The sequence below is a fragment of the Hemicordylus capensis genome, chromosome 5, assembly GCF_027244095.1.
Source record: "Hemicordylus capensis ecotype Gifberg chromosome 5, rHemCap1.1.pri, whole genome shotgun sequence".
In the NCBI taxonomy this organism is placed as follows: Eukaryota; Metazoa; Chordata; class Lepidosauria; order Squamata; family Cordylidae; genus Hemicordylus; species Hemicordylus capensis.
In genome coordinates this window covers 226756221-226828309 of record NC_069661.1, presented here as the reverse complement: position 1 = coordinate 226828309, position 72089 = coordinate 226756221, and the positions used below count along the sequence as shown (strand labels likewise).

The 72089-nt window shown below is 43.6% G+C and overlaps 1 protein-coding gene across 1 annotated transcript; it reads right to left on the bottom strand.

Annotated features, from left to right (window-relative positions):
- Positions 1-34739: 34739 nt before the first annotated feature.
- Positions 34740-71867, bottom strand: LOC128327450 (tyrosine 3-monooxygenase-like). The gene is made up of 12 exons (XM_053256249.1): positions 71736-71867; positions 68797-68971; positions 63642-63730; positions 62330-62397; positions 60338-60388; positions 54522-54667; positions 49562-49697; positions 45910-45979; positions 43446-43502; positions 41735-41830; positions 35784-35917; positions 34740-35004 (listed from the first exon to the last, which is right to left on the bottom strand). The coding sequence occupies exons 1-12, from the start codon at positions 71865-71867 to the stop codon at positions 34845-34847; spliced, it is 1314 nt and encodes a 437-aa protein (XP_053112224.1). The 3' UTR covers positions 34740-34844.
- Between the last annotated feature and the right edge of the window lie 222 nt (positions 71868-72089).

The following is a 72089-nucleotide window of genomic DNA, read 5'->3' as shown; positions in this document are numbered from 1 at the left end:
GGGGGGCAGATTTGTACACCAAATAAATCAGGGGTGATCCGATTTGGGCACAAAAAAAATTTTAAAAATCAATTAATGCACTGTTTTAACAGTTTGATGGTTTTAAATAGTTTTAGCATTTTTAAAAAAAATTAAATTGTTGTAATGTTTTAATGCTTTTACTTGTTATTTTTATTGTTTTGTTGTAAAGTGCCCAGAGACTTGCATTTTGGGCAGTATACAAATATGTCAAATAAAAAAAAATATGTCAAATAAATGACTCCCTAATCTCTAAGGGGAAAAACTGGGACTGATGCCCATCATAAAATGGGTTAAGTCTGTCTCATGGGTTAAGCCTCTTCCTCTACCCCATGATTGATCTCTCTTTCTGTGAAAATTTCCTACCTGTCCCTTAAATTCTAAATTTATCTGAACTGACTGTGGGTATATCCGATCTTTTATTGAGGAAGTTGTGGGAGGCTTTCTCCCATGTCCAAGATCAGCAACTTTCCTTCTTTACTTAATTAAAATATTATGAGGATCTGTATCAAACAGGGGAAGATCTTCCCTCAAATTTCCTGATTCACAGAAATTCCTCTGAACAACATGTCTGTTTGTGTGTGTGTGTGTGTACACACACACACACACACACACACACACACACACACATAGACACACATATACATACATACATACATGCTTTTGTCTGTTTACAAGGTCTGAGTATGTCAAAGAACAATTATAAATTGAATTAAATCTCTGGATATTCTGGGGATTTCCCCATTTAAAAGATATGCTTTTATCTTCAAGCTGATGTAACAGACTCCAAAAGGCACGTCTGCTATCTATATTGGAGGAAAACAACTCTATAATACCCCCAGATTTCCTGTGGTTAACAGGCTATAAACAGGAACATTTCAAGTCTCCTTTATCATCCCAAGTTTCTCCGACCTTGGCCAGTATGTCTCAGGACTTCAGTTTCTATTCTCCAAGAACCATTTTGGCTTTTCAGTGGCCAATTAAATTTTGAAATACAAAGGGGAGAGCCTGGTGGGGATCTGATTTCCTCCAATGCAATTTCAGGCTCCTGATCTTCATAACTTTGCTTTAACCCCCACCTTCCCCCCTAAAAAAACCCCCCTCTTCTTCTCCTACCAGTCCTATCATCGTCTATCTTATTATTTTTATCTAGGGGAAATTCATGCCACTCATCTATTACAATCAGGTCATGGTCTGAAAATGTCAAATCTGCACTCTTTAAGGAATTCCTTGAAACTATATTCTTAACCATTGGCTTATACTGTTCCCTATGCATCTCCCAATCTGATATAATTTCATTTAATTGTCCCCTTGGTGTATGTAGATGAAGGGTTGGACTATTGGTATGTTTGTGTCCAGGATCCAAAGAATTATTTAGGTCATTATCAAAGAACCAGGGGCATAGCTATAATTGAGCAGATGGGTTCAAAGAACCCAGGCAGTCCAGTTCCACACTCCATATTTTCTTAATTATCTCCCTCACTCTGAGGGGTCACCGGAGAGAGGGATTATCATGGGCCCCTCTCTCCCCTAGCTATGCCCCTGCAAAGAACTTAGTAGAGGGAGCAACTGTAAGAATTCCTGATTCAATAAGGTCTAGCAACATCTTCATGTTGGCCTTGAGACTTGATATTTCCTTTCCCAATGAATTCAACCTGTTAAATATTTTCTCATAGAGCTGAGCTGAAAGAACACTGTTCCCGAAGAAACTTAAACATATCTGTAAGCATTTAATTATTATCAGGTAGAGAATTGTCCATAAGACTATACAATTTTTCCGGGGTTGGAATAGGTTGAGATGTATTTGTTTAATTCAAAACATCCAAGAATATTAAATTGCTTAAAAAATCTAGGTCCACCGGCCAATTACCTATGTACTCATCGTTCTGAGAAGCTACCAAACATGTCTGTTATCTGGCACTATCTTGGCTAATCAACTGAGGATAACTATCTAAGCTAAGGAGAGGTACAGTTCCTAAATTTGATTTTCTTGGTGGTATATTAATTACCCTCTGTTCCCTTTCCCTGAGGAAAACACAAATCTAAAATAGATTTCTGATCAAATGGTGTGGGATTTATATTCAACTTTTGGTTGTTTTCATGAGATCTAGTTTCCACCATAATAATTTTAGGCTATAGTTATATAATGCCAATATGTATATCAATTAAAACACATAACACAAAGGATCAAAAATTCCCTTAACTTTGGGAGAATCAGAATCAAATTGCAGAAAATATTCTTTTTCCCCCGAACAGACGAACCACAAAATGGTCCTTTACACAAAATGGCAGCCGGAAACGACTTCGGAGGTCATTTCCAGCTACCCATCTACCGCGGATACATGGGTACAAACCCTTTGTATAGTATACCTGCTAATGCTGAGGTCAGGTGGCGATTTGTGGACCCCGGATACATGAAACTTCAAATAGAGGAACCATGTATAGTGAAGTCCACCTGTATATAGAAGCAGCGACAGTGTCTTCTGGCTCCATAATCCTTGTGCATCATGTCACCCAATAACGGGTGACATGATTTGCAGTGCTCTGGTGATGGAAAAAGGGCTGCAGAAAGCTGTGGCTCTGTAAGGAGGATGGGGCTATCAACAGCGACTTGACTTAAGAGCATGCCCCAATCACTAGGTATTAGGGAGCACCAACCGAGAGGGGCAGTTGCCCTCTTTCCCCCCATTTGCAGGCTTTCCAAGTGTACCTGGTCGGTTGCTGTGTGAGGCAGGATGCTAGACTGGATGGGCCTTGGCCTGATCCAGCAGGGCTTTTCTGATGTTCTTAAGGCACCTTCAGCATCCCTATACTGCAGCCTCCCTTGGTGCAGAGGGGGAGCGAATTTGGGTCTCTCTCCTCCCTCTAAAAGCCCTTTCCACTTGTATAAATCTGTATCTGAGGGCTGCACAGCATTTGCCTGGTAATAACAATAAACATATTCTTTGGAAAAACATGCTCTTGCCTCTCTACCAAGCAGTAGAACACACACTCTTTGTGGTGTGTTTGTGTGCATCGAGTGATGATTAAAGCTTTCCCCGAGAGCAGCGAGGATACCCACCCTGTAAAAATGCTCTCTCCCTTCTTCCTAACATTTGCCCAGTTATTAAGCTGCAGCTGTTGCATCTGGGCTAGTGCATTGTTCATGCGAACAGGGAATCTGCTGCTGCCATCACTCCTAAGAGAAGCCCAGATCTGTCCACAGTCTCAGCAGAGGACCCACATAATCAATTGCCTCATTTCTGAGAGCATAGCCTGTGTGTGGGGACAGGCATAGCAGCTTTCCTGGCAGCTGTGTATTCTTGAAGGCTACACCTCCTACCTAAACAAAAATCTCGCTGCAGCCCTTTCAGCTAAGCCTGCTTTGTGCCAAGGGGGTGGTGCAAGACGATTCTGAGCAGGTCCAAAAACTGACTCTGACTAAGTGTAACAAACTCAGGAGCCTCTTCTGTATGTGCTGGCCACAATCTCGGTTTTCCCTGCCAGAAAGCTTATGCTTTGGCATCTGCAGACACACCACAGCTGTCCAGCTGATAAACTGACACACTCTGGGTGGCCCCATCCTCCTCCTGAGATTTCACAACTGCTGCTGCTGTTCAGAAGTGGAGCGAACGGTTTTCAAGCTCTCCTACAGAGTGGGGGAGATCGCAGCCCCAATCGTGAGCACTTTCCAGCCCAGCTGACATTCTCTTCCATATTATGATGATGATGCTCTTCTTCAGCTGTGGATGAGTTAAGGAGGGGAGAGACTGTAACTCAGGGTTGCAACTGCATGCTCTGTGTACTAAAGGTCTCGGGGTGTGTGTACACATGTATGTAGGTCAATCCTAACAACTCCACTTAAAGAATCTCAAGAAAGACCTTGTCGCCTGACACTGTAGAAAACACAGCAGAAAAGGAAAGACCTTGTTGCCAGACACAGTCGAAGGATTTCACCTAAATCCAAGATTCTACATTTCTCAAGTTCTTTGACATTAGAAATTGGGTGGTCATCTTAAATTCAGAGTCCTCTCCTTTTGGGGTAAATACACGTATAACCTGTACTATATTTTAAGGGTTGTCTTTGATTCGGGTAAATATGATACTACACTAGGAAGACCAGTTGTCTGATCTGCTATAACACAGTCTTGCAGATTCATACACATACATGGAGCTCCTCCGCCCATAACTTCCTAGCTGATTGCTCAGGTTTCTGTTGGGTGCCTCACTACTTTGTGCCTCACTGCTGTCCCAGGTGAGACAGGTGTACGGCGGGGGGAGGCCTTCTTGGCCCAAGCTATGAAACTCTCATGGAGAAGCTATGAAACTCTCCAGACAGATCTCAGGAGGGGAGACTTCTTTCTCTGCCCCAGTTACAGCGGAAGTTCACAGGTAAGGAAGAAGCACTGCTAATTAATATTGTCTGGAGACACGCAGTTAAAGTTCCAAATAAATTAGTTTATTTAGGAAATCCAGCAGGGAGGTAGATTGAGACTGACATACCTCATTGCTAGCTACATACAAGAAGAGGGGAAGGTAGAAGACGGAGGTCTCTCAGGTGAGAGAATGAAACCTGAGAGTATCGGTCTCACAAAGGGGAATCAGAGTAGAGAAAGCATGATCAGAAGGGGAATGCCCTCACTGGATATCTCTACCCCTAATCCCCCTAGTGGGCAATAGGGCTGCTGGTGCTAAAAATCAATACCACCAGGCTTTACTGCAAATTTACTGGGATGCTTTATGGCGCACTCGAAGTTGTCCCAAAAAATCGACACAAATAGTGGATTTTTTAACCCTGGATATAAATCGGGCTACACTCTAATGTGCTGTGAAAAACCCAAATTGTGTCTGAACTGCTTCCTGATAACTCACAGGGACTTCGGGGTAAATCTGGCCAATATGTGAATACACCCCCTCCATTCTGGAGATGCAAATTAAAAGGCTTTAAAAGCCCCATGTGAAAAACTTCCAGGAGCAGCATCTCCAGCACTCTCTATATTAGAGGTTCAGCTGGCCTCTTGGTTGGCATTCATATGCCAGGTGAATGATACTATTTTGACATGCTTGTACCATGGATAATATGAGTATTTACCCTGTCTGCAGGCTTCTAATAGGCTGTTGTATTTTCTGTGTAATCTTTATTTTGATTTTGATTTGATTTTAGGAACAGAGGAAGCTGCCATATACAGAGTCAGACCACTGGTCCATCTAGCTCAATATTGTCTACACAGACTGGCAGCAGCTTCTTCAAGGTTGCAGGCAGTTCTGCTTGTCATTTTGCTACCCACTCACCCTAATACTTGTTTGGCTTGTTTACAGTGCACAACAGCAAGGGCACTCAATGGGAGAAAACATGATCCCAGCTAACTGGGCAAAGAGGCACCATTTAACGTGGTGATTCTCTTTATTTAGCAGGGGGAGAGTAACTGGCCCTATCCACCTCCAGCACAGTACCTCCAGTGACTGTTGCTGGTGCCTATCTTATGTTTCTTTTAAGATTGTGAGTCCTTTGGGGACAGGCTTCCATCTTATTTGTTTGTTATTTCTCTCTGTAAACCACCCCAAGCCATTTTTGGAAGGATGGTAATAATATCGTCATCATCATCATCATCATCCCCCAGTGAGGCACTACCTTGGCGTGGTTGTGGGGCTTGCGTGCTCTAAGGAAGGTGATTGCTATGCCAGAGGTCCAACCATACTGGACATGTCTCACCAGAGGAGCCAGACAAAGAGTGCCTCTCTCATCAACAATATGGTGAGACGTAACTTTAATAAATCTATACTGGATCGGTCGTCGCCTAGGTCAACAAGGACCGCGCCAGGTGCTGAAGTCCCTGGACATCTGGTGGCAAGTGGGCAACAGGACTCAGGGTCCTCAGTTGAGCAACCAGGGCTGGAGACTGCAAGGTTACTGGAAGAAACATTGCTTAACCGAAAAAAATATACAAAAAATGCCAACAAGGAAATAATGATCTGCTATTACAAGTCTAGTCCAACTAGAAGAGGCTATTTAAAAAGAATGTACCAAATTTGGAAAGAAAAGCATCCAGATACAGAAATAACAGAACAAAGGCTAGCAGACCAGAGAAGATTCATAATAAGAAATAATGTATTCACAGGAGTTGAGCTGGAAGAACTGCAAAGAGCAACACAGGCTCAAGATATGGAAGAAGAATTACCACCAATTGAAGAAGTTGCTTAGGCGCAGGTGGAGGAGGTGTTGGAAATAGAGGATGTCACTGTTGCTGAACTGTTTCAAAATCAAAACCAGGCAACCTCCCCTTTGCCTTCACCTCAAAAACCCAAATGCCATTTAACAGAAAAGCAACAAGAACTAAAGCAAAAAATAACTGAGCACATGAACCAAACAACCACCACGGTTCGACTTCCAGCTCTAAAAACAGTTGCCAAAAACAACTTGCTCAGGTATTAAAAGATGTCAATGCTGCACTTGCAGAAATAACAACCAATAATTTGCAAGAAACAAACCAACTAATGTACAGTGCAGCAACAATAACAACACAAGAGCTCGTATATAAGATCAGTGGACATGTAAAAAACAAAGAAAGTAGTACATCACCTAAATGGAAGATGAGATTAGAAAATAAAATCGCTAGGCTTGGATCAGATGCTAGTAAATTGAAAGATATGAAAGACAAGAAGCTGAAGAATGAAAACACCAAACAGTATCTGATCCAACAATAGATTCAAGGAAAAATTAGAGAAGTCCTGGAAATAATAAAGCAGCAAATAACAGCAGTGTCAAAGAAGATTAGTGGATACAAAGCCAGAATTACACAACACAGGCAGAATTTCCAATTCCAATCGAATCAGAGACGTTTCTACCAAAGCATAGAAGGAGATACTACAAGAAACATAGAAACACCAAATAAAGAAGAAACAGTGCAATTCTGGGGGAAATTATGGGACAATCCAATCGATTATAATAAAAAAAGCAGGCTGGGTGAAAGAGGTAGAAAAATGTAACCAACAAATGCAAGATCTAATAATAACACCAGAATTAATAAGTGAAAGAGCAAAGAAAATTAAAAATTGGACTGCACCAGGTGACGATGAACTGCATGGCTTTTGGCTTAAACACCTAACAAGCCTTCATAAACATCTATCAAAACAGTTCAATCACATTTTGCAAGGAGGTGATATTGAACAATGGCTAACAACTGGGAAAACTCATCTCATCATGAAAGACCCAGCAAAAGGTGCAGTTCCAAGTAATTATAGACTGATAACCTTGCCTGACACATGTATATGAAAATGTTTAGAAACAACTAGTGACAGCAAAAAAATTCAGATATTTATTTTAAAAAGCAATGAGCATGTGGAGTTCACAGTTAACAATCAAAGGTGAGACACTTGGACAAGTTAGCATTAGAAAAGGTATTTTCCAAGGGGACTTATTATCCCCTCTGTTGTTTGTAATCGCCGTGACTCCATTTTCACAAATACTAAACAAAACAGGCCTCGGAGACCAAACATCTAAAACATCAAGTAAAATCAACCATCTGCTCTACATGGACGATCTGAAGTTGTATGGAAAGTCCCAGTCAGAAATCGAATCACTGCTAAACACTGTCTGTATATTCAGTAGCGATATAGCAATGGAGTTTGGACTAGACAAGTGTGCTGCATTAATAATGAACGGGGGGAAATAACAAAAACAGAAGGAATAGAACTGCTCAATGGAAGCAACATCAAGAACCTGGAAGAGAAAGAACATTACAAATACTTGGGCATTCTCCAGGCTGATAACATCGCACACACTGAAGTTAAAAGAAAAATTGGAAGTGAATACATCAGGAGAGTTAGAAAAATCCTCAAGTCCAAACTCAATGGCGGGAACACCATACAAGCCATAAACACCTGGGCTATACCTGTTATCAGATACACTATAGGAATAATAGACTGGACCCAGGCAGAGCTAGAGACTCTAGATCGTAAGACCAGGAAAATAATGACCATCAATCATGCTCTGCACCCCCGCAGTAATGTAGAGAGGCTATACTTCCCTCGCAGCTAAGGTGGAAGAGGAATGCTGCAAGTCCATCAAACAGTAGAGGAGGAGAAAAGAGGCCTTGAAGAATATATCAAGGACAGTGAAGAAGATGCACTTCAAATGGTCAAGAACGAGAAACTATTCAACACCAACGAAAGAAAGCAGGCCTACAAGAAAGAACAAGTCAAGAACCGAGCAGAAAAATGGAGAAATAAGCCCCTGCATGGTCAATATTTGCACAATATAAGTGGAAAATCAGACATCACCAAGACCTGGCAATGGCTTAAGAATGGCAACTTGAAGAAAGAAACTGAGGGTTTAATACTGGCTGCACAAGAACAGGCACTAAGAACAAATGCCATAAGAGCAAAAGTAGAAAAATCAACAACAGCAAGTGCCAGCTTTGTAAAGAAGCAGATGAAACCGTGGACCACCTAATCAGCTGTTGTAAAAAGATTGCACAGACTGAGTACAAACAAAGGCATGACAAGGTAGCAGGGATGATACACTGGAACATCTGCAAAAAATACAAGCTACCTGTAGCCAAAGATTGGTGGGACCATAAAATGGAAAAAGTGGTAGAAAATGAAGATGCAAAAATATTATGAGTCTTCCGTCTACAAACAGACAAACATCTGCCACACAATACACTAGATATCACTGTAGTCGAGAAGAAAGAAAAACAAGTTAAAATAATCAACATAGCAATAGCAGGGGATAGCAGAATAGAAGGAAAAGAAATAGAAAAAATCACAAAATACAAAGATCTACAAACTGAAACTGAAAGGCTGTGGCAGAAAAAGACCAAAATAATCCCAGTGGTAATTGGCACCCTAGGTGCAGTTCCAAAAGACCTTGAAGAGCACCTCAACACCATAGGGGCCACAGAAATCACCATCAGACAATTACAAAGAGCAGCTTTACTGGGAACAGCCTATATTCTGCGACGATATCTATAACAGCAACAACATTGACAATAAAATTCAGCCATCCCAGCTCCTTGGGAAGGACTCGATGTCTGGATAAAACAAACCAGTCAATAACACCTGTTTAACTGTGTAAATTAATAATAATAATAATAATAATAATAATAATAATAAAATAAATAAATAAATAAATAAATATGATCAACATTCCGAGTTCATCTGGACAGAGATAGGGGCATTTTCTTTCTGGAGCTTTCCCCTTTGTGAATGGGGGTGACACCTGCCTTGGGGTTAACTTGCTGTCTAATAAGCAAGGCCATAGGCACAAGTGTAAATAAGACAGTTTATTTAGAAGGTGCTTCTGTTTGCTCAAAACTCTTTGCCAGGCTATTCTTTATAAAGCTAGTCATATTTCTGTAAAAAGAGCATCTAATGCTGGCAACTTGCTCCCGTTCTGGGATGCAACATCCACATTGCCAACTCCTTTATCTCCTATACTTAGCTCTGTGCAGATGACTGTGTACAATCAATGCATGGGGAGGATGAGATCCTAGTGGCAAACACTCAACACACCATCTACACGCCACTCCCACGACACAGCAAGATTCTTCTCTCACTCTTGTCCCCTACTTGTTTCTGAAGGAGTGGACACTTTCACTGCTTTCCAGCAGACTGCTTCCTCTGGATCCTTGACTGGTGTTTTTAAAATACATTTGCCTCAGGCAGGGCGTCTGCCTACAACACTCTACACCACAATACAGAGTCACTGTCTAATTAGCATACTTAGTGGCCCATAGCCAATCAGTCTGTGCCTTTCTGTTGTTGTTCTAGGCGCGTCTGCCTGCAATGACCACAACTAATCAAAAGTTAGAATAGCTGAAAAGCAATTATTGCTGTCCAATCTAGTCTTTGAGATAATCTCATCTCCCAGTTGAATACTGCTCTGTTCAGTATATGGAGAATCAGCCAGCAGATTTTATCAGCGTTAAAACAGCATCCCCCCCCCTTCGAAAATGGAAGGATTTTGATGCACTAAGCTATACTGAGGATTTTGATGCATTTACCACAGAGCCACAGTCCCTTGCACTTCCCTAAGAAATTTCAGTGTAAATGCTACTAGCATTAGTTTTCTTTGAAAAGCAGAGGAGAGCTATGGTGTCTTTTTATTAAATGCTTTCTTTAGAGCAGGGCTTCCCAACCTGTGGTACTCAATCTGTTGCTGAACTACAACTCCCATCATCCTCAGCCACAATAAATTGTAGTTGGGGATGACAGGAGTTGTAGTTCATCAACATCTAGTGTACTACAAGTTGGGAACCCCTGTTTTAGAGATATACAAGAAGAGTATGAGTGGTCATATGGATATGCCCTCCTATTAGAATATTCCCCCAGAGAGAAATGTAAAAGTAACTTCTCCAAGGCTATGTCCCCAGTTTCTTCTGTCTCCAGTTTCAAGCTCTCAGCAATTCGTTTCACTCTGCCTCTGTACCCACTCTGGGTACAGCTGCTGGATAGGAGGAAGCCCGCCAACCCAGCTTCTGCCTACCACATGATCACAACAGTAGCCTCTGACCTTGTTTTCCCCTTGCAGATGATCAAGTACTGGTCATGTGCACACATCCCGAACAAGGGTCAGGCGTATCTCCTACCTTCGTTATCATTGTTATCATAATGATCACCCTAATAAAAACTCTGCCACAGGCTGTCACAAGAACATAGGAACATAGGAAGCTGCCATATACGGAGTCAGACCATTGGTCTATCTAGCTCAGTATTGTCTTCACAGACAGGCAGTGGCTTCTCCAAGGTTGCAGGCAGGAATCTCTCTCAGCCCTATCTTGAAGATGCCAGGGAGGGAACTTGGAACCTTCTGCTCTTCCCAAAGTGGTTCCATCCCCTAAGGGGAATATCTTAGAGTGCTCACACTTCTAGTCTCCCTTTCGTATGCAACCAGGGTGGACCCTGCTTAGCTAAGGGGACAAGTCATGCTTGCTACCACAAGACCAGCTCTCCTCTAAAGAGACAGCACTGTGCATGACTTTGGATCAGGTAGGATGTGATATCAACATCTAACTAACCATTGGGTAGCTAGGGGAGAGTGGGCTTGGGTTCACCCCTGTCCCCGGTGGCCCCTCACATGCTGGCCACACCCCCTGCATGTGATGTCACATGCAAGGGGGTAGCAAGTACCTGGAAGGGCCTGTGTAGCCCTGATTTCCCAGCTGGCTTCATTTGATTTTATTTCATTTTTCTGGAGCAAGGGAGAGAATGAATACAATACCCAGTTGACCACAAAGCCCAATGAGAATAAGTCCAGCTGGAGCTCAGGAGGAGGGGCGAGCCAGGCAGCTCCCAGGAGCTGGATGGTTCAGGTTCAAATAATTGGTCTGCCCAGTTATAGGAACATAGGAAGCTGCCTTATACTGAATCAGACCATTGGTCCGTCTAGCTCAGTATTGTCTGCACCAAATGGCAGCGGCTTCTCCAAGGTTGCAGGCAGGAGTCTCAGCACTGTCTAGTGATGCAGGCAAGTATGCAGATGCTCTCCCCAGAGCAGCTCCATCCCCTAAGGGGAATTTTTTACAGTGCTCATATGTAGTCTCCCATTCAAATGCCAACAGGGCAGACCCTACGTAGCAAAGGGGACAAGTCATGCTTGCTGCCACAAGACCAGCTCTCCTCCAAGCTTCGCCCCTGCTGGTTACTCAAAGTTGAGAAACCCTGCATTAGTGGTTCCTATTGTTTGCTGGTTGGCACTTACATGTCGATCAATTGTGCACTGGTGTAGAACCAACCATGCACTCATGACCTGCAGAATATGGTGTGGCATAGTTTGTACAAGAAGAGCTCTTATTATTGCCAAATGGAAATCTGACTTCCGGATCTCTTTTTGGCATTAGCATTCTCTTGCCCATGAGACTGTCCCAGTCTGATTCTCCTGCTCCTTTTCTCTGATGCCAAGGTTAGGGGCTACAGCCCCCTGGCTGTTCTAGCTGCTCATTCCTGCATAGACTTTTCTGGAGATTACTACAGAACGGCAAGAGCACTAACTGTTCATTTTGCTCTGTTCTCATTAAACTAAGTAAGACATTCACTGCCAAAGTAACGAGGCTTCCTCTTCACTCTTGGTTAGGCCCTGAGCTCATAAAAAGCCACCCAGACACAACTGGGATAAAAGCAACCTTACTCATTGGCCAAATGAGTACAAAATCCAGAATTTCTTGTTCTGTGGGTCAGTGACTTCCAAAGCTCTCTTGGCAATACAGTCTAAATCCTTTTCCAGACTCGGTTGGTGTTTGAGGATGACATGGCCCCTGAAAGAGCCACTGCCCTGCCTGGAGTCTGTGGCCACCCTTCAGCTGGCCAAAGCACACGTGCAATGGCAATTTGAGGGGCCAACCCAGTAAAAAGCTTTGCTGTACTGAACCCTCAAATAGCCATCAAGCATGTGCAGTGAGCAGCAGCTGAGCAGCAGGGGTGGGACCCATGGCAAGGGCAGACTCTACGTGGAGCTGGTCTGCAGTGCAGCAGCAGTGAGATCTTATGAATGTTTAAAGGTATCATCTGTTTCATTGCTGCCATACCTGTCCCAGGCAGCACCAGTGGCCAATAGGGGTCTGTGAACCGGCTCAGCTCAAAGGCTTGTGCTCAAACCGAACCGGATGGCCCCATGCTGGTCTGAGTTCGAGTTGACCTAAGCCCGGTTCAAAAACTCGCGTCGTGAGCTGGCTTGAGGGGCTCAATGGGTATACTTGTACAGGGGAATCTAGCAAGGACACAGGAAGCAATTTAGTCCCACACTTCCCTCACCTGCATGCTGAGTGGATTTCACCACTTGCTTTTCTGGAATCCGTCCTTTGGCTAGAATGAAGATAATTTCACTGTGAATAGACAAATTGGCAGGAAAACTGGCCATACAACTTTGCAATGTCTACAAACATATCATTTGTTAATTGCTCCAGTCTATGAACCAACTAGATAAAAGTATCCTGGAGCTCACCCATATGGGAGAAGTTCCATACTAATAAATAAGGAAACAATGTCAAAACATGGTAAAGATATTACTGAGTGTTTTGTCTGCTGTGCAGCAGACACATCTACACACCACCATAAAAGGGAACAGATACCTTGATGCAGCGATTTGGTTTTTTCAAAGGGTGCAGGGTAAAAAAATAATAGCGCAAATGAGAGGAAGGGGGAACAATACACATAAATACAGACTGACATACTGTGCAACGTTCTGCCTGTCTTGTAATGGAAGGTGTGTAAAGTTGCACAAGAATTGCACTACTGTGTTTGTGGAATTCTTGCATCTTATGCAAGAATTCCACAAACACAGTAGCATGATGGACAGTCGTTATTTCCAATGGACATCCATCACAATGTTGGAGAGACAGCTCCAGTTGCTTCATCTGTTTGCACATTCCATCCTAGTTACCACTAGGTGTATTATTTATTTATTTGATTCAATTTATATACCACCCTTCCTTAAGTGGTTCAAGGTGGTTTACATTTAAAAAAACAAAAACAATTATTTTTTAAAAAAAACCATTTAAACCAGATTAAAACTCATGAAAATTAAAATTAAATCTAGATGCCATTAAAAGCCAGGCTAAAAAGATGGGTGTTTAAGGCTCTCCTGAAGGCCTCTAAGGAAGATAATCCTCTTATATCCATGGGGAGCACATTCCACAACCCAGGGGTGACAACTGAAAAGGTCCAATCCCAGGTCGACACCAGATGAACCAGTGGCACCCAAAGACAGACCCCTTCTGATCTTAATGAGCGGTGGGGATCTTGTAGAGAAAGGAGCTCTCTCAAAAGGAACTCTTCCAGGCAACCTGGACCTAAGCCATTCAGGGCTTGAAAGGTAATAACCAGCACTTGGAACTTTGCCTGGAAACATATCAGCAGCCAGTGCAACTGTTTAAGAATAGGCATAATGTGGTCTCTCCGGGATACCCCAGAGACTGTTCTGGCTGCCGCATTTGAACTAACTGGAGTTTCCAAACTACATACGAAGGCAGCCCAACATAGAGCGCATTGCAGTAATTTAATCTGGAGGTTACCACTGGTGTACCACTGTTTTCAGGTCATTCTCCCTCATGGAATGGGTGGAATTGTTGAACCAATCACAGCTGGTAAAAAACACAGCCTTAGCCTGAAGCACCAGGGTGAGATCCAGGTCCAAGTGCAATCCCAAGCTATGAACTTTCTGAGGGAGCGTAACTTCATTCACAGGAAGTTCTATCCCATCTTGCAGATTACGACCCCCAACAATGAACACCTCCATCTTGCTTGGATTCAGTTCAGTTTATTATCCCTCAGCCAGCCCATGCCTGTAGGCAGGCATTTAAGGGGCTAATGCCATTTCCTGATATCGATGACAAGGAGAAATGGATTTGGGTGTCATCAGCATATTGATAAGACCCAGCACCAAATCCCCTGATGACCTCACTCAGTGGTTACATGTAGATGTTAAAAAGCGTTGGTGACAGAATGGAGCCCTGAGGGTTTGGCTGCTCCATATAGCAGTTCCCATTTAGAAGAGCAACTGTCACCAAGCGCCACCATCTGAAAACTACCCAAGACATAGGAGTAGACCCACTGTAAAACAGTGCTTCCTATCCCCAAACCCCTCAGGCAATCCAGAAGGATACCATGGTCAATGGTGCCAAAAACCACTGAGAGATCGAAAAGAATCAGTAGAGTCACACTCCCTCTGTCAGTTCCCTGGTGAAGGTAATCTATCAAGCCAACAAAAGCCTTCTCAAACCCATAGCCCACCCTAAAGCCAGTTTGAAATGGGTTTAGATAATCAGTTTCCTCCAAGACCACTTGGAGCTGGTTAGCCACCACCCTCTCAATCATCTTACCCAACCATGGGAGGTTGGAGACTGGCCTATAATTATCCATCACCAGGAGATCCAGAGTGGGCTCTTAAGAAGGGGTCTAATAACTGCCTCCTTCAAACAAGGTGGCATCCATTCCTGCCCTCCCTCAGTGAGGTATTAATACTAATACTACTCATAATAATAATAATTCAATTTCTATACCACCCTTCCAAAAATGGCTCAGGGCGATATTAATGATATCAACTAGGCCAGCAACAACCACCTCCCTGCAAGATGAAATCAGCCATTAAGAGTAGAGATAGTGAGGAAGGGTCTTCCTCTTTATTCCCCCTCTTGTAGTCTCTCCCTCTGCTCTGGCCTTCTCTGATTGGTAGACTGATGCTTTCAGGGGTCTCTCACTTCCTCCTTCCTGCTCTGCCTGCATTCTTATTTATTTGATTGATTGATTGATATACTGCCCTGTGCTCAGGGTGGTTTACATCAAAATCAGCCATGCAGCTTCTTTCTCTCCCTCTCTGCTCCACACTATGAAGAGAGAAAGCTTAGGGACACAGGCTTTTCTCTCCAAATATGTCACTTCCCCAATACACCTTGCTTGCTTTGGAACTTTAACGTCAAGATCTCTTGAGGGGCTTGCTCTTCTAACACATGCTTGTTCTACTATAATCAGGGTGAACTATACTTCTTCCCTCCAAAACACACACACACACACACACACACACACACACACACACACACACACACTTTATGCAATTATTGTGACTCGTGCTAGAACACAATGTGCAACTGCATGCCCATTCCAAGTTAGACAGAATGTTGTGCAGTGCTCCAGCCACAGAAGCAACACAACACGTTAGACCCAAATATTATATTTTTCCAACAGAAGGTGCTTTCTTCAGAGGAAAGAGTCCTTCTATCAGAGGAAGGAAAGCCTTGAATCCAAAGCATTATAAATTACATTTTGTTTTTAATCAACATGTTGTGGAGTTCTAATGTCTCTGTTAGAACTTGTGTTCTAACAAGTTCTAACTGCTGTTGCAGACCCGGTAGCAGTGGAGCCACTGTAGAGAACTGGCAGTAGCACAACCAGCCTTACCATATTTATTCCCATGTCATGACTGGGGAAAACTCTGATAATGCTGGTAGCACTATTGCTGGTTCTCTACAGTGGCACTGCTGCTTCTGGAACTGCTGTAGGAGTGCCACAGGTTCTAACAGAGACGTTAGAACTGCACGTCATGTTGGCCACTGAATTTGGTCTGAGTTGCAGTTGCATAAACTTCTGGTGGTCATTTTGAAATGTTTTTTTTAATCTAACTGCAAATCACATCATCAGTGATCACTTCAGTCTTTTCTTGCTAAGCCTGTGCATTCTTAACCCTTTCTTGCTAAACTATCATAATTCCTGCTAATCTATCAACAGACATTATTTTCAAGTGACATGGGTCTGCAGAACCACCCTAAAGAATACGAAAACTGTGAACCTGATCACAAGTGAAACACACATGCAGTTTAAAAAATGTACAGAGACTTTTAAAAATGGAAACAAACCATTTACAGTAGGGAAGGAATGTTAGTGCAAAGGCACCTATCCAATCACTGAATAGATAAATGGAGTTTCCAAAACCTTTTTGGTGATGGCTGTGAAAAACTGAAAAGAGAATTTCATTTGCCTTAAACCAGTGCTTCACAAGGGACACCAACAAAATAGGGCCTATCCCCTCACCCCTTAGGTAGCATGGGCTATGATCCGTCCAGGGCCATCATAGAGCGTCAAACTTATAATGGCAGGGCTCCGAATGTCCTCGCCAGTGAGAGACTCAGTCACTCTGCCTCTCTTGTGGCTTACCTAACTCAGCTGGAAGTTCCAAAGCACAAGAGGACCTTCATGCTGGTGCACTGCCACTTATCAGCACTCGATGGACGTTACAGGAAGATCCCATTTCCGGAATGACCAGTGCCCCTGCGACTCTGGGCAAGTAGAAACAACTGAGCACGGCCTTCTTTGGTGCCCATTTTATAGGGACATCCACTCTACCCTCATTCTACCACTGGTTACATAAGTATCCAGATAATAGAGACCAATTTTACACCTCCCTACTGCTTTCAGATTCCGACTGTGACATCACTTACCGAGTTGCCAGGTTCTGCATGGCAGCAATTAAAACCCAGCGTTTGCTGTCCCCCTGCCCAGCAACTGACTTGATGGACGAATTTCAGCATGCCCCTGCCTGCTGCCTCAGAGCAGTTCATAGCAGCCCTGCACTCCTACAGCTCTACAGTGCTACAGCATTCTGGCTTCTTACCCTGCCCTAAAACTTCTATCATGACTATAGTTGCCCTTGTATGATTGTTTATGTATTTTTATATTTTTTATAATTTTAATACCTCTTATAGGACTTTATAATGCATTTTTGCCTCTTTGATTCTCTTGATGTTTACTCTTGATTTTTAATAGCTTTTTAGTATATGCTTGTGTTGTTATTCACCCACAGGGTCCTAATATTTACTCTTTTATAACCATAGTTTTACTTTGAAGTCTGCTTCTATTTCTGGTTTCTTATAGACTTAGAATAGGTTTAGATCTTGTATTTAATCATCTATCCATAGGCTTTTAATATGTGTTTCATTATGTAATCACCCCTTTTACTTTATGCTGGTCTGAGACTGTAATAAAGATTGTTTGACTGAGTGAGTGAGTGAGTGAGTGATTCAACAAAATCAGTGATAAACATGCAATGGAGTTGTAGGTATGTTTTCTAGCTTCCAAAATGTCAGATGCCAGCTTGTTAGGAAGAAACCTGAGAAACCACAGGCTCCCATACTGTGCAAGGAATCGCCAATCAAAGCAAGAGGCATGCACACTCCTTGTGGGTCCCGATAAGCATGCCCATGCAAGGCTGGCCACAAGGTGTTTGGAGCCCTAGGTGAAGTATGACCTTGGTGTCCCTCTCCACATTCTGTTAAAATTATAATATTGTATAGAATATAATTTTAACTGAATGGGAGGGCACCAAAGTAATACTTGTCCACTCGGGATGTGTATGGAACCAGTTTTCCGGTTCAGCTTAAATCTGGACTGGATTCGAACTGCCCCGGGTGGCTTGGGCTTGGACTAGATTGAGTCTGGCCTGGTCCGGCCATTGAGCCCCCTCGTGAGCCAGCTCAAGGGACTTGTCGGGAATACTTGTAAAGGAGAATCCGCAAGGACAAATGACAGCTTAGCAAGGGGGAACAATTCATGCATGCTACCAGAAGACCAGTCCTTCTCTCCTCCATTCGTACAATGTTTGAAAACCTTATTTGTGGTTGCACTGGTGGCCCCTTTCATGACTTCGGTGCATGATGTTGCTTTGGCCGATTGTCATTTAACCAGCTGCACAAGATGCAATAAAAAGCAAGTGCATGCATGCTGACCCCACCCATGCATAGTCACATTGGGGCATAGTCACAATGGGGTTGGAACATCCAAATTGCATTAATTGCAATTCAACCTGTAGCTTGGAGACTCCATCCCATGTGACTAGGTGGGGTTGGGAGTGGCATGCCTGTCCCTCTCTCCTTCCACTAAATCCACCCCTGTTCTCTCTTTCATATCTTTGTATCTTGAGGGTTTGTTTTTTAAAACACAGAACACTGGTCATTCTGGATTTTGATCAAGGTCTTCATCAACAGAACCACAATTGTGGTGACCATGGCTTATTCAGGCCTTGTTGGTTGTGACCCCTCGGTTTTGGAATGGCCTCCTCAAAGAGCTTCAGCATGCTCCCTCTCTCAGTGTTTAAAAAACCCATTAAAGATGCATCTTTTTAGAAAGGCTTTAAAATGTTTTATCCGCTGCTTATGTCTGGTAGGTATTAATTGTTCTTGGCTTTTAGCTTTTTACTTATAACGTTTAATTTGAAACTTTTAACATATGCAACCAAACTTTTAAAAGACCAAATGAAAGTTGCACAGTTAAACCTGTAGCTTGGAGACTCCACTCCATGTGACAATTTTATTAGTTTTTTAATGTTAATTGTTATATATTGTATCTATTTTATTAATGTTGTGAGCTGCTCCAAGCAGCAGTGTATTGGAGAGGTGGGGCATAAATATTTTAAACAAACAACAAATAAATAGTTTGCCCAAGGGAGTGTAATGCAAGATGGACAGTACTATAATTATTTTTTCCTGTTTTTACATTCTGGAATGTTCTGGAGTATTGTCTGTTTGGAGGAAGAGGCAAGCCGAGTGTGTGTGTGTGTGTGTGTGTGTGTGTTTGCGCACATACATGTGTGCTGGTCTTGTGGTAGCAAGCCCTTAGCTAAGCAGGGTCTGCCCTGGTTGCATATAAATGGGAGACTAAACATGTGAGCACTGTAAGATATTCCCCTTAGGGTGTGGAACCACTCTGGGAAGAGCCGAAGGGTGCAAGTTCCCTCCCTGGCTTCTGCAAAATAGAGCTGAGAGAGATTTCTGCCTGCAACCTTGGAGAAGCCGCTTCCAGTCTGTGTAGACAATACTGAGTGACTGAGCTAGATGGACCAATGGTCTGACTCTGTATATGGCAGCTTTCGATATTCCTATATTGCTATGATCTCCACGTTCCTATTTCCACTGTGAAAACTAATATTAACATTATTACTGAAGACCTCAGTGGGACTATCTGGGCATAGTCCCACCTGCTGGATTCGACTTTTGAATGGTGGGAAATATATCTACCCTTCCTGATTGTGCATTCAATTCTTCCTTCAGGTAAGAATGAACACCTGGGAAAGTCTCTACTCCTGGCTTGCTTAGAACAAATAACTGTCAGACAACAAAATCAAACACCACACACAAAATTATCTGTAGTCAATCTATGTCCTCATTTTCTGGGAAATATCCCCCTGTTCTGGGGATAGTCAGACCTTTCAGGGTCACAGGATTTGATGGATATAATCAGTGGATTAAATCAACAAAAATGGGCAGCAATTTGAACTGGTGAGGAGACATGTAGGGCTGAGGGGAGAAGACCAAATGATACACCTTTAGTTCGAGGCCATTTTGCTCCTGGTGCGCAACTATATCACAGAATGAAAAATAGCAAATAAATAAAAACGGCCTTTTCTTCCAGAGAATGGCAGGTTTTGTTAAGTAAATGAGATGTTACCTTGCATTTCCTCCAGTTTTTAAAAAAGAACCTGTAACAACAAGGATGAGGACTGAACTAGGTTTTTAACCTTCTTAAGTTTGTAAGAAAGAGCTCTGATGATCAGATTTGGGGTCAAATAAACCCCAGATTAAGGTTATTTTAAATATTAGACAATAACTTCAACAACAATAACAAAGCATTATTTTTACCCCAATACATTACTTACACCACTTTTTCTTTCAACTCAGAATCTCATTAAGGGTTGACACATCTTTATTATATAGTTAATTGAGAGTTTTGACTGTTTGGGGATCATTTAGCAATCCCCAGTACCTTGGACATGTGACATTTAATTTCCCCTCACCATTCAGTTTAATTGCAGTCTAACTGACCTCACTGCCTTTTTAAATATATATATTTTAAAGCAGGAGCATAGGAAGTTGTCTTATACTAAGTCAGACTATTAGTCCAGTCTTGTCTACACTGACTGGCGTCCAGTCTCCAGCATTTCAGAGAGAGGTCTTTCCCAGCCCTTCCTGGAGATAGCAAGATTTGAACCTTGGACTGTCTGTATATCAAGTATGTGATATACCACTGAATTAAGTTTCTCCCCGAATGTTCATGCCAAGAAATTTCCTGCTCTTTTTCTTCAAGCCACTGAGTTCCATTAGCTCCGTCCACCTGGTTGTCTGTTAGCTGCCCTGGAATCTGTGAACATTCTACTCCACTGAGTTACATTGGGGCAGTTTTGGGTGTCCCCCCCCTTCTATTTTTGTGAAACCAAATTATCTGTGGGTTACCATGAATGTTCTAGTACCTCCTCCGCACTGCGGGTGCTCCAATTATACACCCATAAGGATCATGACATTTCGAGCTCTTTTGGAGATGAAATTGCAGAGGTAAAGAGAACATGTTTTACATGTTAATATCCAGCAGGATGCAAACTTAATGATGATGTTGAGATTATATACATCGCTTCTCCTGGCAACCATCCATAACCCCAAACCAAGCTGATTCATTTTGGATTCACATTTCTTTAGTTCATGTGCTACCCTGTTCGGTCTAGTTAGGTGGTGAGGAGGCAGAGCTTAATGGAGCTAACTTAACAAATACAATACTTAGGAGTACCTGGCTCTCACTTTTCACTTCTGGAAAGATGCAGTAAAGTAAAAATGAACAGATGCCTTTTCTTGTATAATCGAAGCAGAACTCGCCCAATTCCTAACTTGATAGAAAGTCACCCAGAAGAGTGCCTTTCCTCCAGTTTGTTCTGGGAGGTAGAGATGATTAATGATAATGTTGCACTGCCATCTTGTGGGCAAAGCAAAAATATATCAGAGACTCTAAAATGTTAGGCACACAATTGCTGAGTGCACCAACCATTAACTACAGTGGTAGGGATGTGTGATTCAATCCAATTTTAATTGACTCGAGCCCAAAATGGAGCATTTCAAGTGATTTGAATTTGAATCAAGTCGCTCTTGAAATAAAGAGCCTGATTCGCATGTGAATTGAAACTACCCTAATTCGAGGTCAAATCAATTTGAGTGCCATTTTGATTAGTCCCATTTTTCCAAGTTGCTGATTGGTTTTCTGGCACTGGCTTCCGATTGGCTTGAGATCTCCTTGCTTCTTGGATGGCTAGTTATAATTACAATCAAGTATTGGCATGAGCAACTGTGCACCCATTGGCTGAAGGGAGGGAGCAAGAAGTGGGGAGGCCAGAGGAGGGAGTTTCAAAAAGTATTTAAGGGCCTGGGAGGCAGAGAACCCTTACAGTGTACCAGTGCCTCTTGAAAAGTAAGGATTAAGGATAGAGGAGCAGGGCAGAGCAGCAGCAGCAGATGAGAGCAGAATGGGGCCTGCTTAGCCCAATGGAGAAAGAGACAGAGAGTGTGCCTGTTTACTTGTCTCTCTGTCCCCCACCCGCAGTACAACACTTTTCTTAAAAAAAAAAAAAAAATTTAGTGGTTTTAATTGGGTAATGCTTTTTGAACAACTACTTCGTCGTCTTCTTCTTGGTTGTCTTCTTCATCTTCTTCTTCATCGCCTTCTTCTTCTTCTTCCTTAGTTGTAGCCAGATCCTAGTGGCTTTAACAACTGGAGTGCTGTGCTGATTCCCCCCCACCCTAATTTTTAGACTACTTTTCAATAGACTTAAGAGATCAAGCAGCATTCCGTATGCGTGTCCGTCCATGTGTCTATCTGTGTCTGTGTTCCCCATCAACTTTGCAAAGCCTGGACCAATGTGAACTAAATCGGGTACCGTTGTAGGGACACAGAGGCACACGTCAATGGCATAGTTTATGGTTTATGAGATTATGTAAGATATATCTTACGGAATTGTGTTGCTGTTATGTTTTGGCTTGTAAGCCGCCCTGAGTCCTATAGGAGTAGGGCAGCATATAAATCTAAATAAATAAATAATAAGTAAGTAAATAAATAGTTTGTGATGATATCATCCACCCCAGTTCAAGTTGGTGGGTGTGTAAACATTTGAGGCACAAGTGGGCTAACTTGTGAACTGCCTAAGCAATTTGAACCAAATTTGCTTCAGCTGTAGAGACACATAGGGATTATCCAGTGGCATAGTTTGTGATGATGTCATCCACCCTAATCCAAGATGGCGGACATTATTATTATTTCTTGTTTACACAGTCAGACAGGTGTTATTGACTGGTTTGTTTTATCCAGACATCGAGTCCTTCCCAAGGACCTGGGATGGCTGAATTTTATTGTCAATGTTGTTGTTGCTGTTATTATAGATATTGTCCCAGAATATTGAGGTGCTCTTCAAGTTGTTTTGGAATTGCACCTAGGGTGCCAATGACCACTGGGATTATTTTGGTCTTTTTCAGCCACAGCCTTTCAATTTCAATTTGTAGATCTCTGTATTTTGTAGTTTTTTCTATTTCTTTTCCTTCAATTCTGCTATCCCCTGGTATTGCTATGTCAATTATTTTAACTTGTTTTTCTTTCTTCTCGACTGCAGTTATATCTAGTGTATTGTGTGGCAGATGTTTGTCTGTTTGTAGTCGGAAACAAACTTTTCCGACTTTTTTTGTTTTGATTTTTTGGATTGGTGGGTGCCTGCCTCCCCCACCACCAGCTGTGGAGTCTCAGTGTCTGCTCAGCCCGAGAGTTCCTCTGAGAGCAACACCTGGACAGACTCTGAGTGAAGACACCAGAAGGTAAGAGCTGCCCCTCCCACATGCCTTGGTCAGATTATACAATTTAAAGTTCTTTAAAAAGGGCCTAGTTTGGGTAAGGGAGGTATTAGGCACTAGTATAACTGTAGAACAGCAGCGGTGGGTTTGGGTTAGAGAGGCCACAGTAATCCTCTGCCCTTTCCCTTCCCTCAGACTTACCTCATTGTTGCTGCTCCCCTCCAAAAGAAGCCCCCACAAATCAAACCTGTTTCTTTATTGGGTTTTTTTTTACTTTTTATAGTTTCTGTGTGTGCATGACAGTTATATATATATTGTATGTATGTATGTATGTATTAATCAAATTTGTACACCACTCCAAACTTGAGGAGGCACACACAAAATAAATAGAACCCCCCTGACCCCACACACCTTTTTTTTTAAAGTGCCCACCTAAGTGCCTCCTCCCCCATCAGAGTTAGGACTTTGATGATAAAAACCCCAATATGTCTGGGAGGGTGTGAGGCAGAGCCAGGAGCAGGCAGAGGGAGGGGTGGTGCTGTTGGTTGTGGTGGGCGACAATGAGGGGGCACTACTCCCCAAGTCATCCCCGCTGATTATGGTTGTATGCAGGCTCTCTTTTCCCTAGGAGCCTGTTCCTGTGGTGCAGCCAACTGTGCCAGCTGAGGTAGATGTAGGGGGGGATGTCTGCCCCTGTCAGGGAAGAAGAATTTTCTGTGGCAGTGGTGGAGGAGGTGATTGCGTCGGCAGCTACTAGCCCAGCCAGATCACTCTCACCATCCTCCCCAATCCCCATTGGCAGTGCAACACACACAAACACACACCCCAGCCTGAGACTAAGGAGGAGTAAGAGGAAGTACTTCCTCTTCCAAGACCTACTCAACCCCAGACCGAGGGAGGCGGTGGCCCTCAGAATGAACCAGCAGCCCCAGTAGTACCACCACCACCAAAATGGTCCAAGACTTATAGCAGCATGGTGTGGGACCACTTTGAGCTCTGCCTTGGTGATCCACACCATGCTGATACAAGTGTGCACTTCACTGTAGATCTGTGGAACATCCATAGTGGGAGGCATGCTGTTTTCCTATCCCTCACAGTGCATTGGTGGAGGTAGGAGAGTGAGGGGACAGCCCCTCCCATGCAGTGAAGCACAAGTGAGAGGGGCTGTAATATTTTCTTGGTGATTGCTGTGAGATGAGTTCCATGTCTGGTCTAACTTCCTTCTACTTCCTTCTAGGAGCCCCTGCTGGCGCAGTGGTAAAACTGCCGCCCTGTAACCAGAAGGTTACAAGTTCGATCCTGACCAGGGGCTCAAGGTTGACTCAGCCTTCCATCCTTCCGAGGTCGGTAAAATGAGTACCCAGAATGTTGGGGGCAATATGCTAAATCATTGTAAACCGCTTAGAGAGCTCTGGCTATAGAGCGGTATATAAATGTAAGTGCTATTGCTATTGCTACTTCTCTCACTGCTCCGGTCTGCTCTGCAATCTGCATTCCGCATTGCAAGGTGTACTCAAAATGTGGCTGAAGAAATTGCTGTAGTTGAGCTTCTGAGTTGAGCTTCTTGCTGCTAAGGGTGCTGCTGTGGCAGCTGTTGCAATACTAAGAATGTAAGGAGTCATAACTGTGTGTGAGAGAGCAACATGTGCCAGTAATGTTACTGCAGAGCAGGCCCTGTGGCTGGCAGTGGATTCTGGGTTAGTTATTCTTTTGGGGGCATTCTTGGACTGTTTTTGAAATATGTGTTCTGTGTCAGGTGGGGCAGAGATTCCTTTTTACTGTGTGCTTGCAGTGTTTTTCAAGGCAGGGTTTCAAAATTATGCACTTGCTTGTTCCGGCCATATGGGGGATCGTATGGGGATTTTGAGGAAAGTTTAAGTTTTTTTGACTGGTAATTAAGCTCTTTGCTTATTTTTTGCTTCTTCCCTCAGCATTACTGAAATGGGGATGGAGTGGATGGTTTAAATACAGTACTACTTTGAAATTTGGCAATAGAAGTATTTTTTGGAAAGGGGATTCTTAAATCTTAGTCCTTGTAATTATTACGAACGATGATGATGGAAAATGAGGGAGAAGACATAATTTGGGATGGTTCTGCATTTTCTGGACTATTTTGTCTCTCTGCTTATTGGATGAACACATTATTGATGGAGTACAAACATCACTCAGCATTATTAATCTTACTTAGAAGCCAGCCCCCAAACTTAACATCTGGAAACTGGAATAATCACACATAGAAGAACTAAGACTTTTTTTGGCTGCCCAAGGTTGGGGTGGGGAGCAAATGTTCATTACATGTTCATTACATGTAACCCAGTGATACATTTTCTCACACACATGTTTATCTTTGTCTAGTCCAGGCATTGTTTAGTGTGCCTGCAGAGCTTTGATATCTATTGGGAACGTGATTTTATTTTCTGGAAATGGGTAACAGGGTTTTCTTTCCTTTTCCCTCCTTTGTAAATTCATTGCCATTAATATCTTTTTTTCTCCACAAGTGAGGTTCCCCCCCCCCGCTTCAAATTTAATTTCCTGACTTTTTTTTATTAAAAAAAATTGCATATACCTAGGCTATATCAATTGATCACAACAACAGACATATATGCCCCATCTGTTATTTTAGTTGTTATTATTGTTTAGCTTATTCAAAGTGAATATACTCAGTTTCATTCCCTCTTATGCAATAGCAAACCTGAGATATTGGTGATAGGGAGATCTGTATTTAAGGGCATATAGTTGAACTTTTTAGTTGAAATTATGAGGTTGAATAGATATTACTGAAAGTAGATTTTTTATCTTTCTTCTGCACTGGATTCCCTGTTATTATTTGCAGAAGTATAAGGACTAGGGGAATTAGTTTATATAGGTATACATTCAGTTTATGGTTATAATCACTGTTATATTACTGTCTTGTGCATGTAATTAGGTATTTTCAATATGAAGATTTGACTTATGTATTGCCGGTTAATTTAACAGCTGCTATCAAGAATTTAAGAAGAGTGAAATCTCCATACCAAAGGGCAATGTTTTTCTCTCTTTTTACTTTAACATCAGTGGCTATACTATTTACTCATTGAAAGCCCATTCGGATACTAACAGGGGAAGGCTGAAGGCCGGATTAGTATGCTGCATATCGTTAGCTTTGAATGTAGAATCCATTTGATTATCTGACCTTCCCCCTTATGCTATGGCAATTCTGATTAAGGCTAAGAGCGGAGATTTGTTATTGTTTAATGTTTATCTGCCTCTGGGTCAAACACTCAATTCTTCTTCTACTATTTGGCAACAGTTGGATTTATATATAACTGAAGCAATATTGAACTATCCTTCTATAATCCTTATGGGGGATTTTAACTCTAGATGTGGTACTGATGATACAACGTTGATGGCCTCCCATTTTTGGAAATGGGACGACTGTATAGACGATGCTCCCGTTTCCAATCGTTTTTCTAAAGATAAAGCTATCAATTCATCAGGAGCCCAACTGATCTATCTATCCAAGATATTTGAGTTGACTATATTAAATGGTATTATACCCCCGGATATTCCTGGGGACTACACGTTTCTTTCCTCGCGGGGGAGTAGTGTTGTGGATTATGTTATGGCTTCTAAATCTATTCTTCCTTATGTCACTTCTTTTGAGGTGGGGAGCAAATTTTCAGTGATCATTTTCCTGTGTTCATTTATCTAGATCTTCCCCAGGAAAGGGGGGATAATCCTTTCCCCTGTGTTTTTGATGATAGCTCTATCAATTCAAGCTGCAAAATAAAATGGTCAAAGGAAGTAGAAAGTGAGATATCTATGTTCTATGACTCTCCTGAATCTGGAAATCTATATAACTCTATTGTGCAAGCACATTTGGGCCTCCAAACCATTACTGCTTATGGAAAATTAGAAGATGCTCTTATACAAAAGTTTTCATGTCTGAGCAAGTTACAGTCTTCATATGCTCATTGTAAGAGAGCAACTAATAATTGGTTTGACTCACACTGTAGGACACAGTGTAAACAATTGAAGAGTATTTACAGACAGTATAGATCGGGCTCAGAACAAACTCTCCCACCAATCTATTTTCAGATAAAGAAAGCATACAAAAGCAATCTCAAATCTGCTAAACATCAAGCCTCACGAAATGCCTGGAATAAGCTTATAATGGCTACTAATTATAAAGATAGCCACACTTTTTGGAGAATTGTCTCTGTAACAAGCAAAGTTAACATGCCTTGTAGGATTTCGGCTAGACTGTGGGAAACCCACTTTTTAACAGTTTATAATGATGCACAGCCTAGCCAGGTTTTTGTACCACCTTTGATTGATGTGTTACCCTTTTGGCCCCCCATTACTCCTGCAGAAATAATGAATTTAGTAGGACGTTTAAAAATTGGAAAAGCCCCTGGTCCAGACTTTATTCTTCCCAAACTATTAAAAGTTAATATAGAATGATGGGCCTTAGTTTTAGCCAATTTATTTACATCTATTAACAGCACGGGAATTATACCAGAGCAATGGAAAACAGCAATAGTTGTTCCCATATTTAAAAATGGTTCTCATTTGGATCCATCTAATTATAGACCCATAAGCTTGCTGTCCATGGTTGGTAAGCTATACGATCTTTATTTATTGGACAAGCTTGAAGCATGGATCTCAGAGAACCAGATTCTTGGGACTGAGCAAGCAAATTTTAGAGCAGGCCGCTCTACTCTAGATCATTGTATGATCTTGTATTATCTAGCGAAGAAATACTCTAGTGGCCCTAAAGGCAAACTTTTTGTTGCTTTTATAGATTTAAAATCTGCGTTTGATTCCATTTCCAGACAGTTATGGTCCAAACTTGAAAAAACTACAATAGACAAGAGACTGTTATTCCTGTTGATGCAGCTCTATTCCACATCTTCATTATGGGTTAGGTATGCCATTAATGGGGCTCTAACTGATTTAATTCCTTCTACTCGTGGGGTCAGACAGGGCTGTTTCTTGGCCCCTACATTGTTTAATCTTTTTATTAACGATTTGGCCCAGTGTCTGGAAAAGGTGGATTCACGTGCACTGAAGCTGTCTGATAAACGAGTGCCGGTGTTGTTATACGTGGATGATGTAGCTGTATTATCTCAGACTAGACTGGGTTTGCAAAGATTGCTGTATGCTTTTGCCTGCTACTGCAACGATAACAAGTTAGTTATCAATTATAAAAAATCAAAGGTCCTGTTTTTTTCTAAATCCAGGAAAGTATACAAATGGGTAGTAAACCAGAATTGTATTGAGCAGGTTTACAAATATAAATATTTAGGCATTTCCCCCCAATATGATCTTAACTGGAATACCCATAGGCTGTCCTCCATCCATATAGCCCGCAAAACTCTTAGTGCCTTTTTGCGCTTCTACTATTCTAAAGGAGGACAGTATATACCTATAGCTCTTCAGGTATTTTGGGCTAAGATTGTGGCTCCATTACTTTTTGGAGCCTCATTATGGATACAGGGGGTAAATATCAGACACTATTTGTGTATATTAGTTATATTTGTTCTGGTTTTTTAATCTTTTGGCAGGCCAATGGCTGTAATAAAAACTGACTGACTGACATAATGCGTAAATTCCATGTGCCTTTTATCGAAACATGCAGTTGCACAAGAGCACTCTTGCAAATATGCAAACATTGTGTTAACAGTTGCACAGTGGATGGCCACTGGAAATAATGTCCCCCATTATGCAACTCCATTTATTATATTATTATTATTATTATTATTATTACATTTATATCCCACTCTTCCTCCAAGGAGCCCAGAGCAGTGTACTACATACTTGAGTTTCTCTTTCACAACAACCCTGTGAAGTAGGCTAGGCTGAGAGAGAAGTGACTGGCCCAGAGTCACCCAGCTAGTATCATGGCTGAATGGGGGTTTGAACTCGGGTCTCCCCGGTCTTAGTCCAGCACTCTAACCACTACACCACGCTGGCTCTCATTTATTCAGTGTTGTGCATTTGCACAAGAGTGTTTTTGTGCAACTGCACACGTTTTCATTAAAAGGCAGTATACAGTATACCAGCCTTTCTTTTTCTTCCTCTCTCCCTCCCTCCCCACACACACTCCAGCAGTAAGAGGAGACAGCAGTTATTTGGGGGCTGCTTTAGAGGCCCTCCAGAGAAACTGAGAGATCTCAGCCAAACAAATCTATCAGGACTTGCATTTCTCCCAGAGACAGGACCAAGCGGCATGTTTGCCAACCTGCAGTCCAAACTCCTTTTTGCCTCCCCAGTTGAAATGTAGGACAATAACCCTTACGACCTAAGTCATCCATCTAGAGAAAACATTTTGATAGCTCTTTCTTTCTGGCATTATCTCCCTTCCTGTGACATTTCTCTGTAACTCAATGAAAAAGCATAAAAGAAATGCAACATTCTTGGGCATCCTGAATGATTATGAAAAAAGGACATTTGTTAGCCACCAGAGATCTAACTGGAAAGAAAAAAAGACAAATTGCTACAAGATGTAATGACACTGAACAATTCTATGAGACAAAATAAAGGAAAGCTACAGCAAATAAATGCACTAGAAAGTTGTCTCAGTGGAAATGAAATAGAAGTGAAGAAATCTGTTTGCCTCCTTCAGTTAAGGCAAAGGTTAGGATGAAACACAAATGTTTGCCTAGCAAATAATTTTTACACATTGCTCAAGTTTAATTAAAAATAGCAGCCCTCCGTTTGTGTTGTGATGATGCTGGGGGATACAACACACTTAAGTTACTTTGTCAGGGAAAGGATTCCATCACGTAACTCCTCTCCTATACACACTCATATGTTCTTCACCATATTCTGAAGATTCACCCAGTTTTATTTATTTTTTAAAAAATGAGAACTTGTTTTTCCATTTTTATTTGTAATGTCCAAGGCAGTATACAATAGAAACACGATTAAAACATCACATACAAATGCAAATTAAAAGTAGTAACAATACAAAAGCAAGTTTTAAAAGCAACAATGGCAGTAAACAACAAAACAGAGATTAATACAGGAGATAAAATATGTGGACAGCATCAAACTTCCATGATGAAGCATCAGTGAATTCAAAGAGACAAGGTAGTCATGACTAACTTAGATGAACACAGGAAAGGCAGCACTGGTGGGGGAAATGCGGCAGAAGGGGTAAGAGCATCCTCCTTTGTCCTTAAAGATATCCCCCCCACACCTTTGAACTGGCATGCACACCCCTACTAACTTCAGTTCCATTAATTTCACTGGGTCTTAGTCATAACTACTTAGACTGGATACTGTCCACTGTTGTTCATTGTGCATAAAACTATTTAGGCAAATAAAAATGACCTAAGACATAACAAAGAAAATGCTATACTCACTAAGGAAGGTATACCACATAAGTAAGGTGCCACCACTGAAAAGGATCTGGTTGCCACCACCTTGCCTCTGAAAGTATGGGCATTCAGAGCAAGGCCGTTGAAAAAGATCTTAGTGGATCAGGCAGGTTCATATGGGAGATACTGAAGGACTGTTTGGTCTCTGAGCCACCTTCTAACCTTTGCCAGTCCATGAAGCTAGTTAATATTAAAAGCTAAAAATGCATTCCATGGCAATTAGCAAATTTTAAGGCCAAAACCTAGAGCAAATACATTTCATACTGGGGATTACAGGAGCTGTAGTCCATCAATATGTGTGAACTGAGAAGCCATGCCCGAAGCCTATGCGTCCTCTAGAATGGTATAAGATACATGTATATTTTCAATTTGACTTTTGATGGCCAGAGAGTAGGAAAGCTATTACCCACTGCAGGCCCATGAGACAAAAAACCCCATGGGATGAAAAATCCCAACTTCAAGTATACACTGATGGGATCTGAGCTGTCGGTGACTGACCAGGAGAGGGATCTTGGAGTCGTGGTGGACAGCTCATTGAAAGTGTCGACTCAATGTGCGGCAGCTGTGGAAAAAGGCCAATTCTATGCTAGGGATCATTAGGAAGGGGATTGAAAATAAAACAGCTAATATTATAATGCCCATATACAAAACTATGGTGCAGCCACACCTGAAGTACTGTGTACAATTCTGGTCACCACATCTATAAAAACAACATTGTTGAACTGGAAAAGGTGCAGAAGAGGGCAACCAAGATGATCAGGAGCCCAGAGCACCTTTCTTATGAGACAAGGCTACAACACCTGGGGCTTTTCAGTTTAGAAAAAAGATGACTGCGCGCAGACATGATAGAGGTCTATAAATTCATGCATGGTGTGGAGAAAGTGGACAGAGAGAAATTCTTCTCCCTCTCGCATAACACTAGAATAATACTAGATCGCATAAGGTCACATAACACTAGATCCAGCAGGGCTGTTCTTATGTTCTTATGAGATGGAGCATAACTTCCAGTCAAATACATAAATAAAACATCTCAAATACTTCTATATTGCCCAGGATAGTTTAGGTCAGGTGGTGTAATATATTTTGGAAGCAACATACTTGGTTATCATGTGCAGTTTTGGAGTGCCATAGAGCTCAGTTTAGGACTAAGTAACTATTCATTCCAGGCCGGAGAAAATTCTATGGGAATTCCATACAAAATGTTAAGACATAATAATAATAATACAATCTTTTAAAAAACTGTTATTGCTTTCTCCTCCAGGGTCAACACTGGAGATTATTGTGATATACTAATGGGGGGAAATGTCTGTTGATGTGTCATATGTCTCACACATCATCCAAGAGGACAGAGAGGAAAATGTCAAGCTCAGCAAGTTGAAATGTAACATTTTCCTCAGTTGGCACCCATGGTAAAAGCTTTTGATTTGACTGTGAGGCATTACTCTGAACTTCAGAGCCCACACCAGATTTTTGCTTATATTGGCAGCAGTGGCTTCGCTTTCAGGTGAAGCGTATTCACTGGCAGAGATTCACTTGCAAGATGAAGAATCACATCATACCCCCATGTGTTGCAACCTGGACTTTAAGATCTTTTTTTGGAGGCCCTGCTCCAAGTGTCTCTGCCAAATGAGATGAGGCCAGGGGCTAATACTTTTTTTGTGGTGGCACCCTGTCAATGGAATAGCCTCTCCAATGAGGTTCACCTGCCATCATCATTTTGTTCTTTTAGATGCCAAGTGAAAACCTTTCTGTTAACTCAGGCTCCTTAAAATTGGGGTTTATTTAAAAAACAACATGTATTGTATTGCATTTTGTATTTTCTATAGTAGTTTGTCTTCTTTCATGTCTGTTTTACTGTTGTGTTGTTTGAACCACCCAAAGAACAATTTGATATGGGGTGGCTAACAAAGATGTTGATGATGGTGGTGATGATTTTGCTGTATCCATTGGGTAAGAAATCATTTTAGAAGCTGAATATGTGAGAAGGTGGGTATGTGGTTGAAGAAGAGAAAGAATGGTCCTGTAATTAGCTTTGTAGGTTCACCTGAATACTTTTCAGACATTATGTTGTATGAGTGTACGTATCTCTGTACATTTGTACTAGGGGTGTGCAGAACTGTTTTGAATTGAATTGAGTTATCTGACCACTCAGATGACATAGGCGCATCCACTGAGGCTGCAACTGGGCCTCCAGCAGCTTGTGTTGCTAGATGGGAGTGCCATTGGGGCTTAGAGGAGCTGCTGTTGCCCTGCCACTGCTGCAGAAGCAGGTAAGGTGCTCTCTTACTGCCTCCCTCATTCATCCTTAAAATACTCTTAAAGGATTCCCCTTTACAAGCACAGCCTTCGAACTGGGTCAGACTGGTCCGTATCGGACCGGCTGCCTTTTGCGGGGGCCAGTCCAGTTTGAGTTCGAACTGGTCAAACCAGGCTGGTTTGAATCAAACTTGGTTCTATTTGAACCGGTTCTGCACACCCCTAGTACAAGTGTACAGACATCTGTACATTCATACAGCATAATGTCTTAAAAGGGTTCAGGTGAACCTACAAAGCTACTAATTACAGGGCCAGCCTTTCTCCTCTTAGCCCACACACTCATCATTGCACATAACAAACTTCTAAGATGATTTCTTGCCCTATAAATACAGCAATAATGACAACAATAATAAATAGTAAATAATAATTTAAAAACAACTTTATTTGTTAGCCACCCCATATCAAATTGTTTCCTGGGCGGTTCACAACAACACAATAGTAAAGAACCAACAAACATAAAACAAGGCAAACTACAATATAAAATTCACTCAAATCGCCTCTGCGCATCCGTAGAGGCTGGCTGCCACTGGCCCGTGCTACTGTGGGAGAGGAGCGCAAGTGGCGCCTAGGAGAGCCTCCGCCATGCTGCTGCCACCACAGAAACAGGTAAGATGTCCTCTCGCCCTTAAAATACTCAAAGGATTCCCGCACCTCTTTGGTCCTCACTGGATTCCCCTTTACAAGCATAGCCCTCAAACCCGCAGCTTAGCGGTTCAGTTTGAATTAAGTTTGAATTTGAACTGAACCAGCTTAATCGGTTACATGCTCACCCCTAACTTGTACAACTTTTTGTACAAATTAATGACTATACCTGCGTTAATTTTAAAAGCCACCCTCTCAAATGCATTCTGATAGACAGTATACTACAGCACATGTGTTGAACGTAATAAATGAATAACTGTTGTGTGTTCTCTACGTGTGTACACTGTTCACACACAAATCTCGATGTGTGTACACTGTCCACAGATTGCATGTGTGCTGGACATAATGTCTGAATAGTTCTTTGCTACAGGCAAATGTCTTGTCTGTGACTTCAGGGCTATGTATGTATATCCAGCTGAATAGCAGGCTAGCATGAATGTATTTGTTTGTTTGTATTAATAGTTGTAGGCCACTTTTCTGACCTTAGAAAGCACCTTAAACTGAGTCAGATAGTTCAGTATTATCTACTGGCTGCCGCCCTCCAGAGTTTCAGATGGGTATTTTCCTCCTAACTGGATATGCCCAGCCCAGGGTCGACCTTCTGTGATCAAAGTAAATACTCTTCTACGGAGCTCTGTCCCTTCCCCTTTCTGCATTTACCACAATGTTTAGAAAGAGGACATCATAGGTAAAGCAGAACAGGATCATTTTCCAAGCAGAAACACTAGAAGATTCGACTTCAGATATGATTATTAATATGTAAAAAGCTAATCTGTGATGGAGACAAACTTGTGTCTGGAACCAAGTATGCTCTCTCTTTGGGAGAGAGATGACAACTTTAAATTGCAGGGAACTTTCCCACCTTGCTTGTACGAAGGCTCTCTCTATCGTTTAATATGTATCAAGTGCCATAAATTAAATTGATATCTTCCTGGATTGAGGAATCATCAACATTTATGAATTCATCATCAATCATAATTGTCAATGACATTTCTTTAATTATAGTCTTATACCTAGTTAGTGTTTATTTAGGCTAAGGGTTCCCAACCTTGTGTCTCTGGACATTGTTGAACTATAACACTGTTGACCCCAGCTATCTTGGCAAAGAGGCACCTTTTAAACATGGTGATTCTCTTTATTTAGCAGGAGGAGAGTAACTGGCCCCATCCACCCCCAGCACAGTACCTCCAGTGACTGTTGCTGGTGTCTATCTCATGTTTCTTCTTAGATTGTGAGCCCTTTGGGGACAGGGAGCCATCTTATTTATTTGTTATTTCTCTGTGTAAACCACCCTGAGCCATTTTTGGAAAGGCAGTATAGAAATCAAATTATTATTCAAATTATTATGACTCTCATCATCCCTAATCATGGCTGGGGTTTGCTGGGAGTTGTAGTCCAACAGCATCTGTAGACCCAAGGTTGAAACCCCTAGTTTAGGGCAATCATTTTAAGACAGCTTTTCAAAGGCATGGCAGAGGTTTTTCAGTTCTTCTTTCAAGTGTGTGATGATTCCCTTTACTTTCTGTGGTGAATCAAGAACCTCTATGCTGCAAGTGAAGGGATCATAATGAAGGGGAAATGGCTTCTTGATCTGAAGAGCATATTTTCTATTCAGGGAAACATAATTAAAAGACAGATTTCAAATTTTTCAGAGTGTGGACAAGTAACAGCGTTTGAAAGAATGCAATTACATTCCCAATGTTATGATGGTATAATATAAAAACATGATTATATCAGAAGCAAACTGTAGCAGAGCAGAAGTTTGGAACTGGCATTATTTACCAGGTAAAAACTTACTAGGGAACGGTCCTTAGGAACACTGGAAGCTGCCATATACTGCGTTAGAGACCATAGGTCCATCTAGCTCAGTATTGTCTACAAAGACTGGCAGTGGCTTCTCCAAGGTTGCAGGCAGGAATCTCTCTCAGCCCTATCTTGGAGATGCCAGGGAGGGAACTTGGAACCTTCTGCTCTTCCCAGAGCAGCTCCATCCCTTGAGGGGAATATCTTACAGTGTTCACACTTCTAGTCTCCTATTCATATGCAACCAGGGTGGACCCTGCTTAGCTAAGGGGACAAGTCATGCTTGCTACCACAAGACCAGCTCTCCTCTCCTTCCTAGTGTGGGTGCAGAATCTTCTAAAAGAGGGATCCTCATTGGACTCAATAGTGCCCAATTTCTCTCATATTCCCTTACCATTGACATGCATGCAAAGGTACAGGCAAAGGCAGCACAGCAAGGCATTATGGGGAGTGCACCTGCCCTTGTGTTTCCATCCAGCCAAATTTCAACCTATTTCATTGATGAAGTTCATTGATGAAGTTCAGATCACCCTTGTTTGACCTTGTGCCATTCTGCTTGAATGAGTGCCATTGGCCTACTTACTGGAGCTTAGCCTTTGCATCTTCAAAATGTTCTGCTACAAAGTAGAGTGGCTGGAAGGTCTGGTCCTGGTAAGGCTGAACCACCATCACATCTGGGTCAAAGGGTTTGTATTCTGGCTTCTTTGATAAGGCATACTTTAGGAAAGAACAGTAACAGAGTTGAGAATTTGTGCACAGGGGTGTATAATGATTGTCTTAATCACATCTTCCTGATAGGACCAGTTTGAAACTGGGTGGGCCTTCCTTGGAGGAGGAAGATCCCATTACTGTCTTTTGCTCCCACCAGAATCAAGGGTAATCACTGGGCACTCATAAATCTCCACTTATGAAGATGCCCCATTCAAGGACACAGCAGATTTGGGAGATCTGATGCCCTCTGATCCCATTCCAGACTCTCCAAAATCATCCCAGGACCTCAGTGAAGGCACAGGACTCATCTGGCAGCTTGAGGCCTCCCATCCCTGAGCCCTACTCAGAAGCAGGAGGCCAGAAACACCACATGCTCCAGACCCTTTGGATGCTCCCGGAAGAAGTGCAGTGATAGGGGCAGCTCCAGAGTTGCTCAGTTGGTGCCCAGCAGTTGCTGATGCCACATCACATCTTGATTAACATCCTGCTATTTGGAAGCCTAGTCCTTACCTATTGTATTATTTACTTATTTCAAAGAATCATATCCTCCGTTCTTCATAAATGAATTGATGGTGGCTTAGAACAACATTCATTAAAAAATACACTGTAAAACACAACCTCTAATATGCGATTCTATAATGATAAGGCAATCATTAAAAGAGGGCAGTCCCAGAGAAATATACAGAGTTAGGGGAAGACCTGCCAGAATAAAAGAAAGTCTTCAATGTAAAATTAAACAGGTAGGAGGCAAGCCCCTATGATCATGGGGCAGGGAGTTCCAGAGAGCTGGGGCTATCATTCATAAGGCTCACCCACATGTCACTGACAATTAGAGGAGAGGACGGAGAGATCCGTCTCCAGTTACCAGCAGTACGTCTGATGGTGACTCGGAGCTGGGACTTTTCTGTAGCTGCTTCTGGTCTATGGAATGCACTCCTGGCAGATATCCACAGTTTAGGCTCGCTGTCGGCCTTTAAGAGAGCCCTAAAAAGTGTTGTTGTTTTTAAAAAGTATTTTAATTGGTTTTAAATGGTTTTAATCATTTTTGAACTGTTTTTCTATTGTTTTTAGCATTGTGTTTGAACTGTGTGTTTTATGTCTTTTTAAAAGTTGTTGTACACCGCCCAGAGCCTCTGGATGGGGCAGTTTATAAATGTAATTAACACTACTACTACTACGACTACTACTACTACTACTACTGATACTACTACTAATAATAAAAATAGTGTTTTAGAAGATTGTGGGATGCACAGGAGAGCCTCTCTACATGATCTCACAGATTGGGCACAGCCATATAGAGGTAGGTGATCCTTCAGGTATTTTGGCCCTAAGCTGTTAAGAGCTTTCAAGGTCAAAGCCAGCAATTTGAATCGGACCTGGAAAAACACTGGCAGCCATTGCAGCTGGCACAGCAGGAGAGTGATATGAACTAAGCATCTGGCTCCTGCTGGAACCCTTGCTGCTGCACCAGCTGTAATTTCCAGAGAGCTTTAAAAGGTAGCCCCATATCATGTTACAGTAGTCTAACCATGCGGTGACAAGGGCATGGATCACTACGGCAAGGTCAGCTACTGGACAGTGCCCTGGTTTTGCTAGTAAGGCAGGATTCCCTATCTCCTTGGAACACATAGTAATTGGAGGGGAGAACTGTTCTGATATGGTTGGCTTCCCTTCTCCTCCTTGGTTTTTGCCCATGCAGTATCCAAATTCAGCCCCCATTCAATGTAATGGAGCAACTTCACTTCATTCTATCAAACAGGGAGAGACGGATCATTTTTCTGTGTCATGGAATGGCTTGAAAATCTGATACTTTTCCAGATTTTTTGGATTATTTTGATTGATTTGAGGGGCCGCCTGCCCCCAAGGGTTGTTGCCCACTTGACAAGGTCATCTGGGTAGGTTCTGCTCCGGGTGCCAACAATGAGGTAGACTCAGCTGATGTCCATGCAGGACAGGGCCTTCTCAGTTGTTGCCCCAGACTCTGGAATGCTCTCCCAGTGGCCATCAGTCTCCATCACAGTTTTTAGAAAGCGTGTGAAATTTTGGCTTTTTACCCAGGCTTTTTATGATTGTTTCTATTGCTGCTTTATTTTTTTTATAGTTCTATTGTGCTTATTTTTTTAATCAGATCTGTATTTTTATATAAATATTTTAATTGTGTAATTTTTGTAGTCTTGTTTTAACTTTTGTGTGAACCGTCTTGGGATTTTTTAAATGAAAGGCGGTATAGAAATTTAACAGTAGATAAATAAAATTTCTGAATGCATCTGAGATGAGCTTGGGAGAGCTTGCCAGTCTTTAGAACCCCATTGCATTCTTAACTGTTTTTGCAGTGTTCTAGGTGCCATGGAGGGAGGGAGACGGCACAGTAGCTGTGCCAACCCAGACATGAGAAGGGCTAGGGTTCAGTTCATATTAGGATTTTTGAATGAATTCAATTCCCAATTTCCCACTACCGCTGTGCATTTCTAAGTTCATAATTGTCACTAATAGAAGAGCAAGAGGAGAAAAGGCTGCCTTGGTTCTTTCAGCCGGAAGGGTTAAAAAAGAGATTTACATTTGAGGAGGATTGCTGCATGCCTTCTCCTTGGTTAGCAGAGCACAGTATGTAGGCTATTCTTCTGAGAATACTTTTAAAATCCAAACCAGATGCATTAGTAATATGCAGATATATTATGTTTCAGGCCTTGTGGAAGCAAGTTGAAAGGCTTTCATCTCAGGCACAGTTTTCAAGCAGAATCATCCCTTCTATGCAGTGGGAAATTATGCTTAGAAATGGTCAGATGACCTGATTTAGCCTGTTGCAGCTGAGGGGGGCCTTGTTTCTCTGCAAACGGAGCATGTGAAAGTGGTGAGGTCTGCCAAGAGTGAAGTATGGGCCATTACATTTTACTGTACATAGGCTAGACTCCAGGCTGGGTGTTAACATAAAATTAATTTTACATAATGCAGAACAGCTGACAGTACAGTGACATTACAGTGCAGTGCTTAAGGGTTTGGGGTGCGTTGCTGTAATTCAGCAAACATCAAGGTTGGCCAGCAGGCAGATTTTCTTACATAGGCTTTTATGGATGGTTGTACAGAGTCACCCATTTTGAAAGACAACAAGGTTAGGCTTGTTCACATGATTATTCAGAGGGCTGCAGGGCCCCAGCTGCAATCTGGATTGTGGAGGCACACACGATCCCTAGTATCATAGGTGCCCATAGGTGTCTCACCTGAATCATGTGATTCAGCTTTTCAGTGGCTCTGCATGGTCGCTGCAGACCATGCCCCCGCCCCCCACCTCTGGCCTCCCAGAACCCGGAAGCCATCCTGGCTGCCATCTCCCTGCCTTCAGCTGGGAATGGCTTCAGGCCAGCACCAGCCCGGCTCCCATTGGCACTGATGCCAGAGTGAGTGACTGAGCATACTCGGCTGCACTTGGCAGTCCCCGGAGCACTTCAGCACTGCTTGGGCAGCTCAGGGAGGCAGGGGAGAGGCCAAGTGAGTGGTGGCCACAGACATACACTGCTGAGAGGGCTGCCAGCAGTGAGTTCTGGGGTGGCTCATCAGTGCAGAGGGAACTTGGCAAAAGGTGAAGAAGTCACACAGAAGTGCCATCTTAGTGGTACTCTATCATAGGAGCATAGGAAGTGTTGGAGCTGGGACCCTGGCAGCATCAGCTCTCAGCTGCAATGTCTCGTAGTGACCACTGGGGATTTTTAGGGTCATGGATAAAAGTGCTGGACTCTTCCCCTCTTTGTTCTTCCAGTGTTAGTCTCCATTTTTGTCTCTCCAGAGATGGCTGTTTGTTTTGGTCTCTCTCCCCTTCAGCCTTTAGCTCAGCTTTCCTATCCTTTTGTAACTTCTAAATAAATCCTTGTTCTTCTTCAAACTTAACGAACTGTCTCCAGACCTCTTGCTTGGCTGAATTCTCCCCAAACTGGCTTTGCTTTGCTAATGGGAATTGAACTGACATTCTTCCGCTACAGGAAGCTGCCTTATACTGAATCAGGCCATTGGTCCATCTAGCTCAGTATTTTCTACACCAATAGTTCCTAACCAGGGTTCCTCCAGTTGTTGCTGAACTACAACTCCCATCATCCCCAGCTACAATTTACTGTGGCAGGGGATGCTAGGAGTTGTAGTTCAGCAACAGTTGTAGTTCAGGAACCATGGTTGGGAACCACTGGTCTACACTAGGGGTGTGCACAAAACTGGTTTACCTAGTTCAGTTCTAGTCTAAACTAGACTCGAACTGAACCAGGCATGTCCCCCCCCCCAACCCCGAATAGACCCCTCCCCCGGCTTGGTTCAAATAATTGTCAAGGTTAAGCCAGTTCACACTTCTCTAGTCTACACAGACTGGCAGCGGCATCTCCAAGTTTGCAGTCAGGAGTCTCTCTCAGCCCTATCTGGAGATGCTAGGGAGGGAACCTTGAACCTTCTACATGCAAGCATGCAGATGCTCTTCCCAGAGCGGCCCCATCTAGGGATGTGCAAAAAGGTTCAATGTCGAACTTGTTCGTCAGTTCAGGGTCTAACCGAACCAGCCCGTTTGGTCTGACCCTGGACTGAACCCCCTGGCCCATTTAGGGGGTTCAAGGGTATGTTTTTTAAAAAAATTAAAAACATATCCCCTACGGGGGGTTCTCCGAGCTGGTATGCAGAGGTTCCCGCTCCCCCCACCGGCCTCTCTTCCTTTCAAAACCAGCCCGTTCAGCCATTCTTTGGCCCGTTCAGGCCTTTCCCCTGATGTGGCAGGCATTTTGGAGGCTGCCACGCCTGTGCAATGGGCCTCTGCATGGCCTGGCCAGACCACTCAGAGGCCCATTGCGCAGACTCAGCGGCCTCCAAAATGGCCATCATGCCAGGGGCAAAGGCCTGAATGGGCCAAAGAACGGCAGAACGGGCCAGTTTTGGAAGGAAGGGAGGCCAGCGGGGGAAGGGGGCAAACCTCCGTGGACCCCCCTCTGCTGCCTCAGAGAACCCCCCCAGAAGGGGTAAGTTTGTTTATACACACACACACACACACACACACAGTTCATGAATTGCCCCCCAGACCTAACCAAACCGGGGTTGCGGGGTTTGAGGGGGTGCCAGACTGAACTGACCCAGTCCAGTTCAGGTCCAGTTCAGACTTGAATCGAACTGGACCAGCCGGGCCCGTGCACACACCCCCAGCCCCATTCCCTAAGGGGAATATCTTACAGTGCTCACAAGTAGTCTCCCATTCAAATGCAAACTAGGGCAGACCCTGCTTAGCAAAGGGGACAATTCATGCTTGCTATCACAAGACGAGCTGTCCTGTGCCTCAGAGCAGTTGTGCAAGCTGGAACACACAAGGGGGACAGGCCAACAGATGCGGCTGTGATGCGACAAGAAGTGGTGAACCACCCAGCAGTAGCCAGGGGTATATGGGTAATATCTCCCCCCACTCAACACACAAAAAATACATTGCAAGGGTTTTCTTCTGTGTAATAGACAGCCTATTTCAATATTACCCTGAAATTAGGAATTGGGCATAAAACTTTTGATGCAAAGGATCATAACACTAATTATTCCAGCCATGTTTTACAGATTCAGAACAGACAACAACCAGATTTCTGAATATTCTGATCCTATTATTTCATTACAGTTGGCTGGTAGCTTGTTGCTTCACAATTAATTAGAAAGATGACCAGCAGTTTCATTTTAATATGAACCAGGTGGCTATGGGCTCAGTGCTGCCCTCTAGTGATTTTAGTTGGTAAGCTTATCTCGTGTGAAATAATCATACTTCTAAATACTCAGATCTTCCAGGAAAAGCTGGAAATCAGGCAAGAAATGCTTTCTACTTACCACCAGCTCCCCATAAGAAGACAGGAGACCTGCTCCATACGCTTTGATAGATTCACTTTGTTTGCAGAGGCCGAACTCAACCGTGAACCAATAGAGCTGAGAAACACAGAGAAGAATGGATTAGTTTATGAACACTGCTCTAAAGAAATGACCCTGACCCGGCTGCCCCCTTGGAGTGCAGTCACCACATTCCCGAAGAATATATACTGCATACAGTCATAGTGACAGTTCGATATCTATTATTGAATTAGAATAATAGAATCGTAAAATGTCAGAGTGGGAAGGGACCTTAGAGGTCTTCCTGGCTCAATGACAGAAACAGCATTCCTGAGAGATGGCTGTCCAGCCTGTGTCTGAAAACCTCTAGAGAAGAGCCCACCTCTATATGAGACAGCCTGTTCCACGGTCAAGCAGCCCTTACAGTTCTTCCGAATGTCCAGACTAAATCTGCTTCCTTGCCATTTCCACCCCTTGATTCTAATCCTGCCCTCAGCAGCAAGAAGTGAACAAGTCTTCTCTGTGTGCACAGTCTTCGAGCACACAACGGTGTGTTGCACAGATACTTCCAGGGGAAGGGGAGATTGGTCACACACACACACACACCCCGCAAGCACCTGCTTTATGCATGCTGCTTTTGCCTGCATGCACACAGTGGCTGTCATATATTGGTGCACCTAGGTAATCTTGGAGCCTGGAGTCTGGACCTAAAGGCCTTTGGAGCCACACCCCTTGCAAGGTAAGCATTACACACACACACACACACACACACACACACCCCGTGACACACACAGTATTTTTTAACACGTGGGTTTTTGAGGACACGGACAGCAACTGAACTCACAAGAATGTAAGAATATAAAACAGGTATATTTATGCAAATATGCACTCCCGGAAACATTTCAACATGCAACTTAACACCTTCCCCACTCCCCTGTCTCTAAAGCACCTGGTGCAGGTCAAAATCACACTCGGCCACCAGGTGCAGTGCAGGCCCGCAGCCTGGCACCATGACCACACCACCCGGGACAGACAAAAGAGAATTTGAGGGCCCCCAGGGGTGTGTGTGGAGGCCCTGGACTTTGGACCTGAAGTCCAGGGTAAGAGCGCCTCTGCTGCCATACTGCGGAATGTTGCATTTGTGTTTTAATGAAACATGCACCTAGTCATGCAAGAATGTGCAAGCCCTGTTGTGCAATGGAGGGCCACTGGAAATAATGGCTGTCCATTCTGCAACTGTGTTTGTGTAATTCTGCGAAACTCTGCATGCACATTTCATTAAAAAGCAAACAGAACATCGAGCAGTATGGCAGCCAGTATTAGGATGTCAGCCAATGTGAATCCTTCAAATGATGCAATGGGAACAAGAATCATTCAGCATAGGTAGGTCATTTTCAGCAACATCCCTTTGGCAAGGTAATGTATGTTTCATCCATTACAGTAGATCAGGAATGCTCAGCTTTGGCCCTACTACAGATGTTGGCCTACGATTCCATAATCCCTGGCTATTGGCCTCTGTGGTTGTGGATTATGGGAGTTGTAGTCCAAAAACACCTGTGGGGGGTGGCCTAAGCTGAGCAGGCCTGCACTAGATACATAAGAAAGGCCTGCTGGATCAGGCCAAGGTTTAAGGACCCCTCGCCTATGGAGGCCGGCACATAAAGAAGAGGGGTTGAGGAATAGGGTTCATGATGGAAATGTGCTGTATACTCACTGTAGACAGTTTTTCTATATCTGCATCAGATGCTCCAAGGGAAGCCAACCCTATGTCCTAAATCAAGCATATGAGAATGTGAGGCGGAGCAGGTTCAAATAGGTTAAAAAGAGAGATTCACTGACTCTTAGATGGAGTTCACCTAATCCCACACATTCTTTCCACCAGTGCCAATCAGATGTCTCTGGAGAGTCCATAGAGGGCACATTGGCAAGCAGGCTTCCCTGCTTGTCTCCCAGCATCTGGCATTTGGAATCTACTGCCTCTTAACATGGAGGTATAATGATAAGGCTATCAATGGCCAGCATGCATCAATTTATCTTTGAGAACATATAGTGCTTTGACGTGAGTTTACTGCACTGAAGGCAGGATACTTAGCCAAAGGATAAACATCTGTAACTCCCCATCCGCCAGTTTAATTTATTGTATCATATAGTTTAATAATAAAAATAATTGAGAACCAGTTCTTCATATCTGGACTATTGTTTAGCCAAGAACATTGGATGTAAGGACATATAACACATCATTGCTAATATGAAATAGTCTTTGCTGGTCCACACCCATGTGATTTGAACAACATCTGGTTACATCAATGTAGAACTGGGAACCATATTGTAATGCTCATCCTTACAGCACTTTAACACAACCACTTTCAGCCTAATACAGAACAGTGCTTGACCTGTTCACCTGCAATGAAACCCACCCACAGCAGGCCATGCAGCATCCAAGAGGGGAATTGGTGGGGAAGTCCTGTGCATTTATCAGCTGCCACAGTCACATGTTTACTGGTGGTGAACCAAAGGTCCATTTAACCATCTGCCCAAAGGTCCACCTAATTCCGCATGCATCCTGTTTTCCAGAGTGGCCGGCCAGATGTCTCTGGGAAGCCCACAAGCTTGACAGCAGTTATAGCTCTCTCCCACTGATGGTAAGCTACCAGCAGAACCATATATAGTCTGTAGACCTGGGCTGCACAACTTCAGTCCTCCTGCAAATGTTGGACTACATTTCCCATTGGGGAGGATGGGAGCTGTAGTCCAAAAAAAAGCGAGGGAAACAAAGTTATGCAGTCCTGCTGTCGATCAAGTACGTTCAGAGCTATGCAAAAACTTGGAGAAATGGTCTTGGTGGCTGGATTTACTGAGGAAGCTCCCAAGTGAGTAGCACCACCCCAAGACCTTTGAGCACCTGAGGCTGGGCATCAAATGCTGCCCATGACCACCTGGGCCACTGCTGTTGTCTAACCTGTCACTCTCCTCCTCCTCCTCCTCCACCACCACCACCACCTCATCATCATCATCATCACCACCACCAGCTGCTGCTGCCACCTGACTTAGCAACAACACACGACAACCTGCTCTGTCCTCCTCCCATGCTTGAGCATTTGAAAAGGAGAAGATGGAGCAGAAGAGGGAGAAGGTTAGTGCATGTCTCCTCTCCTCTCCTCTCGGAGTAGGCTGCTGCAGAGGAAGAGGGCAGGGGTGATGAGGAGGAGGAGGCCTCCTTCAAAGGCTGCCAGAGGAAGGCACCCACCCACCCCTGATAATCCGTTGCCTGATGCAATCATCTTAGGTTGCCCCATGATGCAGCCAGCCCTGGAGCTGATCAGTCAGATCTAGGGATGGGGCTGGACCGGTCCTGAGGCCATTGTAAAGGCCTCCGGACCAGTCCGGACCTGGGCAGTCCGGTTTGGGTGTGGGGGGGGGTAGCTTTAAGAGCCGTGGGAGGGTTTACTTACCCCTCCCGCCCCTTTCCCGCTCTGGCGCCGTAATTGTAGGAGTAATTGGGGTGGCAGGATACCTCCCTGCCGCCCCTCCTCCGCTGTCGCTGTAAAAAACTCCCAGGAGTCCTTTGCGCGTGTGCACGTCACAGAGACATGAAGAGCGCGCACAATGTGCACACGCGCAAAGGACTCCTGGGAGCTTTTTACAGTGACAGCGGGGAAGGGGCGGCAGGGAGGTATCCTGCCGCCCCAATTACTCCTACAATTACGGTGCCAGAGCGGGAAAGCAGCGGGTTAGTAAACCCTCCCACTGCTCTTAAAGCTACCCCCCAACCCAGTGCCGGACCGCAGTTTGGCGATTCCGTGCACACCCCTAGTCAGATCAGTAAGGAAGCAGGGAGGGCTTACACAAGGTGGATAAAGGGAGCCAGGCTGAGCTCTCCACGGTGAGCATAACCTTCTGGTTAAGCTCAGGAGCTGCATCACTCCCTCATGCTGGGAGCTTTCCAGGGCCTGGTCTCATAAGCTGGGTTCAGTCACTTCACAGTTCCCTTCTGCAGAGCTTCCCCATAACAAGGGATTTGGGGAGAACTGCATTGACTGTCCATGCCCCCCACATGCTCCGCCTGGCAGAAGCCTCTAATTTCTGCTTGCTTCTGCTTGGGCTGGGTAGAATTCTGAAGCAAGTCTCATTGTTTACTACCCAGCATAAATGATTCCGAGAGAGGGAAGGGGGATTACCTGTGAGAATTGTGCAAATTCCTTGTCAGCTAACATGGGAACATGGCCCAGCAGTTCATGACAGCAATCACTGTGCAAACAAAATTTTAACATATCATAACATGCTCTTTGTTTCTTTACCCAACAACCTATGGTTGCCACGTTGCAGCCCAAAGGTGGTACGCATATCTTTAAATTCCCTGGTGCAACAGGAGGCAAGGCAGCCAGGACGTATCTTAGCTAGCCCTCCTTTCCCTGTCCTTTTGTTTGCTTCATTTGCTCATCTGCTGTGTACACATGAAGTCCTAAATATTATGGGGTGGAGAAGTAAAGAGGATGACAAGGTAAGAGAAGTTACAATTGCCTTGTCTCCTGCATATACACATTCAAAGGCCTATGCACATTGTCAGTGTGACAACCTAACATTCCTGTAACAACCACTCAAGACATTAGGAGCCTATGCCTGTGTTGTTTCGTTCCCTTTTTTGTATTTGCTGAAAGAGAACTTAGATAAGTTAGAACTAGGGCTGTGCATGAATGGTTTGGCACCAAACTCATTTGCCTTGAACTGGGCCAATTGTGGACCAAACTGGGGGCAGTTCAGTCCATGATTGGGGGCAGTTCGTGACTGGGGGCAGTTCAGTCCATGATTGAACTGAACCAAGCCCAGTTTGGTCTGTGATCGAACTGAACCAACTCCAGTTCAGGAGGACTAGTTCGGTGCCGAACCGGCGGCTGGGGGAGAGAGGTAGTAAAAGGGTCTGCTTACTTTACCAAGTGCACTGTCCACACCACTGCTTGCCAGATATCCCTGACAATTGGCCACTGTGGCTGGTGATTATGGGAGCCGTAATCGAACAACGGCTAGAGAGCCAAGGTTGTGCAGCTCTGAGTCAGAATATTCAAGCATGCAGACTGCAATCACACAACCAGGTATATTATTCAGTTTGGCTGTGGCTGGGTTTCTGAGCATTGCGCTCTCTCTCTCTCTCTCTCTCTCTCTCTCTCTCTCTCTCTCTCTCTCTCTCTCTCTCTCAACATGATTGCTATCCATTTGCACTTAAGTTAATTGCCCACATTCATGGGCTGTGTTGTCAGCAGGGAAATGTCTGGAACAGTGGCTCTTTCTGAGTTGGAAGACAAATTGGAAGAATCTTAGTGTTCTCCTGGAGAAAGAATTCACCTCCTAGGAATGGGAAATGTATGAAAAGCACAAAGAAACAGGACCCAAAGGATTGAGCAGCAGGAGGGAGTGGGAAGATCTGCGTTGCAGGAGAAGATGTAGAAGGAAGTCCAAGTGAATGCCTATGGCCAGATCTTCAATCAGGCAATGGCTATATGGCTACAGTGGGTACCTGTGGCTTTGGGCAACTGGATAACTGATCTTAGATACGTTTGTTTCAAATTAGGTTTGCATCTGTTCAGGGAAATCACTTAGCAAACACTGAAAAGGGAGGGAAATAACACATGCATATGTTCCTGGGGCATGGTGAAGTTGTCAGAAGGTTGTCAGACTGCCCCCTAGGAAATGTGCATAGGCCTTTAAATCAAACATGGGACATTATCACATGCAATGTTTCCTCTCCAGTGTGCCCCCCTCCACCTCAAAGCAGACTCCTAGGTTGCACTCTCTCCAGTGGCGGAATAAGCACACCATAAGTGGTGCCCAAGGAGGTCTAGAAGGGCAAGCAACCCCCCAGAAAAGTAGCTTGTTCCCATGCTGCCTCTCATTGCTGGTTACTTGGGGGGGGGGAATGCACTTTTTACATGTTCAGAGTGATTTTCTTAATTATCACCAATCTATATATCTATATCTATATCCTGGTAACTGGGCAAAGAGCCATCTTTTTAAAGTGGCGATTCTCTTTCTTTATTTAGCAGGGGGAAAGCAACTGGCTCTATCTATCCCCACAACAGCATCTCTCCACCAGTGGCTGTTGCTGGTGTCTATCATATGTTTCTTTTTAGATTGTTAACCCTTTGGGGACAGGGATTCATCTTATTTTTCTATCTATCTATCTACCCACAGGCGTGGCTCGTGAATGCGCCTCCAGTGGGGGTCAGCAGCGGGGGGCTTCTTTAAATGTAAATGGAGCCGGTGCTCCGTGCCACCCAGCAGCCCCCACGGCAGGGAATCACCTCCGCCACTCACCTGGCTCCCACGGGGGCTGCTGGACAGCATGGAGCACTGGCTCCATTTACACTTAAAGAAGCCGCCCGCCGCACACACACCCCCCTGAGGTGAGTTCATGAGCCACCCCTGTCTGTCTGTCTGTCTGTCTATCTTTTACTCTCACTATGTAAACTGCTTTGGAAACTTTTGTTGAAAAGTGGTATATGTTATGGTATATGTTATGGTATATGTTATGTTAGATAGATAGATATAACATTTCTCTGTATGAAGGAGGGTTTCCCACAAGCTCACTTTCATCTATGGTTAGGATGGGGGCATTCATATGGAATATTTTGTTATTTTTTCTTTCAGAAATCTAACATGTGGGGGAAAGTTTCCAAACAAGTTTCCAACAAAAAAGTTTCCAAAGCAGTTTACATAGAGAATGAATGAATGCATGCATGCATGAATGAATGAATAAGATGGATCCCTGTCCCTAGCTCAGTACTGTCTACACTGACTGGCAGTGGCTCTCCCAGCCCCACCTGGAGATGCCAGGAATTGGATCTGGCATGCAAAGCAGATATTCTTCCACTGAGCTAGAAAGCCAGTAAAAGAGAAAGGGTTTAGCTGTTAACCCCCCTCATACATACACATTGCTCCCCCCCCTGGAGAGTTGATGGGGCTATAGCACAGCAGCAGAGCATCTGTTTTGTGTGCAAAAGGTCCAAGGTTCAATCCCTGGCATCTCCAGATACTGCTGTATGAAATTCTGGAGAACTGCTAGACCATATTACGCTAAATGGATGACATTAGGCAAACTTTTAAAATCAGCAGCTCTCTTGTTGAACTACAGCTCCCATCATCCCCTGCCAAAAAGAGCTGGAGGGCCAAGTTTGCACACCTCTGATTCTAGAGTGCAGGCTGGGTTGCTGCTTTAGGTTAAACAAAAACAGGGAGAAAAACTCCACGTGGTTAACGTTATGTGTGGTTTGAACCTCAGATAATTTTTTACGATTAAAATAAAATACAGAACTTGGCAATTCAAATGCTGATGCTAGATTTTTAGGTCACTATTTGAAAATCTAAACAGCCTGTAGTATGGTCTGAAAAAGTGTTGGATAATAGAGATTGGCCAGAGAAGGGTGTTGCATGTGAACACATCATAAATGACTGAAGCTGACAGTCAAAACTAAGCAAATGCCATTGATGGATGGATAGATGAATGGATGGATGGATGGATTAAGTGCCGTCAAGTCGTTGTCGACACTTAGCGACCACATAGATAGATTCTTTCCAGGATGATCTGTCTTCAATTTGGCCTTTAAGGTCTCTCAGTGGTGTATTCATTGCATACATGCTGAGAATCCTGAAGGCTTACTGTAACCTTTTCTTGCTCTAAGTGGCTGTCTGAGAAATACAGGCCTCACGCCCCAGAAACCAGCTATATTGTGTTGATATTGTCTTAAATGGAGCACCTAGCCAGAATACCGGACCAACGCTGACCTCTGCTGGCCACTCATTGCCTGAGAACCAGGACATGACCTTCCTACTACTCACGGTTCTGGGGAATGCATTGGGGAAGAGGAGTGTCTGATGTACTGTGTGCTCTGGAAGACACGAAATGCCAAGCTGGCAAGAAAATCCCGAGCAGACAGAAGCCCTGCTGCTGGTCTCAGCTGAAAGCCTGTTCTTTCTGCAAGATAAATGGACAGAGACATAGAATTTGCTGTGGCAGGGATAAGCATGATACTAACACATAACAAGGGGCAGTCTTTTCATGAGGCAGGGTGAGATGATCATGGGGTGTAGCTACCATTAAGTGTGGGGGGGGACAACAGATGTCCCTGAGCCCCTGAAGGAGGGGGTGCTGCCAGCTGGCTGACAGCATGCTCTTTGCCCTTAAAGAAGACGGTGGGAGGCAGGGGCCTATCTTCACTTTCTGTATCAGGAACAGTAAAGGCTCCTCTTTAGGGCCAAGTAGGGCCAGGCCCTCCCAAGAAAGAAAGAAAGAAAGAAAGAAAGAAAGAAAGAAAGAAAGAAAGAAAGAAAATTAAATATTTAATTGCATTACATCAGTTAAACTTCCAAATATATTCCATATATGTGTGTGTGTGTGTGTGTGTGTGTGTGTGTGTATACATACACACACATATACACACACACACACACACACACACACACACACACACACACACACACAGAGTGGCACATTTAATAGAGATCATTTAAGCATTGTAGCAGTGTGACAAAAACCCCAAACTGGCACCACCAACTTCAGACCTCACCAGCCACCACTGCTTAGGGCCCATTCCACCCTTCCTACTGCCCCTGGGTGAGGCAGTCAAGTACAGGTGTGAGGGATTCTCTTTTAGAGGGAACACTGTTCCCTGCCACCACCACCCACTTCCTTACTCCACCAGGACATGCCAATGGAAGAATGTAAGTAACCCTGAGGAAGAGTAACATACAGGCTAGTTCACACGATTGTTATTTGGGTAGGAGGAGCATCGTATCCAAGTTCGGGAGCTGTGCGTGCTTCCATTTTGTGATTGTGCGCTCCTAAAAAGCAAGGTAGGAAGCATGGAGAGCTGTGAGGTTCATGTTAGGCAGTGTTGGAGATACGCTTCAGGAGCATCAACTCTTTACACCTTCTGTCCTATTGACCACTAGAGGGATAAGGAATAAAGATAGTAAGCAAGGGTTTTCCTCTTTGTTTCCCAAACACTTGTTGTCTCTCTCTCTGCTCTGGCTTCTGATTGGTAATCTGATACACTCAGGTCTCCCCCTCCTCTTCCTACCTGCTTGCTACACTTTTACTTTGCCACCTAATGGCACAACGGGAAATGACTTGCCTAGCAAGCATGAGGTTGCTGGTTCGAATCCCTGCTGGTATGTTTCCCAGAACACCTATATCGGGCAGCAGCAATATAGGAAGATGCTGAGTCTCATCATCTGAATCTCATAATCTCATACTGCACGGGAGATGGCAATGGTAAACCCCTCCAGTATTCTACCAAAAGAAAAACCACAGGGCTCTGTGGCTGCCAGGAGTCAACACCGACTCAACTTTGTCTTTACCTCCTGCTCTTGCTCCATGCAGATAGAAAGCTCAGGAACACAGGCTTTTATATCCAAGTATGAAACTTCCTTAATAAACATTTACAAGTATTTGGACCTTAAATGGCCATCTCAAGAAACTCATAATGGGCTTGGTTCTTCTCATACATGCTTGCTCTATATCACGGGTCCCCAACCTGCGGCCCTCCAGATGTTGCTGAACTACAATTCCCATCACCCCCAGCTACAACTTATTGTGACCAGGATGATGGGAATTGTAGTTCATCAACATCTGGAGGGACGCAGGTTGGGGACCCCTGCTCTATATAACTGAGATCACTGAAGTCCCTTCCCTACAACAGGTAGGAGGGATTTTCCTCTTACCACATTACCCAACAGGTACAGCTGCTGGGTAGGATGGAGCCCTGCTACCCAGCACAAGACGTGCAGATTATCACTCCCCCCATCTCCTACCTTGTTTTTTATGAACATGCAACCATAAAACGGGAGCATGCACAGCTCCTGAACTTGGGTAGGAGGCTGGTCCTACCCTATTGCGGGTTGTGCAAGCCAGCCTAATGTGCAGTAAAATCAACTTGATGTTCTCAGTGAGCAAAACTTAGAATTAGTGGCTGACACACAGCACAAACTTCTGTTTGCATTTCAGAGAAGCATTCACATAATTGTGCAAAACTGTGCATAGTCGTGCAATGACCATCCACCCACAACTGTGTTTGTGCAATTTTGCACATTTGCACAAGAGCACTCTTACACAATTGGGCAAATGTTTCATTGAGAAGCAAACAGAAGTTTGCACTGTATGCCGGCCAATGGTTGACATCTGATTCCTGACTAAATTACTCAACAGAAGCCCCATTGAAATTAAGTGGGCTTTTAGGGTAATGGACCTAAGTAGTACTACTGATTAATTTAGTTTGGGTGTCAGCCACTGGATTCAATATACCAGGCTCTGCTGCTGCTTTCCCTTCATTTATTTCCACACACTCTGCCATGCCATGGCAACTTCTCTCTCATGCTAACACCTCTCTCTCTTGACAGGGCCTTGGAACAGAACTCACATAAGTATACAAACCTATGCATTCCAAATAATTCATTTTCATTCTCTCTCTCTCTCTCTCTCTCTCTCTCTCTCTCTCTCTCTCTCTCTTTTTCCTTGGAAAACTACTTTTGTACCTAAATACTAGTATATACTGTGACTTTTCATGTGGAAATTGGTTGACCTGTGAATAATAATTTGCAGTTGCTTAGTACTTTAGCCTCTGGGCATATCTATAAGTAGTACTCATTTTATTTAATTTTTATCCCACCCTATAAGGAGCTCAAGCCAGCAAAAGAGCCCTACTTAGCGGGGAAATGGCTTGACTACCAAACCAGAGGTTGCCGGTTCATATCCCTGCTGGTATGTTTCCCAGACTATGGGAAACACCTATATTGGGCAGCAGCAATAAAGGAAGATGCTGAAAGGCATCATCTCATACTGTGTGGGAGGAGGCAATGGTAAAACCCTCCTGTATTCTACCAAAGACTCTGTGGGTGCCAGGAGTCGACACTGACTTTACAGCACACTTTACCTTTATAACCCTATAAGACAAGATAACCACCCACTGAGTGCCATGGTTGAGCAGGGATTTGAACCCAGGTTTCCCCAGTCTTAGTCTGACATGCAAACCACTGCTCTACACTGGCTCTCACTGAAGCATGTAGCAAACTCTTGTTGCATGCTGTCCAAGAAGAAGATAAAGAACTTGTTCCTACTTGTTCTTCCAACACAATTCTCATAATGTAAATGCCACCCTGAATGCAGTTAAGGTCCCTCTCTACTGATGGCTGCCATTAAAATAAATTGCAGGTGGGAAAACTCACTATGCGGTACAGAGGATTCAAGTGGTGAATGTTATTAAACAATACAGTCAGGAGATAAACTTGCCATGAGAAGATGCACTTATGGATAATATTTACGTGGACTCTCAGGTGGTCACTGGTTCAAATCTTACTTCAGCCATGAACTCACTAGGTGCCCTACTTGGCCTCAATATGGAAACAACAAGAACAACAACAAGAAGAAGTGATAGCAGAATAGAAGAAAAGGAAATAGAAAAAATAACAAAATACAAAGATCTACAAATTGAAATTGAAAGGCTGTGGCAGAAGAAGATCAAAATAATCCCAGTAGTAATTTGGCGCCCTAGGTGCAATTCCAAAACAGCTTGAAGAGCACCTCAACACCATAGGGGCCACAGAAATCACCACCAGCCAATTACAAAAAGCAACTTTACTGGTAACAGCCTATATTCTGCAATGATATCTATAATAATAACAGCAACAATACTGATAATAACATTCAGCCATCCCAGGTCCTTGGAAAAGACTCGATGTTTGGATAAAACAAACCAGTCAATAACACCTGTCTGTTTAAACAAGAAATAATAATAATAATAATAATAATAATACCATGCTATCTTTATTTTTTCTTTAGTTATCCTAGACCTTTGGAAAGGGCCCGATAATTAAAGTACCAAATCCAGTCAATAACATCTGGTAGACTGTGTGTAAACAACAACAACATAATAATAATAATAATAATAGTAGTAGTAGTAGTAGTAGTAGTAATAGTACTGGAACATAGGAAGCTGCCTTATACCAAGTCAGACCATTGGTCCAGTCTACAGTGACTAGCAGTGACTTCTCCATGGTTTCAGGCAGGAGACTTCCTCAGCCTTCTCTGGAGATGCCAGGGATTGAACCTGGAACCTTCTGCATGCAAAGCAGATACTCTGCCATTGAGCTATGGCCCCATCCCCCCTGAGGCAGTACTACACTGAGGCAGCTGGTGGCCTTGCTACCACCTCCATTTCCTTGATACATCAAATTGATCCAACGTGCCCTACGCTATCAGATTGATTTGATGAGGGCTCCCTCATGTGCCTCATCAATATTTGATAGGAATCCTGTCGCTAACATGGCTATTATGTCACTCCACAATATACAAAAAACACTTTGGGACCTTCAGTCTTCTCACATAAGGCCACCCGCTTTCTTTAATGACAGAAGCTCTGTGCATAACTACTGAACAGACAAAATTCAACAGGTGATGGATTTTCCAATTTGGAGATTCTGTGATGGGAAAAACTTCACCTTAAGCTGTTAAAGCCAAGGAGCTTCTATCCATATAGAGCAGGCATCCTGATTCGGCATCATCCTATGCCCATATCAACCTCTCTCCTATTCTCTCCCTTTCCTCAATCTGGCTGCTGTAGTGTCAGGACCCCTACCTGATTGACACACTGCAAACAGATCAGAGGATGTACAGAATGGTGCAGTTGGACAACAGGAAGGAAGCCATTCAAGCAGGCATTCCTTATGAGGAACCCACTGGCTGGATCTGCTGGCCACATGGACCATGCAGAGCTAAGGGATAATGGAGCCACAAGGAGCTTACCTGTTAGAAATGTAGACACATCTTGCAGCTGAGGGATACAGTCTGCTTGGTATCCACAGTATTTTTCTAGCTGATTAAAGGCATCCAGATATTGCTTACAGGCATGGGTCGGGTAGAGACTGCTCAGCTTCTGGTAGATTTCCCTCCTAAAAGCAACAAATGTTAGCTGATAATTACACTCTCTAGAATCAGCATCTTTTAAAAGACAGACTACACACAGGGGTGACTCAAAGTATTGCAGCACCTGAGGCAAGGTGCAAAATAGTGCTTTGCCCCAGTTCCCTGGTGGGGAGCCAGCCCCTATTTTTAAACCAGCCCATATTTAAAGCACAGGTTTCATACCACAGAGACCTCAGTGATGCTTTAGTTTGAATTAACACATTTAGTTCAGATTTGCGCTTCCAATTAATATGTATTAATCTTCCGGTATCATGAAGTCTTAAGTAGGTTAATGGACTGAAAATCTATGGGAAAGTATACTCCAATTAGGGGTGTGCGAGCCAGCCATTTGGCCAGTTCGGCTCAAATCCGGGCCCTTTGGGGGGCCATTCTGGTTCAAACTCGGACCAGCCGAACTGGGCCAGCTTGCACATCCCTAACTCCAGTCACAATGTACATATACTCAACACTATGGATTTCAAATTTTGTATGTGCTCAGTCCATTTTAAAGGAAAAGACCATTTATAATAGTTGGATACAAGATGTCCTTCAGATTCACATTTAGGAGTGATTCATACTGAGTGTTTTACCATTATTTGCTTTGAAAGCTGCTCTCTCTTTAAAAACCAAAACCAAAACCAATCCAGGTATTTAGCTATTGGAAAGCAAAGAAGGAATCGTGCAAGAGCAGGGAACCGTATGGAAATAGTTGGTTTTTAACATTCAGCTCTGGGGTTCCAACACATCTGTAAACATTGCTTTGTGGAAATTGAGCTCATTATTGGAAATGCTGACTAAGGCAAATGACCTTTTCCTGTTTGGTTACTGTGTTTCTTATTCCTTTTGCTGCTGAAGTGTTGCTTTGAAAGGTGATAGCCAGCATCTTACAACAGCTGTCTCTGTTTTAGATAAATTTCAGGGCTTTGCATGGGTGTAACTTGCAAGGCTAAGGGATGAGAAGCCAAACAAAGACGTAGACTTCCAAGAGTGGCTTTTGTTAGTCACGTATCAAGCCACATGAGCTTTGGACCACGTCCAGGATGCAGCAATCAGGAAAAGTTCAGGGGAAAACCACATCAGGCTCATGCTTTGATCTAAGTAACATCTTGTGGAATATTGGGGGATTCAGCATGAAGGTAAAAAGTGCAAGATGTTTGGTCCATAATTCTGTCCCATTTATTTAGAATTTTTGATATAGAAGGGAGCAGGCTGAGCTAGAATTTTTCTCCCTGATCCACTGATTTTTAAATTATTATTATTTTTAACTCACAGGGCTTTTTAAAACAAACAATCCTGGGAATCATTAAAAAAAATGTTATGCCTTCTCCTGCAGCTCCAGGTGGTACTATCCACTACCACCTCATTCTGCTGCATGTGACTGGAGACCAGGTCTCACTCTGACTCCTAATTAGAGGGGAAGAGGGAAGTAAGGAACAAAGGCGTAACGATAGGGGGGCAGGGGGGCACGTGCCCCCGGCGCCATCTTTGCTGGTCACGTGGGGGGCGCTGCCATGATCCCTGCCGATCCCAATTTTTTTTAAAAAAATGTTTTTTAAATGCAAAAAATGCGCCGCGGCGCCCAGGCAACCCTCACTTCCGGCTTCCATGCAACTTCCCCCCCCGCATACAGAGTGGCAAAATGCAGCCACTCTGTATGTGGGGGAAAGTCGCATGGAAGACGGAAGTGAGGGTTGCATCACTTCCAGCTTCCATGCGACTTCCCCCCACCCACAACACATAAAGAGTGGCAGAATGCAGCCACTCTGTATGTGGGGGGAAGTCGCATGGAAGCCGGAAGTGAGGGTTGCCTGGGCGCGTCGGGAGACAAGACAAGGCGGCGGCAACGCTGAGAGCCCTCCAGCTGGAGGCAGGAGAGAGAAGCTGCTCGCTTGGAGGCAAAGCCCAGTCCAGGAGCAGTAAGTAAGGGAGCCCTGGAGGCGCCCCTATGTATTCCGCACAGGGGCTGGCGGAGGGAGCAACCTACCCGCTCCCCGCTGTCTAGATTCCCAAATCTTCTGCGAAAAGGCGGGAAAGGGGGCAGAAGCAGGGAGCCTGCCTGCTGCAGAACCGTGTTTGCATTTGTTGGAGCAGCCATAAACAAACAAAAAAACCCAACACAACCCACCCACCCCCACACTAAAAATAAAAAGCCTGGCAAAATAGATACGTTTTCAGAAGCTTCGTAAAGGACAGAAGGAAGGGAGCATTACACATTTTTGAGTTCCAGATCAAATGCACTCTGTGTATGCTCCAAGGCATTCTGTTTAATTTCATTTGTTCTTGGCTGAGCTTTGCCATGAAAAACAGGCACCGGGGCTAAGACCTCATGAGCAATGGCTAAAATAAGCTCAGCCAGTGATTTGTAAAAGCACTTAGAAACTCGAATAAATCTAGAGGGAGCACTCCAAACTTTACTGGCTTGCATGTTCTGGAACTTAAATGCTTGGAAAGCATTAAAAAAATAACACTTGTCTTGCTTTCTGTGGGCAGAAGATAGATGTTTATTCCACTGGCTTAGCTGAGTGTGGTAAGACTGTGGAGTAAGGGGGGGGGCCCGCAATGTTTATGAGGGCTTCAGTTCATAGCCCACCATTAACTATAGTTAATAAGAGCTAAATATATCATTTTACTATAAGGCTTCATATTATTTTACTATATCAGTGTCCTTGTCATTGATATATTCAAGCAACTACATATGGAAACAAAGTGGTATGTGACCTGTATTAACAAATGTCTCTTTGTGGTTTAGTTATTGTGGGGCTTTAAGATTGTTCTTTAGCCATAACTGGCACAAGTTAATTCGCATACAAACCTGCAATCTATCCACTATAACCCAAAATGTGTCACTAAAAATTATGAAGGTGCTGCTCAGTATATCTTGGTTTTAATATGATGTGTACTGATTGCTGCTAGATGCATTTTCCCAGAAAGTGATTTTGTTGCTTTAAACACAGGCTGAAGTATTCATAAAGAGTACAGGGTTACACTTTGCAGTGATTGTATGGCAGTGAGTGGGGATTTAGTGCTACCAACACTGTGTTTATTAAAGACAGTAATTGCCATGAAATTTAATGGAATACTGCTGTCATCCAGATATCTGGCTACTTAAAAAGAACATAGGAAACTGCCATATACTGAGTCAGACCATTGGTCTATCTAGCTCACTATTGTCTTCACAGACTGGCAGCGCCTTCTCCAAGAAGAATTTACAATGACTCCCAATACTACTCCTACACCTGCCTCCTACTTTCACTTACTGTAGCTTTTCTCATTACACTGTCACTTAGTGAAAGGCATACAAATGGAGGAAGCACTAAGTGACTACTATGAAGAAATACCTACACGTAGAGTGCTATCTAATGAATAATATAAAAAGTTAAAATAAAAACACATTCAAATCTCTTTTAGCAACAGTGGCTTCTAATTGCTGCTCAAACAGATTAACAGATTAACAAGCATAACTTTCAGATAAATTAATATTTGAATTTATGGTATACCTTCAAAATTGCATGGCCTCCTGAATACACAGATATTTTGTAATAGCCCTAATCACAGGGGTGTGGCTTGAGGCCAGATAGCTGAGTTTGTGTTTATAGAGGATCACTTTCTGTACCAGGCAGAATGTGAGCATAGGCAGGCACTGGTGGAAGAGTAGATTACGTGACAGTCAGATGTATGTTGGGGGGGCGCGGCGTGGGGGGGTGCAATTTCAGTGCTTGCCCTGGGCGCCGTTTTCCCTAGTTACGCCTCTGGTAAGGAAGATACTCTGCAACACTGTTCAGATTTATATTCCATCCAGTGACACGATGGTGAGAGCATTACTTTTATAGGTAAAATAAAAGATAGCGGCCATCAATGTTACTAGTCACACACACAACACCATTTTGGGGTGCTTCAGTGTACCTCTCAGACATAGCCACTTAGCCATTTTTTGCCTTAGCCTTCTTGGAAGAGAAAGGCTGGCTGCGTTCCAGACAAAAGGTCATTCTGGCAAGATGTATCCCAAGATGCCTTTCAGGTCATTTGCAAAGAACTTCAATGGGCCAAAGGAAATGCCCTTTTTTGAATGCATCTGAGCATAGGCAGAGAGAGATGCAGTGCAGACTCAAATTAGAGTTGAAAAGAGACAAAAGGGAAAGGAATGCTAGCTCTCTTCCTCCTGTGTACAATGATAAGAAGTTTCAAGGCTAAACAAAACTTCTCACCTTGTTACTTCCCCATCATTATCATAATAAGGGAGTGAATGCTAGACAGCATGATGTACTTCCTCCTTCTCTATTCAGGAGATTGCCCAAAGTGATTGCTTTGTGAATCTTTCTTTGTCTAAAGGAGAACACAGGGGAGCCATAACCTAATCAATACCCAAAATTAATGCCTTATTTGGAGTAAAAATTTCTACAACTCTAAAGATTCCTTAAGGAGGGCCTGCAACTCTTTAATCATGCCTCAGGGTCTGTTTTTGCCTATAAGAACCCCCCTCAGCATGGCTCGTGTGCTTTGTGCCATCATTTTCACCACACTTGTCACACTTGCTGTCCATGCGCTCGTGGGCACCCTACCATCGGACTCAGCGCCCCACTCTACTTGGGCACGCCTCATTGTTCACCTTGTGCTTGAGTTACTGAAGAGATGGATCCCCTCTCTAGTTGGCTAGATGCAGGTAGCTATGACAAACAACTTTTCTTTTCTTCTTTCATTTATCCTCAAGCCTCTTCGCCTTCCCATTACTGTAGCCTGGTAATGTGTCTCACGATTAACCAGCTTCTTTGCATTTTCGGTACCATCATTATCCCTCAATAAAACAATTCTTTGTTTTCAATATCACCTGTCTATCCTCCTCCATTCCTTCCAGTGTGTCCATGCCAGGGCCATAGTCCCGCAGGACTTTAAAATATTGTATTGCTGTTGACTGGTCTGCACTCATTTGACATTAATTTCCCTCACTTGAGCAAAGCATGGCCATGGACTGTGATAGCTGGCATATGTCCACGTACAGACACAATGTGTGTGACCCAGCTTGGTTTGATGGGTTTGGGGTTGAACCAGACCAACTGGGGCCTGGTTTGAACCAAGCCGGCTTGGAGCTATGAATCCTATGAGGATTCCCCTTTACCATTACAGGTGGGGCAGGGGGCTATTCTATGTATAGAGGGGGCAGGAGGGGAATAAAAATGTACTTACAAGTACAAGCTGTGGATGCCGTGGTGGCAGCCATGGGGAGGGGGGCAGTAGCCTCCCCCTAAGTAGCCCAGGCTGGTTTGGGCCTCTGTGCAGGCATGGAGGTAACTAAAATGGCTTCTACGGGGAGGGGGGTGAGGACAGCTCATCCTGAAGGGGGAGGAGGAAAGCAAGCCAGAGACCCACCCAGAGGTGGGCCCTGCCCAATCAACTTCTACCCAGGGAGTCTAGGTGCCCCCTATGAACTGGTGCCCTTGGCTAGGGATTCCCATCCTGTGGTATTCCAGATGGTGCTGAACTACAAATCCCATCATCCCCAGCCACAACAAATTGTAGCTGGGGTGATGGGAGTTGTAATTCAGCAACATCTGGAGCACCACATGTTGGGGACCCTTGTCCTAGGCAACCGGCTAGCTCTGCCTAGTGGATGGGCCAGCCCCGATGGCCAATCATAAGCCCATGCAAAATGATTCACTTACCATGTAGCTGTTTCTTGGGCTGTGTACTTGATTCTTGGTAATGGGTCCCCACTGTCAAAGAGAAGGGGTTAAAGTACATTTACCTGCCACAAAGAAGATACCAAGGAAGGATCTAGTTGTTTAGGCTGCCATAACCAACAGAGCAGCCTGGCCCAGCCATTACCCAAGCAGTACATAGCTGAAATGGAGGCTATGTACCTGCAGTCCTGGAAGGCAAATTCAGAAAGATCCCAATTGCAGAGAGACTTTGTCCCTGTGACATTGGAGAGGTAGAAACCACAGAACATGTACCCCTTTTTTGCCCCTTTGACAGAGACATTTGGATTACGTTTATATTTCTGCTATTTCGCAAGTACCCTGGCCGCTCCAACCATGACTATACCCGGTTGCTGCTCTCAGATGAAGAGCTGATCTTTATGTATAACACTGCCAAGTTCTGCGTGGCAGCATGTAGGATCTGCCACAACAGTCGTGACTGCCAGGCTCTTTCCCTGTATCAGTTCTGCACAGTTTTAGACTGCTGTTTATGTTTAATGCTTTTAGTTAGATGTTTTATTTTATATACACTATTTTAGCCATTTTTGGCATTCTATATATTCCACTTTGTATATGCTTAGAATTTTTAAAATTTTTATAGCTACCCTCTCATTTAAGGGCAGCAGTCTTTTAGTATTATATCATAGCTTTATAGCATTAGTATAGAAATTTAAAATAACATAGTTGCATGGTTTCATAATTGTTTTAATCATGCTCTACTGCTCTATCTTATGCTGGTCTTAGACCGTAAGAAAGATGATTGATTAATATGCTTTGTTACCTTTTTAAAAATCAAAAGTTGTACACACATAGTTTGTTATATCTGCAAGCCACCTTCATAGAATCAAATGAATATATGAATATGAGATTATATATTAGAGATGGAAGGGGGCTTGGATGTCTTCTAATCCAACCATAAGAAAAGCAGGGGGGTGGGGAGGTTCCCAAGGTGCAATGAACATAATATAAAATTCATTCATTCATTCATTCAATGTGTATACCACCCAACTGATGAATGCCCTCAGGACAGTTTATAATCAAACCTTAACAGTTTAGGCACTGGATATCTGAGGGACTGCCTGCTCCCAAGGGTTTCTACCCACCCGACAGGGTCGTTGGAAGGGGCTATGCTCCATGTGCCAACAATGAGGGAGGCTTGGCTGTCATACTCAGTTATTGGCCCCAGACTTTGGAATGCTCTCCCAGTTGGCATCTGCTCCTCAGCCTCCATCACAGTTTTTAGAAACCAAGTGAAATCTTGGCTTTTTACCCAAGCTTTTATATGAGTGTCATTTTTGTTGCTGCTGCTCCTCCATATTTTATGGTTTTTTAGTATATGTTTTTTGAAACTTTTAATTAGATTTTTATTTTTTATATTCCAATTTAATATTTTTATTGTGTAACTGTTTTATAGTTTTATATTGTGTTAAATGTTTTGTAAACTGCTTTGAGATTGTTTTAATGAAAGGCGGTATAAAAATCTAACAATGAATAAATAAGAGGAAAACAGTCAGCATTAAAATAAAGTCTAAAACAATAATAAAAAATTTGAAAATACCAACTTTTATTCATTCATATTAAAATCTATTTGCATGAGAAAGCTTGGAGACAAAAAATGTTGAGTTAGAATTTTCAAACAATATGTTACTTCTAAAGAAAGAAAGATATAGTGTTTTAGAAGAATACGAACACAACCATGTTTTGCCTCTGGGAAAGAGCTTTTTCAGCTCAAAATAAGGTAAGATTTTCAAATAAATGAATTTTCATGTGAGTAAATAAGTTTGCAAATATTTTTATAGCACCTTGGTCCTCCCTTTCTCCTCCCTCCACACACTTTTGGCTTATTGGCACTGTACTAATTCCACCACAAGCTCGCAACATGTGAAAACCTTAGGCTTTTGTTTTGTTTTGTGGTGGGTTCTTTGTTGTTGTTTTTTAAAATTATGATGTACTTACTGTCTGAAGTTAAAAGCCAAGTCAGCAATAAAGGTCCTCCGCTTCCTGTATTCCAGATCAGAGTATCCCTAAATAAATGAAAAGGAAGGGAAGAAGGCTGTACTTAAACACCACATGTGGCAAAGCCAAAAAAAAATCCGATGCAAGTTCCTCAGCATATGAGTGCAATTGTGAAAATGAGAAATTGAATTTTGAAAAACAACAACTGTACTCTAAAATGTTAATTAATTTGCGGAGGAGTGATTTTTGTAATGGTTTGGAATGGAATTTATTATGTGATTAAAAAAATCTTTGCAATGTGATTTTAATGGAAAAGTCCATTGAATGTATTATTATCTCACTGGTTTTCTCAATACCAGTTGAAAATGCCAAAAGTCAGTGAGCAAGTGAAGTTGTTTAAGTTTCCATTTTGCTGCCTTGTCATAATATCATTATTGTCGTCATCATCATCAATTCATTCATGAATTTATACTCTGACCCAGAATCAGGCCATCTACAAATGATTTGTCACCAGGTTCCCCATGAACGTGTGGTGCGCTACGGGCAAGAGGTGGCCCCCTTCTGGCCACACTCCGCTCCTGAAGTGGACAGCTCTCACTTCTCGGCCGAATGGCTAAGATCAAGTGTAGTGTGTGTAATTTATACTTTGTAAAGTACTCTGCTTTGTAGACTAAATATAAGCCAAAAAAAAAAAAAGTATCTGCCCTGAGGAACTTGCAATCTACATTTGAATGGTGAGGAAGGCAATGGAAGAAGACTTAGTACAAAAGGATAAATGAAATTAACAACTGTGTTCAACTGGATCACAAACTCATGGAATAAAAGAAAGCTTTAAATTATAGATAACATCCGGTCGCCTTCAGATGTCACAGGAAACCTGAGGCAAAGTCACCTTAGATTGGCCCTTTGTGATGTCTGAATAATTGGAACTGTGGACCCAGGATCCAGCCACAGTTCCAATTCCTCCCTGCAACCTCCGATTGAAACCTCACTTGCAATTAAGTTACACTCACCTAACCAAGGGTCCGGAGGCTCCATTGTGTCATCTGGATTGGACAAATCACCAAACCAGTGTTAAAGGAGGAAGCTCCTCCTGCAGCTTCAGTTTTATTGGCTGACCTTCTAGGGTCGGAGAAAGCCCACACAGCCAGTTCCGCCCCCTTTGCTTCCTCCCAGACTGAAGATTATCATTGGGAAGTGTGTCAGGGGACCCACAGTTACAAGGTACGTCTGAAGGCAGCCTATTTGTGTGGTACTTGATAGGAACTTCATTTCAGGCTTAAATAATTTGGAAGGTACTCTCATCACTTACCGGGTGCTCATGATCCAAATCAGGGTCATATTTGGGGATCAGGTGATGGCAGTTATCAAGCTCACGCATTTTCTTCGGGAACCATGGGGCTGTTGGCAAGGGTGTAAATGGCAGACTGTGAGTAAATGGCATTTACCTGTTCAGTGGGGGTTGCACAAGAGCAGGGATCCGTGTGCATTGTTATCATTCAAATGGTGAAGATGGGATCCTAGCCCAGTGGCAGCACATTTGCTTTGCTTGTAGAAGTGCTACACTCAGTCCCTGGCATCTCCAGGTAGGGCTGGAAAAGATTCCTGCCTGGAACCCTGGAGAAGCTGCTGCCGGTCAGAGCCAGCAATACTGAGCTAAATGGACCAATGGTCTGATTCAGTATAAGACAACATCCTCCTATGTCCCTATGACCTAGAGCAGGCTTCCTCAACTTGCGGCCCTCCAGATGTTGCCAAACTACAATTCCCATCACCCCCAGCTACAACTTATTGTGGCTGGGATGATGGGAATTGTAGTTCAGCAACATCTGGAGGGCTGCAGGTTGGGGAAGGCTGACTTAGAGTTATGTAGTTCTTGCAGAGGCACTGAAGGATGAAAAATATAAATGGGATTTTATATAATGCAATTTTCTTCAAGGCCAGACTTCCTCATTTCTGTATGAGGTCATTAATATAAAGTCATGTTTTAAAGCTCCAGGAGCTTACAAAATAGAACCTAACTGTTGTGCTGTCATAAAATAGAATTTAAAGCCTCTACTAATAGCCCACCATACAGGAACCTGACAATGGAGACAATCCAGAGTTGTATTTGCATTATGCAGAGATCAGAACTATCTCTGCATAATGCAAATGGAATTCTGGAATGAGGCTTTCAGTTCTATTATATGACAGCACAACGGTTAGGTTTATGATTTGCAGAAACAAATGAACCATATACCAAAACAGCTTTGCTTATAGAAGCATGTATTTTTGCTATTCCTTGGAGTAATTTGTCCATTTTTGTACACACTTGTAAATTTTCTCCCTGAATGGCAGCCATAGGTCTCGATACAGAGAACTGCAGGAACAGCAAAAGACATCCACCTGCTGGCCTGGCTGCAGAGAAATGCTTCGTGCCTCATCCTGGATGTATGCATGTTTTATTCTCCTTGTTGGGTAGAGGTAGCATATGATAAGTGTGTGCAGAACTGGTTCGAATCAAGCCTGGTTTGAGCTCGAACCGGACTAGCCCCCAACAAAGGGGGCCAGTCTAAGTTCAAACTGAACCAGGCCCAGTTCAGATCAGAATGGTTTGACCCAATTTGAGATGCTTGTAATGGAGAATCTGGTAAGGATTGCTCTTTATAAGCACAGGGGGGATCTCTAACAACTATAAGGGGGTTGAAAGGGTGGGCGGGGTGCAGGCAAGAGGCTAGCTGCTCAGCGGGGGTGGCTGGCTGGTAGCTCCTCTAAGCCCCACTGGTGCTCTCTCCATCAGTGTGAGTCAGCAGGGGGCCAGTTCTGGCCTCCACACTTGCATGGAGGCCATTTGTATGACCTCCATGCATGGGCAGAGACCATTTGCGTCACTACACAAATTTGTGTGTTGATGCAAATGGCGTCCGCACATGTGCTTAGGTCACACAGATGGCAACTGTGCATGCGCTGTTGTGGGGAGCGCCGGTGGGGCCTAGAGGAGCCACCGCCACCCTGCCACCACCACCAAGAAGCTGCCACTGCCACGCTACCCACCCTTTCAACCCCCTTTTAGTTGTTAGGGATCCTCTTTTGCTTGTAATGAATCCTTACTGGCCAGTTCTAACAAACAACCAAACAATTGGCCAGTTCTAACAAACTGGTTTGCATACTGGCGGTTCAGTTCTAATTCTAATTGGAGATGGTGTTCCTGAAGGCATCAACTCTTAGCACCGGCAACCCCATTGATCACTAGGGGCATTAAGGGTAGAGATACTGCTGCTGCTATTACTACTATTTATATACTGCTTTTCAACAGGTTTTCAAAACAGTTTACATAGAAAAAGTAAATAAAATAGTATGGGAATCCTCTCTGAAAACCCTCTGTCTCTGTCCTGATTCCCCTTTGATAGACACATAGTCTCAGGTTTCATTTTCTCACTTGAGACAGATCTCCGTCTTCTTCCTCCACCACCCCTCCTCATGTAGCAGAAGCTAGGCATGTAGGCTCTCTATCCATCTGTTATATTTTCTAAATAAACTGCTTTACTTTGGACTTTAACTCCATGTCTCCAGACAATCTTAGTTAGCAGTGCTCTTCTCACTCATGCACTTCCATTGCAGGTGGGGCAGATAGATAATCTAAGCCCTCCATACTCCAAAGTACAATTGGTACAGACAGTCTGTCTACAGCCCACTGCTTCTGCATTCTAGTTGTCTTCTCTAGATCAGACTGAGCTAGTGCAGGGGTTCTCAAAGTTGGGTCCCCAGGTGTTTTTGGACTTCATATTTTACCATGGTGATTCTCTTTATTTAGCAGGGGGAGAGTAACTGGCCCTATCCACCCCCAGCACAGTACTTCCAGTGACTGTTGCTGGTGTGTGTCTTATGTTTCTTTTTAGAATGTGAGCCCTTTGGGGACAGGGAGCCATCTTATTTGTTATTTCTCTTTGTAAACTGCCCTGAGCCATTTTTGGAAGGGCGGTATAGAAATCGAATTATTATTATTATTATTATTATCATCATCATCATCATCATCATCCAACCCTAGTGGCCTTTGGTTGGGGATTATGGAAGTTGAAGTCCAATAACATCTGGGGACCCAACATTGAGAATCTCTGAGCTAGTGCATGGGTGGCCAGCTGAAGCATGGATGCCCCAAGAAGTGGAAGTTTATGGCACATCTGGACAAAATAAGGAGGGCTCACAGGTCCTTCTGTGGCACAGTTAAAAATTGCTTTCCTGCCTGCATCTCCAGTGCTATGTGTCACTCCAGATGGAGGCTTCTGAGACAGCAGGCTTCACCATGGGTTAACCATGAGGCTTTACTGCAAGTTTGGGGCATAACAGACACTCCGGTGCAGAAATATTTTTTTTTACCGTGGCCATAAATTGGGCTAGGCTCCAATATGCAGAGGAAAACCCAAATCATGTGTGAAGTGCTCTCTGAAATACCGCACAGATTTCAGGGTAACTCTGGCTGATATATGTATGAACACACACCCTCCCAAAGTAAAGTTGTGGTATAGTCGCCATCTGAAAAAGCTCCTGGTTGTGAGTAAAGGCCAAACCATACCAAGGCATGGGTGGAGGGGAGCCAGGCAGAGCTTTCCATGTGCTATAGGGTGCACTACAGTGACACTCAGACATTTGCCATAAAGGCTAAATTCCAGTTTACATGCTTAAATGTTTGTTTTCAGACAATTTTTCTAATTTGCAGGTGGGTTTTAGCTTTTGGTGTATAAATATACATAAAAAAGACCCTGCAAATGTTCCAGTTTTGCTGTGGTTAGAGTGCTGGACTAGGACTGGTGAGACCCGAGTTCAAATCCCCATTCAGCCATGATACTAGCTGGGTGACTCTGGGCCAGTCACTTCTCTCTCAGCCTAACCTACTTCACAGGGTTGTTGTGAGGAGAAACTCAAGTATGTAGTACACTGCTCTGGGCTCCTTGGAGGAAGAGTGGGATATAAATACAACAACAACAAAATGTAGCATTCAAAGCCTAAAATGTGGCATTTTGCAGTGTTGATGGATTTTCATTTTGAGAAACCTAGTTTCATATGCAAAAATCCTGTATCTAAAACCCGTATTAAAATCTCATTATGGCAGAGCACTTAGCACAGAGCACTCAACGGAGCTGAGTAAATTTCAGTAAATCTAACAAAAGAATAACATTCCTAAGATTTTGTATGTGTGTGAATACCTCAAGCAGTGGTGGATTAACGGAGAGGCAAAGTAGGAATTTTCCTATGGTGGCAAAATTTGAGGAGCAGCAAATGTTGCCCCTCCTCAAATTTTGCCACCCCTCTCTATGCGCAATGGCAGCTGCAGCAAGGGTGGAGTGGGTAAGGAGAAATTCCCCCCTTTTACCTTATTAAAAAAAAAGGCAAGCCTTTTTTGTTTAAGGTAAAAGGGCGGCAAAAGCCTTTTTGCCTATGGGCAGCAAAAAGCTTAATCCGCCCTTGACCTCAAGCTTGAAATGAGAACATGAAGCTAAAATTACTTTCCCATTCACATAACTCATTCATGTAACTCTTATTCATGTAAATAATTTATTTTAAAAACAACAACATGAAAACAAGAACATGGAGCTGTTGATCAAAATCCAGCAAGGGCTGGGTGTGTACACAAGGAGGGGTAGAGTGGTTTGGTGGCTGCCCTGCAAGAGAGAGGCAAGTGCTGGTGGCCATGGAGGTGGGAGGGGGCTCTGGCTGAGGGTGGGGTGCTCACACTCAGACGGCAGCAGGGCGAACAGGTGAGGGGCGCACCGGGAATTTGCCTTACTGCCCAGTGGGCCAGTCCGAGCCTGGGCTTCTCCTTCTCATGGCAGCTCCTTGTGTCTTTGGATGTTAGGAACATAGGAAACTGCCTCATACTGAGTCAGACCATTGGTCCCTCTAGCTCAGTATTGACTACACTGACTGGCAGCAGCCTTCCAAGGTTCAAGTAGGAGTATTTCCAAGCCCTACCTGGAGCTGCCAGGGACTGAACTGGAGACCTTCTGCATGCAAGCAGATTCTCTGTCACTGAGCAAAGGCCCCATCTCCTGGTACTCTGCACAGTTCCAAAAATTCAGGGAAGACTGAAAGTGGGCTGTTCCTGAAAGGTAGGGACTCTTCATGCACACATTCCTTTGATCCTGGCCAGTAAAATCAAACTAGTATAAATCCTGTCACACTGACTTGATTGTTTTGCGTATCACAGTTTAGTAATCCCTGATCAGTGCTGGCCTTAGGGGTGGGTGTGCCGGGCAGTCGCCAGGGTACCTAGTTGAAGGGGGCACCAAGCTTAGGTTCAACAAGCCACACAGCTTGGCAACACTAATAAACTAACCATGCAGGAGGTGGCAGAGAAGGCATTTTTGGTCCAGGGTGCTATTTAGCCTAGGGTCAGTCCCTCTGTCCCGATTAATAATGTGGCACTTTATAGAGACACCTGTGCACGTCTCTTTGAAAAAGTTAAGCAGAAACTCTACTGATTTGCATACCTCTTTCTTCCCGGTTTGTTTTCACGTCCTCCGCCACACTCTTTAAGGAACTGACAAGGCTGCTGACCTCACAGCCTAAAACATCACATCTCACAAAAAGTTCGAGGTCATCAGCAACGTTCTTGGATATTGTAGCTGATCTAGTTTCAAAGTGATGGATTTTAGCTTCAAACATCTGTAAAAGGCAAGCTATACATATGTATATTTGCATTTGTTTGCTTGTTTGTTTAATATATTTGTGTGCCACCCACTACCAAAGTCTCTAGGGGGTTTACAGCAAAACAACAACAACAAAAAAGAAGTTTTAAAACAATTAAAACATATTAAAAATGAAATTAAAATATCCATAAAGACACCAACTAACTAAAAAGCTTGGCTAAAGAGATGTGTCTTCATTTTTCCCCTAAAAGCCAACAGGGATGGAGCAGCTCTAATCTCAGCAGGACGTGAGTTCCACAGCCCTGGGGCAACTAGAGAGAAGGCTCTCCTTTGAGTCGCTACCAGAGGAGCTGGCGGCACCCTCAGACAAACTTCCCCTGAAGACCTTAATAGGCGGAGGGGTTCATAACAAATAAGATGTTCTCTTAAATACCCTTAATTTAATATACCATCTCTTAAATTATATATCATTTTTCAGAATGTGCAGCCCAGAGCAGTTTCCAGTAGCAGTAAACAAAATAAAAAGAAAGTAAAACAATTGCACAACAATGCAAATCACCCCCCCCACCACACACACAGCTGCCACCTCCAGCCTGAAGGCAGGATGCCTCTGAGTACCAATTGCAGGGGAGTAACAGCAGGATAGGGGTCATGCCCTCAACTCTGCCTGTGGACTTCCAGCAGCATCTGGTGGGCCAGTGTGAAACAGGATGCTGGACTGGATGGGCCGTGGGCCTGATCCAGCAGAGCTGTTCTTATACCACACGCACACACACACTGATTAATAATCATACAGAATCTGGAGTCAGCCACTTTTCAGCTAAGAGACTCTTAGCAATATATTCAGAGCTATTAATACTAAGACTCATATATTAGTAGCCCTATGTCAAAAACTCAGAAGCAATAAATGCTGCTAAGAAATGTTATGAGTGATGAGTGCTGATCTTCACTTAAAAAAAAAAAACCCTTCCATTCGATATACAAAATGTCCATTTTGGTCAAACCTTTTGGGAATTTTCATTTAAAGAAGAATTATTTTATCTACTGAATATTATTTCTCCTGTCAATGTTTTAAACATGTCAGTTGCTAAATATATATAATTTGGCTCCCTTCTAAAAAGTGAAAAAAGAATTGAAATCAATATTTTGAAAATACATTTTGCAATGAAGGCCTTGTAGAATGGAATATGTGAGGTCAATTTTAATTATCCATTTTAACCAGAGGTACAGTTCAGTTGTAAAAAGTGATCAAATTTCCCCAATAATCAGCTAACTGATTTATTTCATTTTCTTTTAAGTGTAACATAATAACATTAAGGCCATCTTCCAGGTGTGTGATCTGAAACACACACTGTGTTAGAGTTGTCCACTTACCAGAAAGGAAGTGGCTTGACCAGTTCCTGTTCTTTTAATAGCAGCTTGGTGTGCAGAAATCAACAGGTAAAGCATGGAGATTAACTTTATCATGTTCTAATGACCGCACATGAAATTGCAGATTTGCATCAGTGCCCAGTGCCCACTGAAACCTTAAAGAAAGACAGTGCTGGAGTCAGTGTCGACTCCTGTTGACCACAGAGACTGGTGGTTTTCTTGGTAGAATACAGGAGTGGTTTACCATTGCCTTCCTCCTGCACAGTATGAGATGATCCCTTTGCCATTGTCACTGAAGTGAGCATCTGCCTCCAGCACCTTCCTATATCGCTGCTGCCCGATATAGGTGACTACAAATATATGTTTACTAGGCACAGTTTGGGAAGCACACTGGTGGGGATTCGAACTAACAGCCTCTTGCTCCCCAGGCAAGCTGCTTCCCTCCTGGGCCACTGCAGCTGAAAGGTTGGCAACCCTTTATAACAACTAGGTAGTCTTTCATTGCAAACACTTTCCCAAATATGGAAGAACTTACAAGACACAGTTCATTATATGTAATGGGTCGTTTTTGTTTTGCGTGCATGGAGCATCATGGCTGCAGGAGAAACAATTAATCTCCTACTATGGCTATTCTTTCCCTTCAGCTTTTATCTGAAACCACCATTTGCTCACCTAGGAGATGTACAACAGTCTGTACATTGCTAGATTCAATTGTCCTGGATTCAATATTCTGTACATTGGTAATGTCCTCACAACCTGTGAGTAGATTATTAGATTGCCAATAATGAAATTGTTGACAATTAGACTGTCAACAATTTCATTATTGGCAATCTAATAATAGCAGTCTAATAAGCTACTCACAGGCTGTGAGGACATTACCAATGTACAGAATATTGAATCCAGGACAACTGAATCTAGCAAGGGCGAGGGGTCTAGAGACATTGCTTTCTGGGCTAAGAGAGTAGAACTAGCAGGTAGATGCCATGAAAATGTAACATTATCTTGGTGGATACTTATTGTAGTAAAAAGTTTCCGAGAAGGTCCAATTGCTCCAGATAAGCTCCAAAAGCAGAGCAATGCTAACTGACCATGAATTCCATAAAGCAATTCTGTGTTACTTCTGACATAATTCTCCACCTCATGCATCATCACCTCTTATTATGCTCCTCCTCTTTAAATAGGGTTCTCAGACTTGGGTCCCCAGATGTTGTTGTACTACAAGTCCCATCGTCTCCAGCCACAGAAGCCAAGGGGGATGATGGGAGTTGTAATCCAACAGCGGGGAACTCAAGGGTGAAACAGGATACAGTCGATGGCAAACCCCGGTTGGCGGGCAGCATGCCCCGGTTGGCGGGCAGCGTGGGCAAGGGCCCTGAAAAGGCGTCGACATGCATAGCCAGGGCGTGTACCTCAAACACTTTGGCTGTCCTGGAGATGCCAGCCTTTCTTCCGTTGCGGAGGGCGAGAGTGAGGCTCAGCGTGGCTCTTTCGGCCTCTCCTTCCCGGGCCAGGGGCGGCTCTTGCTTCTTGGACGACTCCATCCCTGCCTGTTCCTCCTCCCCACCACGGCTCCTTGTCCTGTAGGCGCAGCCCGTCCAGCCCGGCAAGGCCAGGCAGTCCCTGAATGACTGACAAGGTGGCCCTCGAAGAAAACAGAGAGGCTCCCCCTGCTCCGGCCCGTAGGAGAGCGCGCCGATGCGGCTGCTGCACCCAGCTCCTTCTGCCTAGGGAGCTGTGTTTAGGTAGGCGGGGCGGGGCGGGGA

Excerpts from the sequence above, each read along its gene's own strand:
- LOC128327450 (XM_053256249.1), bottom strand. The coding sequence starts at position 71,867 with ATGGAGTCGTCCAAGAAGCAAGAGCCGCCCCTGGCCCGGGAAGGAGAG. Across the intron at positions 63,731-68,796 it reads AACAAACCGGGAAGAAAGAG|CCCCATGGTTCCCGAAGAAA; the intron begins GTATGCAAATCA and ends CCTTGCCAACAG. Across the intron at positions 54,668-60,337 it reads GCCCAAGAAACAGCTACATG|GAGGGAAATCTACCAGAAGC; the intron begins GTAAGTGAATCA and ends TGTTGCTTTTAG.